This window comes from Miscanthus floridulus, chromosome 10 (assembly GCF_019320115.1).
Source record: "Miscanthus floridulus cultivar M001 chromosome 10, ASM1932011v1, whole genome shotgun sequence".
NCBI lineage: Eukaryota > Viridiplantae > Streptophyta > Magnoliopsida > Poales > Poaceae > Miscanthus > Miscanthus floridulus.
The window spans coordinates 31533804-31605323 of record NC_089589.1 but is presented as its reverse complement, the minus strand read 5'-3'; the positions used below and the strand labels follow the sequence as shown (position 1 = coordinate 31605323).

The 71520-nt window shown below is 49.0% G+C and overlaps 2 protein-coding genes and 1 long non-coding RNA gene across 3 annotated transcripts; 1 reads left to right on the top strand and 2 right to left on the bottom strand.

Moving 5' to 3' along the window:
* Nucleotides 1-28272: 28272 nt before the first annotated feature.
* Nucleotides 28273-33383, bottom strand: LOC136486457 (uncharacterized). Its single transcript, XM_066483347.1, has one exon. The coding sequence runs from the start codon at nt 31480-31482 to the stop codon at nt 28318-28320; it is 3165 nt and encodes a 1054-aa protein (XP_066339444.1). The 5' UTR covers nt 31483-33383; the 3' UTR covers nt 28273-28317.
* An 11709-nt stretch (nt 33384-45092) lies between these two features.
* Nucleotides 45093-48996, top strand: LOC136484978 (uncharacterized). Its single transcript, XR_010766285.1, has 3 exons — nt 45093-46335; nt 48139-48214; nt 48296-48996. It is a non-coding gene; the product is annotated as an uncharacterized lncRNA (long non-coding RNA).
* A 9477-nt stretch (nt 48997-58473) lies between these two features.
* LOC136486456 (aldehyde dehydrogenase family 3 member H1-like) lies at nt 58474-64985 on the bottom strand. Its single transcript, XM_066483346.1, has 10 exons — nt 64399-64985; nt 63428-63496; nt 63208-63304; nt 60615-60821; nt 60243-60358; nt 60053-60157; nt 59778-59950; nt 59596-59686; nt 59045-59194; nt 58474-58922 (listed from the first exon to the last, which is right to left on the bottom strand). The coding sequence occupies exons 1-10, from the start codon at nt 64579-64581 to the stop codon at nt 58677-58679; spliced, it is 1437 nt and encodes a 478-aa protein (XP_066339443.1). The 5' UTR covers nt 64582-64985; the 3' UTR covers nt 58474-58676.
* Nucleotides 64986-71520: the final 6535 nt, after the last annotated feature.

Here is a 71520-nt window from a genome sequence, read left to right as displayed (position 1 = left end):
TGCATGTATCTTCTCTATTTCTAGCCCCAAAGGACAGACAACTTGTTTTGCTTCGTAGGTAGTGGCGGGCAATTCATTGTACTTCGGAAGCATCTTCTTTTGGATTTTTAGTAACTCTCCAAATCCCTTGTCAGATACACCATTCTTTGCCTTCCATTCAGCAATTCTAGTGTGGTTCCCAACTTTTTCTGCCCTGCATCACAAGTTGGGTACAACAATTTCTTGTGATCTTCTAGCATCCGCTCGAACTTGATCTTCTCCTTTTCACTTTCACATTCTCTTTGTGCATCACGAATGACCTGACAAAGATCATCAACCGGCTCATCTTCTGCGGCTACCTCTTCTTCAGCTTCTCCCATTGCAGTATCATTGAAGCACGCACCATCAGGAATAATATCATTGTCGTCCCATTGTTCTTCTTCACCTTCTTCCATTACAACACCGGTTTCTCTGTGCTTTGTCCAACAAATATAGTTTGACATGAAACCCAACTTGAACAAGTGTGAATGAAGAGTCCTTGAGCAAGGATATTCCACCGTATTCTTACATATGGCACATGGGCAGCACATGAAACCGTCGCGTTTGTTTACCTCGGCCGCACGTAACAAAGAATGCACGCCGTTAATGAACTCTTGGGAACGGCGATCAGCATTATACATCCAATAACGGCTCATCTGCATTACATGACATAAATATCATATTAAAACCTAGATCATAATTAATTATTTATACAACATGCGTGCCACCACAAAAGATACAAATTTATGAAAGCATCGCTACAATGTAGACAATCCCAACTACCACTAAAAGAACTAAAGCTAAAATACATTTCAGGAGCACAAGGATTTCGCGACCAATCTCAACTAAAACAGACAGATCCCCCGATTGTGCAATATCTTTGGGCTTCTTCGGCTGGATCACTGCCTCATTAGCCGCCTTATCTGCCTGTTGTGCAAGATATTTTTGCACGAGTTCAACATACTCTTCCTCCCAGTAGAAGCCTGAACATCGTCCACTGCCATCCCACTGAAATTAAAACAAAAAATTAGAACTTTAATCACAACCATCATGAAAATAGGGATAAACTAACCATAATCATTAAATACGATAAAATAACTCACATTGCGATCCGGACACTTGTAGAAGATACGATCCTTGTTGGGACCCTCCTTCTTCACTCGGTACTTCATCACAATCTTCGTCTCATCACGGCACTTGCCGCATGGAATGAGAGGAAGGCCCGGCCTAAGTCGCTTTGGAAACCCATGAGAGGCCGAGGACCCAGAAGCAGTTGTCATCTACTCTCTATACTCATTTTTTAATACACTATAAATTTCTCCTTTTATAAACAAATAAAATTAACAAACTATAAAATTATCTAGATCTCTAAACAATGATATTTTTAATGGTCATTGTGTTCTCGTCTTTTACTGCGGCAGGTAAGTAATTCATATGATATTTCCGCAAATTAACAGAAGAATGGGAATGTACACACATAACAGACTACTACGTTTAGGTACGGTGATTGACAGACTACAGCGATGATATCGGGACATGTGAATAAATAACCATCCGTACTAGTTGACCTTGCTTACGTGATCAGCTCGGCGAGCATGTCTCCACCGGACGGCACCGTACTTGGTCAAGGAAGAGCTCCGATTCTACGAGGAAGGGAACACGGTCTTCCACGACCGTTGTCGCTCTCCCTCGTAGAATCAAAGCTCCTCCTTGACGTCCGTTACCGCTCGGCAGAGAACATCCTCGCCGACCTGAACACGGTCCGCAAGTTCAACTAGTAAGGATTTGCTATAATTTTCTAACTATTTTCTAACTTTATATTTATATATACTACGTTTAGGTACGGTGATTGACAGACTACTGCGACGATATCGGTACATGTGAATAAATAACCATCCGTACTAGTTGACCTTGCTTACGTGATCAGCTCGGCGAGCATTTCTCCACCGGACGGCACCGTACTTGGACAAGGAAGAGCTCCGATTCTACGAGGAAGGGAACACGGTCTTCCACGACCGTTGTCGCTCTCCCTCGTAGAATCAAAGCTCCTCCTTGACGTCCGTTACCGCTCGGCAGGGAACATCCTCGCCGACCTGAACACGGTCCGCAAGTTCAACTAGTAAGGATTTGCTATAATTTTCTAACTATTTTCTAACTTTATATTTATATATACTTTAACCTTCTTTCATGTAAATATGCAAGCTTGAAGTGATTTTGAGCTCAAATTGCTTACAAATGAAAAAAACCATAATAAAGAACCATAAATATATATAGTGAACAAAATGGCATAAGAAAATGGTAAAAAATGAGAGTATGAGATTGGTAACCTTTACAACTGAAGAATCGACGAAGGAATCGAAGAAATCGACGGAGGAATCGAAGAATGGATGGAGGAACAATGGAGGGAGGGAGGAAGCAAGAACACTACTGCAGTGAGCTTCAAAATGTGCTGAGCTCGGGCTCGGGGAGGAAGGAGGAGACGGCCGATTTATAAAGGGAGAACATTTAGTCCCGGTTGATGGATCCAACCGAGACTAAAGGTAACTTTCCAACCCCGGGCGCAGCCACGGCCCGGGAGTAGACCTTTACTCCCGGTTGGAGCCACCAACCGGGAGTAAAAGTATACCTTTAGTCCCGGTTGGTGGCTCCAACCGGGACTACAGGTCCCTGCCACCTCTGTCTGGCGCAGTAGCCATTGGGCAGGGACCTTTAGTCCCGGTTGGAGCCACCAACCGGGACTAAAGGTATCTCTAGTCCCGGGCGCAAAAAATTCCGGGACTAGAGTCCAGTTTTGTCGAGGATCAAAGGTCTGTTCTCTACTAGTGTATCTATATCTATACCTCTGTATCTATATCTATATCTATATCTATATCTAATACTAAAGAGGTAAAATTTCTGGTCTATATTTTTCGTCCAACCTTCCGCTCATGTTTTATTGCTCCCACGTTTTAATATCCGTTTCGTGCCGTCCACGTCCACGTCCACGTCCACGTCCACGTTTCTCTTTTGTTTAGCCCGGACTCCGCTCAGCTTTTGGTCTGCTCTCCGTACTGTCCTAGGACTCTACTCGACGCTGTTGTTCCTCCGTTCTGTGTTTGGACTGCACGCGGTGGTGTTGTTTTTCCTCTTTGCCTCCGCTTGTCAAAAATAGTAATAAAAACATAAATAGATATTTATTATATTCGTCGTCATTTATCGTGAACGTTTCACAGTCTCTCCTGTTGCCACGCACGAACATGTAAACTATCTCTGCCGCCTAAAACTAAAGAGGCAAATTTTCTTCCTCAAATTTCGTCTGGGCTAATTTTCGTCTGGACCATCCCAATCCGAAGTCAAATAGGTTTTCTCGGGTCTCCCAAATCTATACAAGGATTTTTCAAATCGGCAAGCCCAAATCGTGGCCAAGACCAAATCGAGTCTAAATCAAAATCCACACAGAGAAGCGATCCAAATCCAAACCTAAATCAGACTAACTTTAGAAAGACAACAACTTATAAAATCAAAACAATCTGCCTGCAAAATCCACCATTAGGGGGGAAAACGAGGGTAGTAAGGTGGACACTCTACCAGTGAAGCAGAGTTGTACCAAACGAGGGTTGAAAAACACAACAGGGTGGAACATCTGCCTGCAAAGAGCAGAACAGAATAGATGGGACGATGAGCTATTGAGTGAGACAAACGAGTGGATAAGGATGGCTAGAGAAAAATTGAGTTTATTTTTTCTGTAGCACTGGACATAATAATTTGATGTTTTGTATTATATTTTGATGATGTATTTTCTGATGTTAATTTTTTTAGTTTGGGATGATGAATACTATAATAATTTTTATAACACCTACCGTTGCAACGCACCCTAACTAATTATGTCAATGTCGAAAATTATCTTTGTTCATATATCTACAGCCCTACTATTTTATAAATGAAATGCAGGGCCTTTTGAGGTAACATGAAAAGTTAGGAATCCTATCCTAATCCTAATCCAAATAGAACTACTACTTAGCAACCGGACATCCGGGCAGAAGCGTGTGACAGGACGCTCGAACAGAAACATGCGTCCGGTCGCTCGCGCCTTCTCCATCACGCACGCCCGCGGAAAACACCGTCCCACCTCTCCGTCCCCTTGACCTCCTCCTCTCTCTCTCTGAGCCAAGCGCCCGCGTCTACCGTTCCTTCCCCTTGAACCCCATCCCCTCTCTCTATGCGAGCAGGACCTAGGAGCCGAGATGAGGATGAGCGCACCCTGTCCACATGACCCCAGGCATGCTGCGCACCTCGACCGTTGACCCCCAGCACGCCCCATCCGCTGGCCCCGGCTCACTTATTTTTCAAAGCTCAAAAAAAATCTATGATTTTTCTAATATCATATTTTAGTACTTTTAAATGCATATTTGTTGTAGAAAAATATTTGGGTATTTCCTTGCAAAATTATTCTACAATTTGTGTAAAGTCTAATTGGTCTTCCTGAACTATTATGAAAGTTTTACCTCAAAAAAACTATTATGAAAGTTCGATTACCTCTCTTGTTGACGTGGCAGCATGTCACCCGTCATTCCGTCAACGGAAACCACTTTTAAAACCACTCAGAGAGGTAATATGACAGATTGTGGTGCTGGTTATGATGATGATAGACTATGTAAGTAATATGATGCAGACGTCAATTGTGTGAAACAGAATAAGTGCTTGTTTAGTTCCCAAAAAGTGCTACAGTAGCTATCATATCGAATCTTGCGATACGTGCATGGAACATTAAATATAGACGAAAAAAAACTAATTGCACAGTTTAGTTGGAAATTGTGAGACGAACATTTTGAGCCTAATTAGTCCATGATTGAACAATAACTGCCAAATAAAAACGAAAGTGCTACAGCAGTCAAATTTCTAAAATTCGCGAACTAAACATAGGCTAACTAGGGCGTATATCAGGGGTGGATCCAGCATTAGGGGGCTCAAGTCGCAAACGCCACCCCCCCCCCCCCCCCCCCCCCCCCCATACTACTGGCATGCCCATCAAGCTCCCTAGCGTGGGTATTCTATTTTACGCCCTAGTTAGGAACACCGCCTCTGCTCCTAGAGGTACAGAATGATACAAGCAGCTTAACACCGCTTCTGCTCCTGAAGCTACAGAATGATACAAGCAGCTTATTAGATGGGTCACACAGTCATCTAAAGCCTCAAAGGATGCGCTTACCTGTCATTGCAAAGGCCATGGTTGCTCTTGTCAGGTCGGTTAAAAAGACCAATGTGACGTTCAACCGAGGGCGCCCCAATCATCATACAACATAATATACTAGCAGGATTATTACCTCCCCACTATAGATTTCTCCCAGGTGAAGAAGAAGCTCCAACATAGAACAGCACGGGAACGGATTGTCCAACCGTCCTGCAAGCTGCTAGAGCATAACAGCAGATTGATCAATACATGCTGTTACTAACACGGAATCATCACTATAGGAAGAGCAGCTACTTCCCTCCGTTTGTGTTTACTTGTCAGCAACTTTTTACTGTAGCAAATTTGACCATCTGTTTTTTCTTCTAAAAAAATCTTAGATACTTCAATGTATATAACACTAATGAAGTATGTTCAATAAAGAATCATATATATAAAAACTTGATGTATCTAAAAATCTTTTGCAGAAAAAACGTATAGTCAAAATTGCTACAGTAAAATTTCGGTAACAAGTAAACGAAAACGGAGGTAGTAATAACATGTGGTCTGTCTATCAAGGCGAGGGCCGACATCAGTGGCGGAACTAGGGGGCCAGCAGTGGCAGAACTAGGGGGGCAGCAGGGGCCATGGCCCCCCAATGCATCAGAAATTTTTTTAATACCCCTATAAACATTGCAATTTATAGCATATTAAGGTATTAATTCACCTATTTTGTATCATAATATTGTGAATATTAACTACATATATGAAAATGATAAACAAAAGTTGTTGAAACATACACTTACATATATATATTTATCACACTTAGAGGTATCATAATATATGTTCGACCCCCTTAATCAAAGTTGTTGGTTCCGCCACCGGCTGACATTGTGGTTACAGTTGAGGTACACAGGGCCACCTTTTGAAGAAGTTCTTCCTGGACTCAGTGTATCTTCTTAGTTGTTCCGTGCCGTGACAAACTGCAGCACGCTGTTCTTGTTCTGGCACTTGTTGACAAGCTTTCACCAAGACCCAGAGCAGGTGAAAGCTTTAGTTTGGTTTTGGTGAATTGATGAAACCCTAAGTGCTAATCTTTGCCTAGTGATTATGAGATAGACAGCACATTCTAAGAGATGGAGCAAATGAAGATCATGTTGATGGTGGTGATGGCCATGGTGATCAAGTGCTCGGCTTGGAAAAGAAGAAAGAGAAAAACAAAAAGCTCAAGGAAAAGGTGAAACTTGATAAGAGCATTTTGTTTTGGTGATCGAGACACTTAGTGAGTGTGATCATATTTAGGATCGATAGCCGTATTATTAAGAGGGGTGAAACTCATATCGAAATACGGTTATCAAAGTGCCACTAGATGCTCTAACTCATTGTATATGCATTTAGATCTAGTGGAGTGCTAACACCCTTGAAAAGGTTTGTGAAAATATGCTAACAGACGTACACAAGGTGATACACTTGGTGGTTAGCACATTTGAGCAAGGGTGGTGAAGTTTGGAGAAGAGAAGGAGGAGCTGCGCAGGGACCGAATGTTGGACCGGACCAGGACCGGACTCAGTCGTGAGTCCGGTCAATATTGCGCAGAGGAGGCACATTGTCGATCTTGTGACCGGACGTAGGCGCAAAAAGTGAACGAACGTGACATTTGTGCGCCCGGTCGTGTCTGACGTACGCTGACGCAAGCGCTGAGAAGTGGATGGAAGGAGCGGACGCTGGCGTGGGTCCGGTCATCGCTGACTGGATGCATCAGGTCGTGTAAAAGGCGCTCGAGGAGCTTATTGGAAGTGACCGGACGCCACGTTGGTGGCGCATCCGGTCAGGGCGTCAGTGCGTTAGGTCATTGGGTTGGCGCCTCAGGCGAAGGCGTGAACGGACGTTGGCTGACCGCGTCAGGTCTTGGCGTGGTGCGCCCGATAGTCACTTAAGCAAGCGCGTGAGCAAAGTGACCGTTTGTAACACCTCTGGTGTTACGAGCTCGTTTAGCACCGCGATTTAGGCCTAAGTAAAAATTTTCATAAATGAGTTCATCGAAGTTAAAATTAAAAAAAAGATTTTCGCGTCAACGGTAAAAATCGGAAATTATATTTTAAAGCGTTGTTTGTGGTGATTTGTTTTGTGCAAAGGAATTACATAACGCTTTAATATTTTTTCCATGGCTCGGTATGAGTATGAGCTATCACGTCTGATATTTTTTATGTGGGTGGCAGTCGCACCGAACATTCAAGCAGCAGCAGGTCCTTTTTCTTTTTCCTGTTCTGTCTCGCGCACCTGCTTTTTAATGCCTCTTGTCTTGTCTCTTTGCCTGCCTTGCGTAGTCTCATCCTTGCCTGCCTCCATTGTCCCGTCGAACTAGTGACTTTGGCGTGCCGCCCTCGCTGGCACTGCCCTGCACACGCCTTGGCCGGCTGCCCTCGTGCGCCTTAAGCTGAGGCCTGCCGCTGCTGTCTGCCTCTGCTTGTCCTTGCTGCATGCCGTTGTTGTCTGTCTCTGTGCCGAGGTCAAGCTGCTGCCGCTGTCCTGTACTCTTCCTTTCTTTTTCTATAGCCAAGGAGCCCAGCTCAGCTTGCCCTCCCCGCTCACTCCCTCAGTCTCTCTGCTTGTCTCTGCGCCGGGCCACTTCCGTCACCGCCCACTACCCGCGAAGGCGCGCCCGTGCCCACAGCGTGTCCTCCTTCCCCGCGCTGGAGTCACTAAGCCTCCCTCTCTGCTCCGCTGCCACCATGGCTGCCTCGCGTTCCTTCCCCGATCCCATTGCGCCCTGCAGCGCCACTGTGGCCACGCCGAAATCGCTCGTCGTCGTTGTCCCATCGCGTGTGCACGCCGAGCGCCCGGCTAGGCCGCGTCTGCCCGCGCCTATGGCCGAGAAGGCCGCAGCACCCCGCCACCTCCCCTGTTTCCTCGCTCCTCCATGTGAGACACCGGCGCCCCTCCTTTTATAGGGTTATGAGGATGCTACGCTAGCCGGAAAACAAAAATTTCAACCTCATAAACTAGGATCTACTGCTAGTTATAGATCACGAGATTACCACTAGACACGTAGGTGCAGCGGAAGCGACTCGATGTAGTCGAACGCGTCATAGTAGTGCCGTGCAGTTACAAGGTCATCCGTCTGTCCATCCCCTTCGTGCGGTTCGTCCTTGTGCTCTAGATGCAGCACCTCCAAGGTATCCACACGTACAGGGAGGAAGCGTCGCGCCTCCAGACTGCTAGGTCCGCGAGGAGTAGCAGGTGCGGGCGTAGGATGGGCGGCGGCGGCTGCCAAAAAGGCGTGGGATTACTTAGCCCCGTTGCACACCCCCCACATATTTATAGACGTCACTAATGAGCTCCCGAGTTGGAGGCCCATTAGTAACCCTAAGCCTTGTCTAACTCGGATCCAATCCAAATTAGGCTTCTAGCCCCTTAAGCGTTCGACCCTATGGGTTCACGCACATATAGACATGGCCCGAGTACTCCTACTCGGTCATTAGTTGATAGCGGCCTCTAGCAAGGCATGTCAACTCCTATGTGTACGCAAAGATCATATTAGACGAACCACCACAAAACCACATACTTGTTATTCCCTTGCCTCATGATATTTGGTCCAACTCATAGGTTAACACTTAACCCAAGCACGGCCATGCATTTCTTGATCTAATCATTAGAGTGATCCAGTGATATCTCTCTCATATATAGAGAGGGGCAAATTCCATCTTGATTGTCTATGTCTCATAGCATGTTTCCCGACAAACCCGAAAACCACCTTTATAACTACCCTGTTATGGAGTAGCGTTTGATAGTCCCTGAGTAGGTCATTTCACATCTTGAATACATACAACAATCTCAGGTCTAAGGACATAACGTACATGACGTGAATAGAGATAATAACAACATCTCACGTTGGGTCAGTCCAGCCCCATGTCATACATATGCCCACATTATTAGTTTGACATCTCCATGTCTATGACTTGTGAAACATAGTCATCAACTAATAATGTAATGATCCATTATTCATGTGTATCCTCACACGAACTCTGACCAGAGACAACATTAGAATAACCATACAAGTAAAAGAGTTTCACAAATAATTCACATAATTGCTAATCAATACAGGTTATCTTTAATGGAAATTTAATAAACTCATAATATATCATGGACACAAGGCAATATAATCATCTCTATGATTATCTCTAGGGCATACTCCCAACACCTTTTCCTTCCCTTGGCGCTGCTCCACCTTCGAGCACATGGCCCGCACTTCGGCAGTCGTCACCGGTGAGGCAACCTTGATGCCTCCCCGTGCACACTCGGCCACGTCAAGCCGTCTGGTCGCCTTCGTCTGTGCTGGCCCGCCCTTCTACTGATGTCACCGCAGGCTCTGTCTCCACAGCACCGACCCAACTAGGGGCGCGCCAGGTTCCCCTAGGGCCAAAGAGACTGCCCTCGCTAGCCGCCGTGCCGCCATCGCCCCGGTGCGTCGTGCCGCTCGTCCCGCCGTGGCCGCGCCATGCGTCGTTGTGCAGCCACCCACATGGGTGCATGGCCGTGGTGCCTCGGGCTGCTCATGGCCATGTCGCCAGCCGGTGATTTCCATCCGTGCGCTGCTTTGAGGATGACGAGAGGAACCCCGGGGTAAGGATTGAATAATTCTGGCCTGCTCGCACTGTTGGCCTACTAGGGCTGGACTGTGGTCCGCCTTCCATCTGGGCCGCACTCGCCGCGCCATGGGCCACGGCCTGTGGCCGCGTGTTTGCGTGGGCCACCGGCCTCCTGTGGACCGCACGTGCGCCCGTCCACCTGGGCCGCAAGCCTTTGCCACGCGCTGTGCTTCTACGGGCCGTGCCCACTATGGGCCGGTTTGGTGGCCGTTGCCCTTTTATTTTTCTAAAAGTATGTGTTAATTTAGTCTCAGAAATAAACTGGTAAAATTAGAAAAATCATAAAAATGCCAAACTAATTTTGTTAGTCTCTTAAAATCATGATCTACCTGTTAGTATATTTTGTTCACATAGTTTGATAATATTCTTAGAATCTATATAATTAATTTAAGGTACTTAATATTGTAAAAAGATAACTTGTAGGAATTATTGTGATAAATGGATAATAGTGTTGAATCTAAAATGTGTACAGTAGGCTCCTATCAATATTAGGTACTCACTATAATTTTTGTAACCCTAGAATAATTACTTTGCTAAATAGATAATGATGCCCTATTCCGAATAAAGATTAAATTAATAGAATGGGGTAAAGAAACAACTTGGGTTTGTATAATTAAAAAAATTGTTGGGAAGTAACGCCTTATTCGACAACATGGATACGTAGACTAGCGTTAGAGCTATCTCATTAGCTTGTGAGGCATGATCGGGTTTCTAAGCATTTTGGCTGTTGTTGATTATTTACATCTATGCATCTGCATCAATGCATATCATATAGGTACAATGATGAGTCAATGAATCGATTGAAGGCTGATTGGGAATCTGAAAATGGTGTAATGGTATTCTCTCTAGGAGATGATGCAATGGGCTTTCTATTCAGATGATGGTGGATGATCTGAAGATGTAGATACTAACTTTTTAATATATATCTTACCCAGGCAAGCCTCGGTGCATAACCCCTACTTTTCTGCAGTTTAAATTATATTTGTGCATTAAGTTTTAAGGAGTTAGATGAAACCCACTTGCATATATATCTTTATCCTATGAGTCTTACCAATATGACAGGATCGTGTAGAATGCTATGCTACAGGACTCCGGTAGAAGTCGAGTGATTGCATGTCACTCGCGAGAGATGGGAAATATATTATTGGATTATTATCACTGGGAAAACATAAATGGTGGAAAGAAAAATAGTGACCGGGCAGGGATATGGTATGAGTATTGGTGGGTGTAAAAGGTTGTGTTGCCGTGGACGCAGAGCATAGCTTAGTTACACTGTTTTCCCTATCTGTGTCAATTATGGACCGGCCGTTGCATAAGACGCTAGGCAAGTCACAAATTTATTATCCAGAGCACATACTTGTGTATGGGCGCTTGGAAAACTTGCTGCTCTCTTGTCGTGTATCCGGCTCTTTCCTGACCGGCTGTCTTGGTGGTTTTTGGGTTAGGATGTCCTTGCACCGCACTGAGTCCGGGACTCAGGAGCGAGGGCTTGGAGTCCCAGTTTGGACGGGGACCTGGACACCTAGGGCAGGAGGGTGATGGGTTGGTCCTGCTTGTGCCCGGGGTACAAGCAGGGCGTGTGTTTTTGGGGTACCCAGCTAGGGACATTGGTTCGCGAATCGCCACTGAGTCGGTACGACTTGTCTTAACTCTAGCACCGTAGTAAGAACTAGAAGATGAAAGATGGAAAAAAGGAAATATGATTGCTTACCACCTGCTTGAAAGTAGCACATGTGCTTACATAGAATGGTTAGTTATTGAACCAATGTGGCTATTAATAAAAATCGAACATAAGGATGCACGCTTAGTAATGCTTCCTGCAAATGCAAAACCCACAAGCCAGATAGCCTTGTATATCCTTGGAGTCTTTTCTTTCCTCCTGTCGGGTAAGTTTTGCTGAGTACAATTGAGCACTCATGGTTTTATTCCCCCTGTTGTAGGTGACAGGTGGATGCTAGAGCTGACCCTTGTGTGTGGATTCCTTCTGGTGGGCTCAGAGATGATTTCCTTTACGCTGTGATCGTAGTTTTTATTTATAACTCTCACCAAATATTTTATAAAGGAAAGTTTTATAATCTGTTGTCATAATTTACATATCAATGTTTCATCATGCCATGAATAGATAATTATTTCCTCTGTAATTCTGATCACATGTTTATATTCCGCTGTTACATTCAATTGTTCATAACTCTGATAATATGATTACATTCCGCTGTTATAATAATAAATGTTATACTCTGATGTTGTATTAAAAGTGATGTAAGAAATGGTTAAGAACGATGTAAGCTTTATTCTCTAATTTGTGATCCTGATGAAAAAAAAATGTGGATTTTTGGGTTCTTCCCTGGGGTGTGCCCGATGGAACCAAGCAATTTGGTGTTCTCCTTTGGGTGTTTAGTGTCTAATGGAAGGGGAGCACTCCTGGAAGGCATTAGATTAGGCGGTTCTATCACACCGTTGGGATCAGGCAATCGTCCTTAAACGCGGGGGACACGTGGACGGCTGGCGGCGATCGGACATTGGGGCTGGTGCGTTCGGTCAGCGTGACCAGCGCGTCCGGTCACCCCGAGTGACAGTGCAGTGAGAGCCCAATGGCTCTATTTCGTGGGGCTCCTATTTAAGCCCCATGGCCTGCTCAAGCGCTCTCTCCCTCTTGGCTATTTGCATTGACATAGCAACCTTGTGAGCTTAGCCAAAGCCCTCCCACTCATCTCCATCATTGATTCATCATCTTTGTGAGATTGGGAGTGAATCCAAGTGTATTGCTTGAGTGATTGCATCTAGAGGCACTTGGTGATTGTGTTTCGCTGCGGATTTCGTTTGTTACACTTGGTGGTTGCCGCCACCTAGACAGCTTGGTGCAACGAGGATCGTTGAGCGGAGGAAGGTGCTTGTCTCCGACTCCGATCGTGGTGATTGTGAGGGGTTCTTGACCTTTCCCCGATGGAGAGCCAAAAGGTACTCTAGTGGATTGCTCGTGTCTTGTATGATCCCCATCTTGTGTTGGTTGTGCGGCACCCAATTACGGGTTAAGCCTGTGATGCCTATTAGCACGTGATCCTCCAAGTGAGTGAATCGCCACAACGGGGACTAGCTTGCCGGCAAGCAAGTGAACCTCGGTGAAAAATCATGTGTCATCATTGTCCCGAGGATTTCTTGGTATTCATTGTGATTGGATTGATCATCTCTTGCCACAGCGGTATAACTACCGCATCCCCTCTCTTGTATTTACATTTCTAGTGTGGCTACGCTCTTTAGTGTAATTAATTTTGAGAGCTAGCTTGTGTCGGGTCTAGTGGTTAATGAGGCTCTTTAGTTAGCCTTTAAGAGCTCACTAACTTAGTGGTAGTGACATAGCATTGTGTGCTTAGAGACTATAGTGACTAGAATTGTGGTATGCGGCTTGCATTTTTAGTAGGCTAGCGTAAGAATTGCTTCGCCTCATATTTGTCTAACCACATTGCTTAGTGTTGTTGTAGAAATTTTTATAGGATACTCACCCCCTCTAGCCATTAGGACCTTTCAGTAGGGCGGCGACCCTGGCGCGCCGACAGTAGGTGCGGCAAGGGGAGCGGTGGCCCCTCCACCTCCACATCATCCCGGATTTTAGGTAATTTCGGAAAATAGAGATATTTAGAAAAAAAATAGATAGATAAATGTTTAGGAAAAATAGAGTCAAGATTTGTTAGGAAAGGTGAGAATTTGTTTTCGGAAAGGAGAATTCAAACCTATAAGGACTCCTTGCTAGATTGTTTGGTGTGCAAGTCCATTAGGGACTATAAATATAGGGGCATGTAACTATTCCAATTAAGAAGGAAATAGAGCCCTGCTTTTTAAACAAATATCCTCTGCCTCTCTTGTTCTCAGCGCCGCCGCCCCCTTCCCTCACACCCACACCACAGTCGCCCCCTTCCCTCACACCCACGCCGTCGTCGCCCCTTCCCTCACGCCCATGCCGTCGTCGCCCCTGCACCCTGCACCAGCGCCGCTGCCACCGCCCGCCGCCCTAGGTTGCCCCTAGCCGGCCAGCCCGAGCAGGACCATCACACCATGCTTAGGTCCACTATCTTCTTCACGTTGCCGATCAAATCAGCCATCTATCTAGATAGATAATTAGGTAATTAATTAGGTCCACTATCTTAAGGAGTAGATCAAGAGTTCAAAGTCCTATAATATTATTATATCTATCTCTTCTCTACACCTAAAAAAACTCTAAAGTAATCATATACCCGGTGACACAAAAAAATCGTATACTAATCGGTCACCGTTCCTCCGCACCAGAAGACTCCTACACAAGAGTTCATGCCTCTCCTAACTAAGTTTGTGAATGTGAAAACTATCTTTCTTTGTCTAGCTGCAGCCATCTTATTTTATATATGGCATATGCAGAATTTTTTTACGTAACCTAAACATATAAGAATTCTAATTCGAATAGATCTCCCCAATCCTGAAAAAAGCTATAAGAATTCTAATAACCATTACTAAAGAGGAAAGTCTTTCTTTCAACATGCTATTCCCAAAATACCCAATATTTGATCCATATTTCTGTCCGCAGCACGGGCAGTTTTTTGTTTTCCTATGTCCTCATCCAGTCTGTCTGCTCGCGGTCACTGTTTTACCCGAGTCCTAACCCACCCCGTGGACAATCATGGAGTCCAGAACCACCCCACTTACACCCTCTCACGTGATGTCCTAAATCAACGCATTTGTGTTCTTCCCTATTCTCCTTTCTCTGTTATATATATTATTTATTTATATCTCTCTTACAAATATACAAATATTTGCTAGTCAATATCTAAAATTTCATATATAGACACAAACCTTTTTAAAATATATATGTACTCTCACAATTATGAAACTTCCCGTTTATAATATATAATCATTATATTATATAATATAATATTATTATAACCGTCATCTGAATTTTGTTTGTATGAGTATTACTGTCCGCATCTACCACGCGGTGAGACATGGATGAAAGTAATAGTTTATGAGCCGGTCCGCTTTGAGTTTCATGGACAACGTGGTACTAAATACAAATTTCTCAAAAAAAAAAATTGGTGCTACTAAATAGAACTCTGCTTAATGCCAGCTGGGCGGGCATGGCCCAGCAGCTGTTTTTTTTTTTTTTTTGGGTCTGGGTCTGGCAGCCATCGGCGCCCTAGGCCCGTTAGCCAGGATAGCGGCTTGAGCACGCCATGACCAAGCCAACCAGCGCACAGTGGCATACTGGCCCACCGGCCAACTGCCATTGGCTGATTAACTATTCCATTTTACAGCTGCAAGAGCATTGGAAGTGCTGAACTTCATTCTTCTTAACAACAAGCCTATCAGGGTGAAGTATTCAAACCGTGACCCAAGCAGCCGTAGGAGTGGATCTGCTAACATTTTCATAAAGGTACTTGATCATCCGGCAGTTTCTGTAGTTAACATTGTCATCCAAGAATAATCAGCTTGGTTAACGACTTATTATTTTGTCTTTTCTCCATAATCTTGACAAAACAATAGACAATAAAACCCATCATGAGACCTTTTCTTCATTTGGTACCACTCTCTCATGTAAGGTAGCCATGGATGAAGCAGGCCAATCCAAATGCTTTGGTTTTGTTCAGTATGAAAAAGTGCTTGAATAATTCAATTTTCCTTTTTTTATTGAAAGGCCATTTTCCTTTTTCTAATGCAACGAAATGCTGCGACATAATATATTGAAAAATATTTACACTACCTACAATTTGCGGACTTGATGGTATTAAATAGAGCAAAGCAGTGCTTATAATTTGTTCACTTTCCTTTTGAGGGATAAGGGAACAACACTTACTGGCCGCCTTGCCGGAGTCGTGTATGCATGGAACTCTTGGGTCCAATCGTTAGGTGATGAGGCCTAATTCGTCCAAAAAAAAATCCACCTTAAATTTCAAAACCAGGCATATTATCCATGAATTCTCAAAACCATTCAAATTACCTCCCTAACCTATTTTGAAGTGGTTTTGAAGGTAGTTTTGTCTTTTTCCATTAAAAATATGGTAAATATTTGATAGGGTTATTAAACCGCAAAAATTCCCTCTAAGCTTTTGAAATTATGAAAAAAGAATTCTAGAAATAGATTGAGATACAATGAATCCAAATAAAATATTTAGAGCTTGTGAGAATATCTCTACAAGCTTCTAAAAATTATATTTAGCTCTAAAATGGAAATAATATTTAGAGTTGATGGCCCAAAATCAAACTTCAAAAATACTCCAATCCAATGGTCAATAATATACTTGTTCCAGGTGAACGACGTTCTCTCGTCCACGACGCCCTGGCCGGCGCACACGAGAAGCTGGAGACCATGGAGGAGCGCTCCGACTCCAACCGTGTCTGCTGCAGGACTCCCATCGAGAGCATCCGCGATCGGGGCCCAGATCACCGACGCACGGGATATCATGTGTGGTGCAGGGCCGAGGCGTTCAAGCGCAGCGCAGCACGGAGAGGCTGGTGAGCGACGATCTGTCGTCAACGATTTCAAGGTCAAGCTGACGACCATGGAGGACAGCGCTCCGACTCCATGGGATATCTCGGAGAAGTCGAGCGGGTGGAGGCGTGTCCTACCGCATGCCTCGGCGACGGGATGAACATGGCAACAGGCTCAGGTAAACTGGGCCAGAAGAATTGTTGCCAGACCAAAATCCAAGTCTGGCCCAAACAGCGCGGCGGCAGATTAATCCCTTGTATTTGTTTAGTGCCACATTGTCCGGCCAATCCTTATTGCACGTGCTAATAAACTGCGATTGTGACAGCCTGAGCACGCGCGGCAAGCGCGTAGTGCAATTACCAAACATGAGTAGACAACGCTCATCAAATTGCTGCCATCTGCCGGTGCTTTTGGCTACTGGAGCATTTTATTTGTATTTGGACTATTTAGGTTTAAAAGATTCGTCTCGCCAATTACAGATAAATTGTGCAATTAGTTATTTTTTTACCTACATTTAATGCTCCATGCATGTCGGTGTTTTGGAACCGGGGGTCCCTCTACCGACGAGTGAATTTGTGCTGCGTGCCCCTAATCCCGGATGGTATGCTGCGTGCCCCTAATCCCGGATGGTAATGCAAAGAGACACAAGGTTTATACTGGTTCAGGCAATCGAGGCCCTACGTCCAGTCTGAGAGATCGATCTTATGTTCTTTACATCGGAGTGCTCGTAGTAGGGGGTTACAAGCTAGGTGAGAGAGGGAGCTAGCCCCAGGTCTCGGCGAGGGTCGTGCGGACTGCTTGAGGCGTTGTTCTCAAGTAGCGTAGAAGTGTGTCGTTCTATCGGTTGTGTTCGTCCCCCCCTACGAGGCCCAAGTCATCTCCTTTTATAGTTGAAGGGAGAACGAAGGTAGTACATGTATCACTATGCGACGTAGTGTCAATAGAAGTGGCACGTCCGAACCCTGTGGCCCGTTCTGGTGGCGGCGTGGCCGTAGGAGCGATCCGTCCTGAGTACTGGAGTGGCGTGGTTGTCCCATCAGGTCCTGTGCGTCGTGGGAGCCCCGGGAATGTCTCGGAGCGGATGTGACGGCGAACGTGCATGCCCTGGTGGACAGATTGTGCGCGAGGCCGAGGCCTGGTTGGTGCCGAGGCTCGCGCTGCGGTGGGGTCTCGGTGGGCACAAACCCCGAGATTGCCGAGGCCCCGGTGCACAGTGCCGAGGCCTTGAGCGGGCGGCGAGTCGCGGGTGCAGCGTTAGGACTCAGTGGCTGGTAACCCTCGTCACGCTCTGTCCCAGGTGCTGATCGTGGACACAGTGCCGGGACACAGTCGTCGGTAACCCCCGCCGTGCCCTGTCCCAGCTGGTACGGCGTTGATGCGACTTTGGGTTGCATCGGCCATTCTGTGACGTTGAGCCGCTGTCCGGCGGAGATTGCGGGAGTGGTTGAAAGTATTAATGAGACGTGGCGTGCTGTCGAGGTGGGGACCGACGGACCACGGACAAGCCGGCCCCGAGCGACATAGAGAATGAGGCCTCGCGCGAGACGGAGATTAGGCCCCTTGCCGAGGCCTCCTCTGGGGTGCCTCGCACGAAGCGGAGTTGGCGTCGGGATGCCGAGACCTCCTGCTCTATAAAACGGGGGTGGCGTGTCCGAGCCCTGTAGCCGGCCACTGTTGTGGTATGGTTGATGGAGTGACCCCGTCCTTGTCGTGTAGAAGTGACGCGCCGGTCGTACTTGATCTTGTGCGTCGTGGGGCTCCAGTACAGCTTGATGCAGGGCATGGCGGGCGTCGTGCTTGGTCATCGTGTGATGACGTCGTAGGGAGCTGTGGCTCCGCAGACGGCGAGGCCGAGCCATCGTGGGGGGTTCGGCGGACATGGATCCTCAGGCTGCCGAGCCCCTGAAGCATACCGCCGAGGCCTTGGGGGGAATTATTGATCCTGGGTGCTGATTCCGAGGCCACTAGTATCTCCGACGTGGCTCCCCACGCTGCGTTGTTCTCGGAGCAGGAGTTGGTAGCACAGTGAGGCATGGGCGTCAACTATGTGCTTTAGTGGTTAGCACAGTGGCGGGTAACTTCTGCCCAGTCCTGCCTCCTGTCCCGTCGGCCATTCTGCTGTACTGTGCCGAGCATGCGGCCGATGTCAGGGGCAGCAGTTGGCTGAGTTAATGTGACACGACGTTTTGTCAGAGGGGCGGGTGAAGGAAGAGGCAGCGGAGTGCTGCCGAGCCTGCCTCGCGCGAGACGGAGAGTCGGTGGCCCGGCCGAGGCCCTTGGTGGGGGGTCGCTCGAGGCCAGCGGTGAGGGGGCCTCGGGCGAGTCGGAGAATCGGCCGAGGCCAGCGGTGTTTAGCTGGTTTCGACTTTTACGAAGTCTAAGCAGCCGTTTTTTGGTTCGTGCTTAGGGTACCCCTTCTCACTGTATCCGACAGTAGCCCCCGAGCCTTGGGGGGAGTGGAGGCACTCCCCCTGAGGTTCTGACGAGAATTGGCTCTTGATAGTTCCTGATTGGGATGGTGTTTTGTACTTGAGGTTTCGGTGGGTGCGCGCGAGCGCACCCGCCGGGTGTAGCCCCCGAGGCCCTGGAGGAGTGATTTCACTTCTTCAGGGGCTTTTTTCTCTTTCGAGTGAGGGGTTTTCATTGTGTTTGCCGGGCCCGTGGGCGCGAGTTCGGATCGCAGGGCTTCGACGATGCTGCGGAAAGAGCCCCTTAGCCTCCGCCTGGAGCGAGAGGGCCGTCAGGGGTTCCCCTGGCTTTTTGTACGACCCTCATGCTTCCTTTTCGCTCGGAAGGAGGGGTGGAAGATGCCATGCTACCCTCGGTGGGCGCGAGCGACGGCATTTCTGGTGAGCTGTTATCGGGTAAGTCCGAGTGGAGGCCCGTACCCCGTTCGCTGGGGGTCGGCTAGTGGTCCGGAGACGCGCTCCAAGAGTACCGGCGGGTTTCTCCAGTGGGTGCCGAGGCCGTTCGCTGGGCCTCGGTGGCTCGGTGCCTCCCTACGGTGGGATCCCATTCGGAGACCTCCCTGCCGGTCTCGGACACGACACAGGGCGCGCTCGTACAGGCTCGCCCGTAGTCGTCCCTGACTCTTTTGCCCTGGGGCGGCTGTCGAAACCCCTGGGGGCCCAGCCTTCGAACCCCTAGACCGTAACGGACTCGGGTCGCTTGTCTTTATCTTGGGTGCAGGAAGAGCCCCCGAGCCTCCGCACGGAGCGAGAGGGCGGTCGGGGGTCCTCCCGACTTTTTTGTCCGTCTCCCGCACGTCCTTTTCGCTCGGACGGGGGGCTGTTTGCCGAGCCCACTCGTGTGCGAGCCTGAGCCGCTGGGTCTCGGCAAAGTTGCAGGAGGAGCCCCCGAGTCTCTCGCACGGAGCGAGAGAGCGGTCAGAGGTCCTCCTGGCTTTTGGTTCGCCCCTCGCGCGTGAGGGTCTGTCCGCCGAGCCCCCCTCGGGTGCGAGCCTAGGTCGCGGGGTCTCGGCGTCTTTTGCAGAAGGAGCTCCCTAGCCTCTGCACGGAGCAAGAGGGCCGTCAGGAGATCTTCTGGCTTTTTGAACGACCCTCGCGCTTCCTTTTCGCTCGGAAGGAGGGTTTGTTTTGCCGAGCCCCCTCGTGTGCGAGCCCAAGTCGCTGGGCCTCGGCAATGGTTTGCAGGTAGAGTCCCTTAGCCTCTGCGTGGAGCAAGAGGGCCGTCGGGGATTCCCCTGACTTTTTATTCGACCCTCGCGCTTCCTTTTCGCTCGGAAGGAGGGGTGGAACATGCCGCGCTACCCTCGGTGGGCGCGAGCGATGGCATTTCCGGTGAGCTGTTATCGGGTAAGTCCGAGTGGAGGCCCGTACCCCGTTCGCTGGGGGTCGGCTAGCGGTCCGGAGACGCGCTCCAAGAGTACCGGAGGGTTTCTCTAGTGGGTGCCGAGGCCGTTCGCTGGGCCTCGGTGGCTCGGTGCCTCCCTACGGTGGGATCCCATTCGGAGACCCCCTACCGGTCCCGGACACGACACAGGGCGTCCCAAGCGTTTCGCTTGCTTGGGCCTCGGCCTCGCATAGGCTCGCCCGTAGTCGCCCCTGACTCTGTTGCCCTGGGGCGGCTGTCGAAACCCCTAAGGGCCCAGCCTTCGAACCCCTGGACCGTAGCGGGCTCGGTGCCCAGTTCCTTTGCCTGAAAGGAATCGGGGGGGTTATTTCTCTCCCTACGGCTAATAACGGCAGGCGCGTCTTTTGAGGCGGCTTTTCCGGGGAGGCGAAACGGCGCCTGCTGCTGCTGTGGTCGGACGCGACGTGGCGTCAGCCGACGGGACGTACCTGCACGCGCGATTAATGAGGAGGGAGTGGGCGCGTGGGCGATAAGACCGGATCTGGATAACCGCGCCGGACTTTTTGGGGAAACTTCCCCGATTTCGTCGCCCGGTGGTTTCGTCTCGTCCCTGCATAAATACGCAAAGAGCCTCGCCCTCCCCTTTCTTACCTTTTCCGCATTTGCTTTCGCTGCCCCTGTGCCGTTGCTGAGAGCATAGAGCGCCGGGGAGGAGAAGGGCGAGAGCGAGAAACTGAAAGAAAGAGAGAGAGATTACCACCGTAGCAGCGACCTCCACCGCGCAATGGCTGGTGGTCCCGTCATCCTCCCGGCGGATCCCTGGGAGCGGTCTGACGTCACCGAGGAGAAGCTGCAGTCGCTCGTGGAGGCCGGTCTTCTTCGCCCGATCACCGACCCTGACGAGCCAGAGTGGATTGCTCCGGGGGATGAGTCGGAGCCGAGGCCGCGCGACGGCTACGTGGTGAGCTTCGTCGTCTTCCACGAGCGAGGCCTCGGGTTGCCGGCGGATAAGTTCATGCGGGCGCTCCCGCACTACTACGGCGTGGAGCTTCACAATTTCAGCCCCAACTCCATCGCGCAGGCGGCCATCTTCGTCGCCGTCTGTGAGGGGTACTTGGGGATCGCTCCCCACTGGGAGTTGTGGCTCCACTTGTTCCGAGCGACGTTCACCACCAAGCCGGGGGGAACGAGGGGGGCTCGGAAGGTGCAGAGGGCCGGCGGCTGCACCCTTCACGTGCGCCAAGACCGGCAGTCCCTCTACATCCCGGCCCAGCTGTCATCGTCCAACCGTCGTTGGTACGACGGCTGGTTCTACCTCCGCAACGACGACGGAGGACTTCCTCCTTATACCGGGCGGGTTGTAGAGAGTCAACCAGAGAAGTGGGGATACGGCGTCATCAAGGTTGATCAGCCCAGGCTGGAGCCGCTATTGCGGGCCTTGGGGAAGCTACGTGACCGCGGCCTTTCGGCGGCCGTGGTTGTGGCGGCCTTTCACCGCCGGAGGGTGTTGCCGCTGATGGCCCGGCGGCGGCGGCTGTTCGAGATGACCCCGCGCGACCCGATTGCCGGTATCAAGATGTCCGCCTTCGCCCTTACCGACGACGAGACCCTGCGTCGGGTGAGAGAGGCGGTAGACGGGAAGCCGAAGATCGACGATTTGATGCCGTTCCCGATGCGCCCTTCGCGGGGGTACATCTCACTGGTGAGTTGGATGTTGCCGACGCTTTCGCGGCCTTCTTGTTTTCCGCCTTTTTTGTCTGCTGTCTTACTTCGTCGTTCCCGTAGGGGATAAGGGACGTGCGAGACTCCCCGCCGCCCGTTCCCGAGGACGCCCAGCTGCGAGCCGTGAACAGGGCGCGCGCCGAGGAGGAGAAGAAGAAGAAGGATGCCAAGGAGGCGAAACGCACGAAGAAGCTCCTCGCGCGCGAAAAGCTGGACGCCCGTCGCCGGCGTCAGAAGCTCGACGGCCTCCCGTTGGAGCCGTCTCCCTCGTCGTCGGTGTCGGATTCTTCGGGCGACGGCGACGGGCGCGACGTGGGGACGGCCTGCCTGGAACACCTCCCCGACATTAGGGAGATGGTGCCCGGGGCGCCGGCAAGGAGCCTGACGCCCCTAGGAGGAGGAGGTGTCCCGGGGCCGGTGGCGGCCCGTCCCGGGGCCGAGGCCGACATGCCCGAGGCGCGGGTGTCGGAGGAGCGTGCCGTCAGCCCGATGGGTCCGACGGTGGAGGTGGAGCGAGCGACGGTGGGGCCGACCCCATCGTCTCCGCGAAGGGTCGAGGAGGTGCCGGGGTCCGGCGGAGGCCAGCTGGCTCCGGTGGATACCGAGGCCGCGCCGCTGCCACCACCGGCGCCGTTGCAGAGGAGGCTGGCGGTGTCGAAGCGGCTGCATCCCCGTTCGCGGTAAGCGTCTTTTCTTGTGGAGTCCATAGTACTTCCTGTTTGTCCCTTGGTCGCATGCTGACCTTGGGAGTGTCTTTGCTTCCAGCCAGAAGCATCTGGTGGAGGATCCTGCCTTGGCGCCCCGTAAGGCGCTCAAGGTGAACGTTAGCTCCTCCGCCCATCAGGCAGCGGAGGCGCAGGCTGGCGTGCAGCGTGGCGCGGCGTCGGGCGGGGCCGTTTCGGAGGAGGCGGCTGCCCAGGAAAAGGGTGCCGAGGCGGCCGCGGAGCGAGTGGAGGAGGAGGAGCCCACGCCTCGCGATGTCGTGAGTCTTGGGGCGAAGGAGGCTGGGGCGTCCACCATTGCCGAGGCCATTGAGGGTGAGGTCGGAGCCCCCAAGGCCTCCGAAGTCGGGGCGGTGGATGCCGGGGCCACCGAGGTAGAGATGGCGGAGGCCGGAGCCCCTGGATCCGTCGAGGCCGAGGCGATGGAAGTGGAGACGGAGCAAGTTTTGGCGCCGCCCCTGGTTCAGACAATCTCGTCTGATGATTCCTCCCCCGGGAAGGAGGCGGCGGACGTCGAGGCGGCCAGTACCGCGGAGCAGCCAGTCCCAGATCCTGCCGAGGGGAGTTCGGCCCTTGCCCGGCTACGGCCCGAGCCCCGTGGGTGGAACTTCCCGCGTGTTTTCTGGCGGGACCGGGCTGATCCCGAGGGGGAGCCTGTGTTCGCCCTTGAAGATATCGCAGAGGGGGGGCGGTGGGATACCCTCGAGCAGTACCGCCAACTTGCAGTGCGGTCGCTGCAGACCGCGATGACTATTGTGGGACGGGACTTGCCCGGTGTCACCCAGGTAAGTACTTTTCCTCTCCCGTGCCGCGTTGTTTCCTCTCCGAGCCCCCTCGCAATGTTTGACGCGCGTTTTTTGTTTTGCCCCTTTAGGAGCTGGAGACCCGATCCCTTGGGAAATCGGTATTCCTACGAAGGGAGAGGGATATCTGGGACCAGCTCCGGCGGCAGACAGGCCTGCTCGCCGATGCTCAGGGGCTTTTGTCGGCGCGGAGTGCGGAAGTGGAGGACCTTCGCCTTCGTTGTGCTGACATTCAGGCCGAGTTGGCCACGGCTAAGGAGCAGTCTGCCCCTCTGGTAGCGAAGATCAAGGAACTGGAGGAGGAGCGAGACGCCTTCAGGTCTCGGGCCCAAGAAGCGACGGCCTCTGCCAAGGCCCTAGCCGGGCAGCTGGGTGCGGAGCAGAGCGAGCATCAGCTGACCAAAGTCGCCTTGGCCGAGGCTACCAAGGCGGCCGAGGCCTCTCGGGCCGAGGCCTTAGATTGGAAGAGCAAGGCCGAGGGTAAGTTCCGCCGAATCGTGCTCTTTGTTCTTTTTGTTCTGGTTTGCGTTTGACTTCTGACCCCTCGTTGCGACGTAGATCTGGAGAAAGAGGCCTCCCAGGCGGCTGAGGCCTCCATTGCAGCGCAAGCGGCGCTGGATGTTGAGGTCCGGGAGCACGAGGCGCTGCGCAGCGCAGTCCGTACCGCCTGCGAGGCCCTGGACGTCGAGGGGGTCCAATCGGCCAGCTCCCTTGGGAGCCGCCTGATTGCGTTGAGCGGCCGCGTCCACGAGAGGCTCCGGGGGGCGTTGCACACGGGCGTCAAGCGCGCCCTGGCCGTCGTCTCCTCGCACTACGCTATCAACCTCGAGGCTGTCAGCGACGGCTACGTGTTGCCAGAAGATGACGAAGAAGCTGACGTGGAGGTCGCGAAGCTGTTGGAGGCGGCCGAGGCACCTGGCGCAGCGCTGGCTGGTCTATTTGAAGAAGAGGTGGTCCCTCCCGCGCCGGCCGCCGATCCTTGAGCTTTGACCTGGGCCGAAAGGGGCCATGTAACCGAATTGAGTTAGTTGCCGTATCGTGACGTTTTTGTGGCCGTTGAGGCCTTTAAAGTATTTGCGTACGTGGGTCTTTTAACCGTTTTCTGTTCTACTTCCGAGCCTGTGCCCTCTGTCTCGATCTTGGGAACCCGCAAAGAAATCCCTCGGAACCTAAGCCGTCCTTTGGCGAAGGGTGGTGAGGGAGCTGCCGTAGCCCAGAGGCGTAGGCCGTTCTCACGACTCGACCGGCCCTTTGGCCTCGAGACAAGCTTTTGGTCTTTGGGTTTCTTGTGAAGGTCCCGTCGGAGCGCGAGAGAGTTTGGCGTAGAAATTTTTTGAAAGATCATTAACAAACGGTGTTCGGGACTTAGGGGGTTCCCCCTTTTTAGCCCCCGAGGGAGGCTCGGCTTTGCAGAGGCAGAGCCGAGTCTTCCTTATAGCGCTATTGAGACGTCGAGCCCCTATCGATAGACAAGCTCTCTGTACAGAACTTCCTCGGAGCCTACGTTGTCCTTTGGGTGAAAAGGTGGTGAGGGAGCTGCCGTAGCCCGGAGGCGTGGGCCGTTCTCACGGCTCGGCCGGCCTTTTCGCCTTTGAGACGATCGTACTGTCCTTAGGTTCTATACAGTCGACTTGTCTATAAGGGGGTAGGTTCCCCTTGATGGGGGTTTCTCAAAAAATTATAACAACTAAGAACGCTTCTTTATTGCATTTCGAGAAACAATGTAAACGACGTTTGGAAATTTAAGGGTAGAAACGACGTAGCTGTTCTATGTTCCAAGCGTTGGTGAAGATTTCGCCCTTCTCGTTGGCTAACTTGTAGGTCCCGGGCTTCAGCACTTGGGCGACGATGTACGGCCCTTCCCAGGGTGGGGTCAGTTTGTGGCGGCCCTTGTTGCTCTGCCTCAGTCTCAGCACCAGGTCGCCCACCTTCAGGTCTCGGCTTTGGATGCGCCGGGCTTGGTAGCGTCGTAGGGCTTGCTGGTACCTGGCTGAGTGTAGTAGCGCGACGTCTCGGGCTTCCTCCAGTTGGTCGAGGGCGTCTTCGCGGGCGGTGCGGTTGCTTTGCTCGTTGTACGCCTGTAGCCTCGGTGAACCGTACTCTAAGTCAGTGGGGAGGATGGCCTCGGCTCCATAGACCAGGAAGAACGGTGTGAATCCCGTGGCTCGGCTCGGGGTGTTTCGTAGGCTCCAGACGACTGACGGGAGTTCGTCAAGCCATTTCTTGCCAAACTTCTTCAACCGGTTGAATATTCTTGGCTTAAGGCCTTGTAGGATCATGCCGTTGGCACGTTCTACTTGGCCGTTCGTCCTTGGGTGTCCTACGGCCGACCAGGCCACCCGGATGTGGTGGTCGTCGCAGAACGTTAGGAACTTGCGACCGGTGAATTGCGTCCCATTGTCAGTGATGATGGTGTTAGGAACCCCGAACCTGTGGATGATGTCCGTAAAGAACAGCACCGCTTGCTCGGATTTGATCTGGGTGATCGGACGAGCCTCGATCCATTTGGAGAATTTGTCGATGGCTACCAGCAGATGGGTATAGCCCCCGGGTGCCTTCTGCAGAGGCCCAACCATGTCCAGCCCCCACACAGCGAATGGCCATGTGATGGGGATGGTTTGGAGGGCTTGGGCCGGGAGGTGCGTCTGTCGAGCGTAGTACTGGCATCCCTCGCAGGAGCGTACTATCTTCGTGGCGTCGGCCACCGCCGTTGGCCAATAGAAACCTTGTCGGAAGGCGTTACCCACGAGCGCCCGAGGCGCCGCGTGGTGCCCGCAGACTCCCGCGTGCAAGTCCCAAAGTAGGGAGTGCCCAGCTTTGGTGGTGATGCATCGTTGGAGAATACCCGATGGGCTACGCCTATACAACTCGCCGTTGCAGAGGACGTAAGTCTTGGCTCGTCGCGCAAGCCGCCGGGCCTCAGTTCTGTCCGCAGGAAGCTCTCCTCGAACGAGGCGATCAAGGAAAGGGACTCGCCAGTCCGTTCCTTGGTCGACCTTGGGAGGCTCTGCGTTAATCGCCATGGCCTCGGGCTCGGCTGGCGGGGTCTCGGTGGCCGAGGGGGCCTCGGGCCCTGCCTTGGGCTCGGCCGATGTGCCCTCTTCCGTCGCCGAGGCGTAGTCGACGGATGGCTTGTGGAGGTCTCTGGCGAAGACGTTCGGGGGGACCGGGGCTCGTGCCGACGCCATTTTTGCCAGTTCATCCGCGGCTTCGTTGAACTTTCGCGCAACGTGGTTGAGTTCGAGACCGTCGAACTTGTTTTCTAGGCGACGTACCATCGCGCAGTACGCCTTCATTTTGGGGTCATGGCAGCTTGACTCTTTCATCACCTGATCGACGACGAGCTGGGAATCACCCCGTACGTCGAGACGTCGCACTCCAAGCTCGATGGCAGTTTGCAGGCCGTTGACGAGGGCCTCGTATTCGGCGACATTGTTGGAGGCGGCGAAGTGAAGCCGGATCATGTAGCGCATGTGTATCCCGAGGGGCGAGACCAGGAGCAGGCCCGCGCCAGCCCCAGTCTTCATCAGAGACCCGTCGAAGTACATGGTCCAGCATTCTGATTGGATCTGAGCGGGTGGCAGCTGCGTGTCGGTCCACTCGGCTACAAAGTCGGACAGGACCTGCGATTTGATCGCTTTCCGAGGCGCGAAAGACAAGGTTTCTCCCATGAGTTCGACAGCCCACTTGGCTATCCTACCCGAGGCCTCCCGGTTTTGGATTATCTCTCCCAAAGGAAAAGACGACACCACAGTCACCGGGTGGGACTCGAAGTAGTGACGCAGCTTGCGTCGAGCCAAGACTACGGTGTAAACCAGCTTCTGGATGTGGGGGTAACGCGTCTTAGTCTCGGAGAGCACTTCGCTGATGAAGTAAACAGGTCGTTGGACGGGTAGAGCGTGTCCCTCTTCCTTCCTTTCGACTACTACTGGCTGCGCTGACCACTTGGGTCGTCGCGGAGGCGTAGAGTAAGAGGTGCTCGCCCTCGGTGGGCGGAACCAGGACGGGGGGGGTTGGTGAGCAGTGCCTTGAGCCTGGCGAGGGCTTCCTCGGCCTCGGTGGTCCAAGAAAAGCGCTCGGACTTTCTCAAGAGGCGGTACAAGGGCAGGCCTCTTTCGCCGAGGCGCGAGATGAAGCGGCTCAGGGCCGCAAGGCATCCCATGACCCTCTGCACCCCCTTGAGGTCTCGGATCGGGCCCATGTTGGTCACGGCCGAGACCTTCTCCGGGTTGGCCTCGATTCCCCGTTCCGAGACTATGAACCCCAAGAGCATGCCTCGGGGAACCCCGAAGACACACTTCTCGGGGTTGAGCTTGATGCCCTTCTCTCTGAGACATGTGAAGGCAACCTCCAAGTCGCCGACGAGATCGCCGGCCTTCCTGGACTTGACTACAATGTCATCCACGTAGGCCTCGACGGTTCGCCCGATGTGTTTGCCAAAGACTTGGATCATGCACCGTTGGTAAGTAGCCCCCGCGTTTCTGAGGCCGAACGGCATGGTTACGTAGCAGTACATGCCGAATGGAGTGATGAAAGAAGTCGCGAGCTGGTCGGACTCTTTCATCTTGATTTGGTGGTAACCGGAATATGCATCAAGGAAGGAAAGGGTTTCGCATCCCGCAGTGGAGTCGACGATTTGGTCGATTCGTGGTAGTGGGAATGGGACTTTCGGGCACGCTTTATTTAGACCGGTGTAGTCCACGCACATCCTCCACTTGCCATTTTTCTTTCTGACTAATACAGGGTTAGCCAACCACTCTGGATGGAATACTTCCTTGATGAACCCGGCTGCCATGAGATTCTTAACTTCTTCGCCGATGGCCCTGCGCTTCTCCTCGTCAAATCGGCGCAGGCGCTGCTTTACCGGCCTGGAGCCTGCCCGGATATCTAAGGCGTGCTCGGCGACCTCCCTTGGTATGCCCGGCATGTCCGAGGGACTCCACGCGAACATGTCGACGTTCGCACGGAGAAAGTCGACGAGCACGGCCTCCTATTTGCTGTCGAGGGTGGTGCTGATCTTCAGACCTCGGCCGTCGGGGTCGGCGGGATCGACGGGGACGAGCTTGACGGCCTCCGCGGGTTCGAAGGTCCCGGCGCGCCGCTTGGTGTCGGGAACCTCGCTATCAAGCTGGTCGAGATCGGCGATGAGGGTCTCGGCCTCCACGACGGCCTCGGCGTACTCGATGCACTCGACGTCGCAGTCGTATGCATGTTCGTACGTGGACTCGACGGTGATGATGCCGTTGGGGCCTGGCATCTTGAGCTTGAGGTAGGTGTAGTTGGGGACCGCCATGAACTTGGCGTAGCACGGGCGCCCCAAGATGGCGTGGTAAGCCCCCTTGAATCCAACCACCTCGAAGGTGAGGACCTCCTTGCGGTAGTTGGAGGGAGTGCCGAAGCAGACGGGTAAGTCGATGCGCCCGAGGGGTCGTGTGCGCTTTCCCGGTACGACGCCGTGGAAGGGTGCGGAACCGCCTCGGAGCCGTGAATGGTCGAGCTCCAGGAGCTCCAGAGTGTTGACGTAGAGGATGTTGAGGCCGCTGCCTCCGTCCATGAGAACTTTGGTGAGCCGGGTGTTGCCGACGATCGGGTCGACGACAAGCGGGTACTGCCCGGGGTTTGGAACATAATCGGGGTGGTCATCCCGATCAAAGGTGATTGCCTCCCGAGACCAATCGAGGTACCGGGGGGTGGCCACCTTGACCGAGAAGACCTCCCGGCGTTCCCTCTTTCGTTGGCGCGCCGTGAGGCATGCCGAGGGTCCGCCAAAGATCATGAAGGCGTTGTGTACCTCGGGGAACCCATCATCTTTATCGCCGTCCCTTTCGTCGGCCCCCCTTTTCCTGGCTTCGTCGTCGTTGGGGAGCCCAAGCCTGGCGTAGTAACGCCGGAGCATGGTGCACTCCTCGAGGGCATGCTTCACCGGACCTTGATGGTAAGGGCAGGGCTTTTTCAGCATGTCGTCAAATAGCCCGGGGCCCCGGGGGCCTCGGGGATTCCTGCGATCTGTCGCGGCGACATGGACGGCCTCGAAGACCTCCTGCTTCCCTGGGCGACCCTTCTTCTTTTTCTTGGGGACGCGGGCGGGCGAGGCCTCGGGGGCCTCGTCCTTCTGCTTCCCCTTGGCGTCGTTGTTGGGGAAGATGGCCCCAACCGCTTCTTCGCCCGAGGCGAAGTTGGTGGCGATGTCGAGGAGTGCGGCCGCTGTGGTTGGTACGTTCCGGCCCAATTCTCGGACCAGGTCCCGGCAGGAGGTGCCAGAGAGGAACGCTTGGACGATTTCCGAGTCACCGACGCGGGGCAACTCGGTGCATTTCTTGGAGAAGCGCCGGATGAAATCTCGAAGAGATTCGTCTGGCTTCTGGCGGCAACCTTTGAGGTCCCAGGAGTTCCCCGGGCGCACATAGGTGCCCTGGAAATTCCCGACGAAGACCCTCACCAAGTCGCGCCAGTCGTGGATCTGTGCGGGAGGAAGGTGTTCGAGCCAGGCTCGTGCCGAGTCTGATAAGAACAAAGGGAGGTTGCGGATGATGAGCAGGTCATCCTCCGCCCCGCCTAGCTGACAAGCCAGACGATAATCGGCCAGCCATAGCTCGGGGTTCGTCTCGCCGCTATACTTCGTGAGGTTGGCAGGTTGCCGGAACCGGGCTGGGAAGTGAGCGTTGCGAATGGCTCTGCTAAAGACCCGAGGGCCCGGCGGCTCGGGAGAAGGACTGCGGTCCTCTTCACTGTCGTAGCGACCGCCTCGATGTGGGTGGTAGCCCCGGGCGGCTCCGTCGCCGCGGCGCCGTCGTCTGCCAACTACTTCGTGGTCGCCTTGTGCCTCGTGCTGGTCTCCAGGTCGATCGCGCACCGAGGGGGCCTCGTTGGCCGCCGGCGCGCGAGCGGGCTCGGGACGGACCGAGGCATCTTGGCCCCGGCGAGGTCGCGCCGTGGGTTGCTCCGAAGTGCCTCCGCGCCGGCGGGAGGCGGAACTTTCGGCCTGCTGTACCGCAGCGGTCTCGAGGAGGTCACGGAGCTCTTCGCGGACCCGTCGCCCCTCGGTGGTGGAGGGCTCGGGCATTGCTCGGACCAGCATCGCGGCCGCTGCGACATTCTGGCTAGCCCGATTAAAGATTGGGGGCGGCTCTCCCCCCTCGTTGTCGTTGATGCGGTGATGGACGTCGCGGGCCCTCCCTCGGGCCCCTCCGCCCTCACCGCGCCCTTGCTGCTCCTGCTCGAGAGAGTCCCGAAGCTGCTGCAGGAGGAGTCGGTCTTGTTCGACCTTGGCTTGAAGCTCGTGGAGCTGCTCCAGGTCTGGGCGTCGATGCCCCCCGCGGACGGGGTTCTCGTTTCGCGCCGCCGGGGCTACGAGACGCGGAGGCGTGGCATCGCCCGCCCTTGCCTGGGGTGGGGGATGGTTGCCTGTCCCTTCGTCTTCTTCGCCCGCCCTTGGCATCCCGAGCCCGACGTGGAAGCACTCGCGAGATGGATCGTAAGTCCCTTCGTCGTCGGAGTCGGAATAGCCGAGGCAGTAGTCGCTTGCGGCCAAGAATTGGCGCAACGCCCCGGGGTTGTGGAGTTCGGAGAAATCCACCCCGGGCCATGCCTCGTCCTCGTCCGAGGAGTCGAAGTGGGTGCTCAGGTCGAGAGCGAAGCGCTGGCGGCGTTCCGAGGGGTGCTCGTGAGCGGCAGTGTAGGCGTAGGCATAAGAGGCGGCGGCATCCCGCAACCCAAAGGGGTATGAGGACGGTGCCGTCTCCATATTCTGCCCCGCCGGGGTCGACCCTTCAGGGAGTGGTGGAGTAGAACTAGACGACTGGGCGTCGCCGCGAGCCACCGGCGATTTTCCTTTGTCCAGGCTCAGGCCAGACAGGTCCCCAGCCAGGGACCCCGTACCAACAGCTGGTCGTAGGACGTCGGCGGGGAGTGGCGTGCCGCCCCGGGTTCGCGTAGCGTCGGGGTGGCATTCATTGCGTCGTGCCTGGCGAGCGCGGCGAGAGCGGCTGCCCGGGCGCCGCCTGCGCCTGGGCTGCCGGGGCGTGACCTCATCGTTGGATGGTGGGGCTCGAGGGGCGAGGAGCACCATGTCGTACTCATGCCCCAGAGACATGAACTCTAGGCTCCCGAACCAAACTATGGTGCCAAGACGCAATGGTCGTATGGGGTCTGCCATCCGGGTCCTGCTGGGACGATGAAGCTAACACGCAGCGTCCCCTACCTGGCGCGCCAACTGTCGGTGTTTTGGAACCGGGGGTCCCTCTACCGACGAGTGAATTTGTGCTGCGTGCCCCTAATCCCGGATGGTAATGCAAAGAGACACAAGGTTTATACTGGTTCAGGCAATCGAGGCCCTACGTCCAGTCTGAGAGATCGATCTTATGTTCTTTGCATCGGAGTGCTCGTAGTAGGGGGTTACAAGCTAGGTGAGAGAGGGAGCTAGCCCCAGGTCTCGGCGAGGGTCGTGCGGGCTGCTTGAGGCGTTGTTCTCAAGTAGCGTAGAAGTGTGTCGTTCTATCGGTGTGTTCGTCCCCCCCTACGAGGCCCAAGTCCTCTCCTTTTATAGTTGAAGGGAGAACGAAGGTAGTACATGTATCACTATGCGACGTAGTGTCAATAGAAGTGGCACGTCCGAACCCTGTGGCCCGTTCTGGTGGCGGCGTGGCCGTAGGAGCGATCCGTCCTTGGAGTACTGGAGCGGCGTGGTTGTCCCATCAGGTCCTGTGCGTCGTGGGAGCCCCGGGAATGTCTCGGAGCGGATGTGACGGCGAACGTGCAAGCCCTGGTGGACAGATTGTGCGCGAGGCCGAGGCCTGGTTGGTGCCGAGGCTCGCGCTGCGGTGGGGGTCTCGGCTGGGCACGAACCCCGAGATTGCCGAGGCCCCGGTGCACAGTGCCGAGGCCTTGAGCGGGCGGCGAGTCGCGGGTGCAGCGTTAGGACACAGTGGCTGGTAACCCCCGTCACGCTCTGTCCCAGGTGCTGATCGTGGACACAGTGCCGGGACACAGTTGTCGGTAACCCCCGCCGTGCCCTGTCCCAGCTGGTACGGCGTTGATGCGACTTTGGGTTGCATCGGCCATTCTGTGACGTTGAGCCGCTGTCCGGCGGAGATTGCGGGAGTGGTTGAAAGTATTAATGAGACGTGACGTGCTGTCGAGGTGGGGGACCGACGGACCACGGACAAGCCGGCCCCGAGCGACACAGAGAATGAGGCCTCGCGCGAGACGGAGATTAGGCCCCTTGCCGAGGCCTCCTCTGGGGTGCCTCGCACGAAGCGGAGTTGGCGTCGGGATGCCGAGACCTCCTGCTCTATAAACGGGGGCGGCGTGTCCGAGCCCTGTAGCCGGCCACTGTTGTGGTATGGTTGATGGAGTGACCCCGTCCTTGTCGTGTAGAAGTGACGCGCCGGTCGTACTTGATCTTGTGCGTCGTGGGGCTCCAGTACAGCTTGATGCAGGGCATGGCGGGCGTCGTGCTGGTCATCGTGTGATGACGTCGTAGGGAGCTGTGGCTCCGCAGACGGCGAGGCCGAGCCATCGTGGGGGGTTCGGCGGACATGGATCCTCAGGCTGCCGAGCCCCTGAAGCATACCGCCGAGGCCTTGGGGGGAATTATTGATCCTGGGTGCTGATTCCGAGGCCATAGTATCTCCGACGTGGCTCCCCACGCTGCGTTGTTCTCGGAGCAGGAGTTGGTAGCACAGTGAGGCATGGGCGTCAACTATGTGCTTTAGTGGTTAGCACAGTGGCGGGTAACTTCTGCCCAGTCCTGCCTCCTGTCCCGTCGGCCATTCTGCTGTACTGTGCCGAGCATGCGGCCGATGTCAGGGGCAGCAGTTGGCTGAGTTAATGTGACACGACGTTTTGTCAGAGGGGCGGGTGAAGGAAGAGGCAGCGGAGTGCTGCCGAGCCTGCCTCGCGCGAGACGGAGAGTCGGCGGCCCGGCCGAGGCCCTTGGTGGGGGGTCGCTCGAGGCCAGCGGTGAGGGGGCCTCGGGCGAGTCGGAGAATCGGCCGAGGCCAGCGGTGTTTAGCTGGTTTCGACTTTTACGAAGTCTAAGCAGCCGTTTTTTGGTTCGTGCTTAGGGTATCCCCTTCTCACTGTATCCGACAATGCATGTGCCGCAAGATTTGATGTGACGGGGAGCAAAAAATTATTTAATTATGGACTATTTAGGTTTAAAAGATTCGTCTCGCCAATTACAGGCAAACTGTGCAATTAATTATTCTTTTTACCTACATTTAATGCTCCATGCATGTGCCGCAAGATTTGATGTGACGGGGAATCTTAAAAATTTTTGGTTTTTGGGTGGGATCTAAACAGGGCCTAAGGTGTCCCACTGGGTCGGCTTGGCCCCACAGGCGCACGACATCTGCGTCTTGCTTTTTAAAATTTTTTTATTATTATTTATTATTATTGTTAGTCACAAAATGAGAGAATATTTTATTATCTTATATAAACTTATATACACTGTAGTGTCAATTTATCTCAAAATATTGTGATATTTTTATTCTTCTCTTTTTTTGAAAGCTTTTTATTCTACTCTTAGTTCAGGAGATTTTTGCTACGACACAAACCTACTATAATAATTTGCAAAGTCAGGTAGACCGACCAGGGCTTGTTTGGATGCATCTATATTTACCTTAATCTATGTGTATTCAAGTGGATTGAGATCAAAATTCATTAATTTTCCACCCCAATCTAATATCAATACATATGGTTTCGTGTGGACACGAGCACATCTAAATAAAGCTGTAATGGTGCTGGTCATTGATTAGTAGAAATGAACACCTTAAGTTGTCTGTCTTTATTAACAGTATTAGAGGCGTGGGCACCTCTATACTACACATTAAATTTAAATATTGTTTATTTTAAAATTTTGTAATCATGTATTGAATATTTTGACTTCTAAATAATCTCAAATGGAAAAGTTTCAACTACAAAATTTTAGATCTTGTCCAGCAGTACAACTTTGGTATAAAGGGTGTTTGTACACGATACTTTAGTTCGCGAAATTTGGGAATTTGGCTCCTGTAGCACTTTCATTTTTATTTGGCAATTAGTGTTCAATCATGGACTAATTAGGTTCAAAATGTTCGTCTCGCGATTTCCAACCAAACTGTGCAATTAGTTTTTTTTTCATCTACATTTAATGCTCCATGCACGTATCGCAAGATTCGATGTAATGGCTACTGTAGTACTTTTTAGAAAACTTTTTAAGAACTAAACACAGCCTCACATGATGTCCCAAAATATTTGACATTATAGCTCTACACATAGATCCCACCCTACTCCATCCGTTCATCCATCAAATCGTTGTCCTCTGCTGATAGAGTGAAAATGTGACATCTGCTTGGGAGGTGCATCTAGAAATGTGAAAAGCTGGTCCAATGGATGGTAAGCACTGCATTAATGAGCATATCAACTCAAATGCACAGCAGTGTCATCATAAGTTTATAAGGGTACACTACCGGACTCCTTGAGTTTGCCGAGTACCCGAAACACTCGGCAAAAGATATAAAACACTCGGCAAATGGTTCGCCGAGTGTAACACTCGGCGAACAGCACTCGCCAAAAAAAGTGACGGCAAAGCCAACTTTGCCGAGTGTTTTTTATCGGGCACTCGACAAAGCCTCTGCCGAGTGCCCGACACTCGGCAAAGTTGAAACCGAAAAAAAACCCGAAAAAAATAGGAATTTTTACCCTAAAAAAATGGAATTTTTTTTTATCCATGGAGGCCCCCACCGGCCAGCGCCCACCCATCTACGACATTTTTCGCGTGAATTTCATGGCTATGCGGCCGACGCGATTTGAACCCGAGACGCGATTCGAACCCGAGACCTCCCGCTGTGCATATACCTCCTCTACCACTACACCACACTCTCACTTGGGTCTAGATTCCGTTTTAGTTCCCAATATATTATATTAAACCGAGTGAAAATTGCATGTTTGAGGCCCTAAACGAATTCAAATAAAAAAGTTGTAAACTACAAAGTTTCATAACTTTTCGAGATCTACACTTTAAGTTTAGAAAGTTTTTCCATCCGAGGTCGTTTACAAAATTTGAATTTTAAAATTTTGAAATTCAAACACAGTTTTGCATGACAAGATGTTTTCAAATAAAAAAGTTGTAAACTACAAAGTTTCATAACTTTTCGAGATCTACACTTTTAGTTTAGGAAGTTTTTCCATCCGAGGTCGTTTATAAAATTTGAATTTTAAAATTTTGAAATTCAAACACAGTTTTGCATGACAAGATGTTTTCAAATCAAAAAGTTGTAAACTACAAAGTTTCATAACTTTTCGAGATCTACGCATTTAGTTTAGGAAGTTTTTCCATCCGAGGTCGTTTATAAAATTTGAATTTTAAAATTTTGAAATTCAAACACAGTTTTGCATGACAAGATGTTTTCAAATCAAAAAGTTGTCAACTACAATGTTTCATAACTTTTCGAGATCTACAAAGTTTTTTTTTTGTTGTTTGGTCATCTGTTCATCCGACATGGTCGTTCTAACATTGTTCACAAATCTTATATATCTCTCTTGTAGTTTCATAAACTACAAGAGAGATATGTTAGATTTGTGAACAAATTTATTTTCACTTTGTCGTATGCAGAAAAGACCAAAACAAACATTGTACATCTTGATGAGTTATACAACTTTGTAGTTGAAAACTTTTTCATTTGAATTAATTTACTGCTTCAAAATGTGCTTTGAAATTTTTTTTGCCGAGTGTAAAAAAAATAACACTCGGCAAAGAAGCTCTTTGCCGAGTGTTAAAAAAACACTCGGCAAATAAGCTCTTTGCCGAGTGTCAAAAAAAAACACTCGGCAAAGGCGTTTTTGCCGAGTGCCCGAAAAAGAACACTCGGCAAAGCACCTAACACTCGGCAACTTAGGCGTTTCCGGTAGTGTAGTCAGGTCTTTTATCTTAAACCTTCGTGGATGCTATATTTGCTTCAGCGTCTTTTATTGCGAGACAGAGAGAGTAGAAAGTAGCTCATGACATAAGAATTCAAAGAGGGTCAACAAAACTACAAGAGCAATAAAAGCTAACTGCACGTCGCGCGTCCGTATAAAGACACGCCCATGTGCCCGTATGGGTCATCCATGGAACGGACGCCCGTGCCTGAGCATTTCACAATTGAACAAGGGTAGAAGTACATTATGGGAAGCTAGAATGGAAAGAAATGAATTTGGATTATATTTTAATTGGAATATGGAAGGAAGGATGGAAATTGATGACTGAAACATGGAAACTTATTAAACAAAGAGACTACATGACTATTCCTAAGAACTTCAGGAGATGTTTTGTAAAACATCCTTCCTCCTCCTTGGGAGGGCCAGCTATGGCCATCAGAGAAGAAGTCTGGCCGAGGGGGGGAAGAAATGGGCATGTGGCCTGGGCTTGGCTCGTCTTGGGCTCTTGGCCGGCATCCAACCAGCGCGGGCAGCGCGAGGGGGAGGGGAAGTGGAGCCTAGGCAACTTTCAATCAAAAACGTGTCAACTAAAAAGTTGTAAATCGTACTAACCTCTTTTTAGATATAAATCTTGATACCATTTTCTATGTTGATGAAACTTTAAAAAGTCTAACTTATCTAAAACCTAAAATTGTATTCTTTTCGCAACAAGGACTCATAACTGAAAGATTTTTTTTGGCAGGAGACAGCAACACCAGCAATATAAGGGCCTGTGTAGATGAGCCAGTACTAATTACTAGTTGGGCTAAAATTAGCACAAATTAGTTAAAATTGGATGGCTAGTTTGCTAACAACTAGTTGAAGATTTGGCTAAAAAATTATTGTAATGCTTCCTGTAGGGCGGCGTCCAGACGGCCAGACGCTATCTTCCAGGGCCTGCGCAGCAGACCGGCCCAACAGGCAACCGGCCTGCTCCGCTACTCCCCCATATGTGTAACCGATAACTTTCTCACTCCGCCCGTCACGGTGTTCACCATGCTATCTGCCCCTCCACCTCACCGTAACGGCATCCACTCATGACAGTGCTGGGCGTCGTGAAGTTTAGGCCGCCATAGATCCCCTCCCATCCAAGCTTCCTGCTCTAGCACCCACCCGCCCTCAGCGCCATTGTCGCTGCCGCGCCCTACCTCATCCACCAAAGCGACCTACCACGGCCAGCTCCTCTCGCAGCTCTGCGCGTCGCACTGCTACTCTTGTCGTTGCTCCTGCTCCACTACCTGCCCCGTCGCACAACGCCGTCAAGTGCCGCCCGCGCAAGGAGAAGCGTTGAGCCCTGGTGCGAAAGCCTATCCAGCGTCGCCTCCTGCTACAGCTACGGCGCCCCGATGCAGACAACGGAGGAGGCCGCTCTGGGATATGATGCATGTTGCAAATGTAAATTTTAAATGTTTCATTTGTTTTAGAGGTAAGTTTCAACTATTTCATATGCAAATTGTAAAAGTAAATTGGGATGTTGCATATGTTGCAATGGTTGTACACGTATGTTGCAAGCGTCTGTCCCAAATGTTTCATCTGTTTTTTCAGATGTATGTTGCAAGCGTGTGTTATCTGGATGTTGCATATGTTTCACACATATATTGCAAGTGTTTTAGCTAGATGTTGCGTATATTTGCAATGGTTTTCAGCTGTTTTTGTAAGTGTTTCATCTGTCTTTTGTGTATGTTGCAAGCATTGCATCTGAATATTTTGAAAGTAGATCGGGTGTTGCATATGGGATGTGTGTGGGAAGAGGGAGGGGTGCAAGCGGTCCCTACGCGGGCAACGTATGGGTGGCATGGGCCCTACGTGGGAGCGGGTGACGCAGGTGCGGTTGAACGATGTCCGGGCATCGTGGGGCCACACGTGGATGCACGAAACGGAGGGGGAACCGACTGCAGCCGCAGGCGTCCGGGCTCTAGCAGTGCCAAAAAATTAACCCACCTATGTGGCCCCTGTTCGGATGCACTATGGCCAAGTCCACTTAGGTTGGGTTTTATAGACAAACTAGATATATGCCCGTGCGTTGCACAGGGCAATGAATTTGTATCCATTTATATGATGATGCACGTGTCTTATGGTTTAGACAAACATATTAACAATTTTTTGTCCATGTTTAGGATGATGCACATGGCTTGTAGTTTAGATGAACATATTAAGAAATATACAAATTTGATTACATAAAGCATATTTCATGATCTTTATGGCATATATCGTGTAGATCTCGTTTATAGAATCCTAATAAAATTGGTTTTATTTTTAAATTATCTTTTGTGTGTTTTATTATTATATATTTTCAAAAATTAATAAAAATCTAATGAACACTTTTGTATTGAAATCCTAAATTATTTCTAAATTCATCCTAGTTTTTTTCTTCTTCTACGTGGATATGGTAGATTAATGAGCCACGTTATTATGTATGGGCATTATGTTTTTTTATGGGCGTGCGGGCATCAGGTGAATCACCATGCAATGGAGTCGTATGTTACGTGCTGGCAGGAGGTATGTTCGTTCGGCCCACGGGCCATGGCATGTCGTTCCTTCGTTCCTGCTCTCACACGAGGGTGAGCGGGTGCCGACACGTGGCCACACGCGCATGATGCGAGCAGGGCGCAGAGCCATAGAGATGTGCGAGCACACGCTCACGGTCAGGCGAGCGTTGGCAGGTGTCCACCACCGGTGGCACTGGCTGGAGCTAGGGCGTGCACGGGTGAAGCGGAGCACACGGCGAGCACGTCGCATAGTGCGGCGAGCGCAGCGGTCGTCACCAGCATGTACTGCAGCATCGCGTCGCCCGCGTCCATGGCGAGACATGCGCTCCCGCGTACGCCGGGACTACGCACGGCAGCAGGTCACACGTGTCCACTGTCACCAACGCAGGCTGTAGCTAGGGCACACGCGCAGGCGTTTTTTTGCGGGGAGCACGAGGGCTAGCTGGTTGCTGACGCGCGGCTGCACGCGCACGAGGCGAGCAGGGCACAGAACCATAGACACGTGGGCACACATGCATGGGCGGGTGAGCGGGGCGAGCGTTGGCAGGTACCCACCGCCGGCGGCACAGGCGGGAGCTAGGGCGCGCGCGGGCAAAGCGGAGCACACGGCGAGCGCAGCAGTCGCCACCAGCACGTACTGCAGCATAGCGTAGCCCGCGTCCATAGTGACAGGGGCGGAGGTACGTATACATTAGTGGGTGCAAATGCACCCACAACAAAAACAAAATTTAGTATTAACTTTCTCACATTCACCACTTGTGCAGCCCCCTCAATCAATGACCATGCACCCCCACGAGCCAACATGGAAGCGTGAAAGCTCAGACCAATGGCAAGCAAGTAATTATTGCTTGTTTGCAGATTATCTCTATCATAGGGATAGATATAAATTGATATCCAGATTTGTATTGTTTCAGGGTACAGCTAGGCTCGATATCAAGTACACATAAGAATAGTATGGTTTATTTAGATAGGCTGAGACTAATTATTAGCCAAGCTAAAAAGCTAGCTAAAAAATTGGCCATCTAGTTACTAGTTAGTGTATGTTTGTACCCTTCCCTAATGGGCTAACAACTAATCAAGGCTTGTTAAAAATTAGACCTCCTATTTGGGTGAGCTGAGCAAAATTTTAGCTACAAGTTTTTAGCCACTTAGCCTATATGATCCAAATAGACCCTAAGTAGAGACTCATTTTTTATTATTTCATAATTATTAGGAGCTCTCGAGTTCAATAAAAGTTTAGGATTTAAATGGTTTGACCACGGTAATATGCCATTTGAATTACTAATGTCATCTGATTATGCGGCAAATAATCGACAACATCTAATTTTGTATACACAAACTCTACACACATTTCAAGGGATGTCACGTAGGTCGAACTTTGAAAAAGTGTTAAATGCTTGAACCCCTCTGAACTTGTTAAGGGATGTCACTTAGGTCCACAAACTTTAAAAACATATTTCTGGATCCCTAAATTTGTTAAGTGATACACCACAATGGTCGGTATAGTCCAAAAATAGCCCTGCAGTGCATCATTTTACAAGTTTAGAGTGTGCAGTGCACCATTTTAATCTATAGCTTACAAGTTCAGAGATTGCTGATATATTTGACTCTTAAAAAACGAATTCCATGTAAATATTTGCATATGGTTATGTACTGCTGAAGTGATGCACCCCTCTTGTTTTAGCTCTAGCTTCGCCACTGCATAGTGAGATGTGCGCTCCCGCGTACGCTGGGACTACGCATTGGCAGCAGGTGTCCGCCACCACCGACGTAGGTGGTAGCTAGGGCACACGCGCGGGCGTGTTTTTTTTACGGGGAGGTGGGGTTCGACGGGCGGGGCGACGCAGGAGCGTGCGGGGTTCACGTTCTGGACTCGCCATTATAAGCTGGGACGGAGCAAATTAACTTGCATTCAGGCGACGCAGACTCTCGGGAGCGTGCAGATTAAGCTGGGCGAAGCGAAATAACTTGACAGCCCTGTTCGCTTGGCTGATAAGTCATGGTTGAAAATATTGTTAGCTAATTTGTTGTGAGAAAAAATATTGTTCGTTGACTGAAAAAAGTACAGTTTATAAGCCAAACGAACATGACGGTAAACTGGTGAGCTCATACGTTCTTTTTCCTTGAGCTTGACGGCGAGGTGGCACCTGAGCATGGCCTACGTTTATAGAGCTCGGGCATGTTTTTTCTTTGAGCTTGTACGTGTTTGTTTTATTATTAAATTAAATAAACGGCAAGGTGGCAGCCGAGCCTGGTACGCTTCCGCTTATAGGTGCATCCGACGTGGACTCGATTATGGCAGGTGAGGCGATTGATTATTTGATCCGACGATGACGTTGTGAAACGTGTCCGTGCATTGCAATGCGGTGTACATATTATTACACAGTCATTTGGACGACTTCAGTTCAGAGATTTATTAATAATCGCATTATGGGTTATGATTCATCTTGGAACTGGATTCACTAGTGTTCCTCGACGTATGATAGCCACTCTAACTTACATGAGCAAGAGAGATTTAAAGGTTTATTATCTACCGATCACATTATATGTTCACATTCATTTTAGGATTGTGCACCCCATCATGGCAAGTGTTTGGTTTGGGGACCAAGTGGGTTGGGTTGGGTCCAACCCAGTTCAGGGATGGGACACATCTATCTCGTGTTTGGTTAGAGGGTTGGGTTGAACCCGGTTCTCTGTTTGATTGCGAGGATCAAGAGGGATGAAATAGATGCCATTTTGACACCGTTAATAGTACCATTAGTGGGGCCCACCTGTCATCATCTCTCTATTCCTTTTTCCCCATATCTTCTTCCTCTGCTCGTCCGTACGCCCGAGCTCATGCACATCGCCCATGACCGCCACCTCCCCGCCCCACCTCGACGGCCACCGCCTTCCCTTCCCGGCCAGCCCCGCCCAGCGCTGGCCCCCGCCTCCCCGCCCTGCCCCACCCCGCGCAAGCATCGGCGGCCATGGCGGCCACCACCTCCCTGACCTACTTCGGCCCGGCCCGCCTCGACAGCCACGGCGCCTCACCCCGGTAGCCAGCGTTGCCCCGCGCAGGCCCTGTCGTGCCGCCCCGCGCTGGCCACGGCGGCCACCGCCTCCCAGCCCTGCTTCGGCGGCCATGGCGCCTCCCCCTGGCAGCCAACTTCGCCCGCGTAAGCACCTGTACCGCGCCAGCGACCCGCAGCAGCCCCACCGCGTTGTCCTGTGAGGCTGCGCCGCCCATGGCTGCAAGACGGAGAGCGACGACATCCAACTGGGTGGGCACGGTCCCCTCTATTCGGAGAGATGAGGCCAACCCGCATCTAGCAGCATATTCCTTATTGGGTTGGACCCAGTTTCACCCAACCCACAAACCAAACAGCATGCCATCTGGGTCTAATCCAGGTTATCCCAATCCGACCCCCAATCCAAACACTCGGTACGTGTGCTGCTATAACTTATACAGACATGTTAGAGAGTGACGTACCAATATATATTTAGATAATATAAATATATAAATATTGATTAATTTATTTTCGGATAGATGGAAACATGGCCGCGTGTTCTAAATGGATTGTAGTAAGATGGACATGCCATTAATTTAATTTAACCCATATATAATATATAATTAACTTTGACGTTGAGTTTGTTTGGATCACGATGGTGCATGTGGATGTACACCAGTCCACTTGAACCTGTTCTCTAGGACAACTGTATGACGACCATATGAACTCGCGTTAGTTGTAGATTAGAATGAAACCCAGTCGTTTTCATGTGCACGTTTTTTTGGAAAGCAAATAAATTGATTGAAATGGACGTAAAACGGGCCGCAAATAAAACTGAGAAGACAAAAGCGGGATGGACGGACAATGACCAAGATCACTCATGTCTCATGGTGGAGATATAATAAAAAAAATAGCTTCGCTTAATTTATATTTATATTTGCCTAATTTCTATTTTTATCCTTTTCTATTTAGATTTGGATTTAGATTCCTGTTCAAGCTACTCAGGACTATTTGTCCAATTTCTATTTTTATCCTTTTCTATTTAGATTTGGATTCCTATTGGAGCTACTCAGGACAAAAAGACATGCATGTTTGATAATATCAAACAGAAGTCTATTTGTATTAGAATTCTTATTCAGATCATTTAGAATTAGTTAGGGAAGGACCGAACCATTTGTATTAGAATTCTTATTCAGATCATTTAGAATTAGTTAGGGAAGGACCGAACCAAATAATGGGTGGAGAAAAATTTTGCCTCTTTAGTAATATATATATATATATATATATATATATTGATATATTGGTGCATTTTATATACTTTCAGTAGAAGCTACTCCCGTAGTCAATAAATTAGTATTACCATATACTCTAAATAGGAAAAATTTTGCCTCTTTAGCAATATATATATATATATTGGTGCATTTTATATACTTTCAGTAGAACCTACTCCCGTAATCAATGTAATCAATAAATCAATATTACCAGGCCATACACACCATGTAGTGTGTTAATCATCATCTGAATATTGTTTGTACGAGTGTTGCTGCCCGCATTTACCACGCGTTGAAACGGATGAAGGTAATAGTTTATCAGCCGGTCCACTTTGAGTTTCACGGACAATGTGGTACTAAATACAGATTCCTCGAAAAAAATTGGTACTACTAAATAACTTGTATAATTCGTTGCCTACCCCGGCGTGCACGCTTGGTCCACTTGGGCCTAACTGTCAGATGCCAGCTGGGCTGGCATAGCCCAGCATCAGCTGCGCCAGTTAGTTGGTCTGGGTCTGGCGGCCATTGGCAGCCCAGGCCTGTTAGCCAGGATAGCGGCTTGAGCACGCCGCGACCAAGCCAACCATTGCACAGTGGCACACTGGCCCACGAGCCAACTGGCCTGCCATTGGTTGGCTAAGTTTAGAAACTAATTCTATTTTCCTTTTCATTGTGAGGCCATTTTCCTTTTCTAATGCAACGAAATGCTGCTACTAATAATATATTGAAAGTATTTTTACTAAGATCTATGGTGCCGAGCTCGGCGTCATAGATCGTGGCGCCAAACCCTGCCATGCCAACAGCCACGCAATCCCATACCACGCCGCTCGGTGCCATGATCTAGGGTGCCGACTCTAGAGTCTAAAGTTAGGATTTTGACGCCAAAGGGGTGTAAACGTGAATTTTTTATAGTGTTTGTTGTAATTTTTATAGGCATAATCTGTAATTTTTTGGATCCAAGAAAAACAAACTCCATAAACAACCTTAAACCTGACAAAATCTAATATGGTGGCATAAAAACAATCAAAAAGTTATAATTTTTTTCTATAGTCAAACAAAGACCAAAAAATTATTATATTATAACACAAAGACAATTAACAAATTATAAACAAATCACAAGAGGACAAATACAATGTGACTGTGGCACATGGCCAGCTTGTCGTCTGACTCAAATTTTCAGACATCTGACCTTTAGAAAAGGTGCAAAAACAATCTAACTTAAGCCTAAAATTTCCGCAGCAAAGCGACACACAGGTATTCACCATTTGTCAAAAAAAAACACAAGTATTCACCAGACAAATTTAGGCGCCTATGATTGGTTACAAAGGTAGCTTTGCCCGCCACAGTGCCACGTACTGCCATGAAGTATCATCGATGATCTAATCATGTGTGGTGCAGGGCCGAGGCGTTCAAGCGCAGCGCAGCACGGAGAGGCTGGTGAACGACGATCTGTCGTCAACGATTTCAAGGTCGGCGCACGAGAAGCTGGCGACCATGGAGGAGAGCGCTCCGACTCCATGGGATATCTCGGAGAAGTCGAGCGGGTGGAGGCGTGTCCTACCGCAGCCTCGGCGACGGGATGAACATGGCAACAGGCTCAGGTAAACTGGGCCAGAAGAATTGTTGCCAGACCAAAATCCAAGTCTGGCCCAAACAGCGCGGCGGCAGATTAATCCCTTGTATTTGTTTAGTGCCACATTGTCCGGCCAATCCTTATTGCACGTGCTAATAAACTGCGATTGTGACAGCTAGAGCTCCCGCGGCAACCGTGTAGAGCAATTATCAACATGAATAGACAATTCTGATCCGGCCTGGCCCCATAAGCGCACGACATGCGCGTCTTGCTTTTTTTAAAAAAAAATTATTAATTATTTATTATTATTGTTAGTCACAAAATAAGAGAATATTTTATTGTCTTATATCATTATCACACCGTAAAAGAGCGAATAATTTGTGGAGATTATCCCTCTTTCATAACTGTTTAATATGAGCCTTCCGTCATTTGAAATCTTACTCCCCCTCGTTCGTTCGTAACCGTTCGATATCCGAGATAGTCTCGGTCACCTACGCCTGCTCAATGCAATCCCATGGCTCGACTCCCTCACCAAGGTCGGCACGGACGAGCCGTCTCTTCCTCCATGCCAGCGGCACGCGCACGCGGCCCTCACTATCTACGGGCAGCCCACCTCGACATCCATGGCAATGAACCAATGGATCAGGAGCCCTCCAGGCCTCGACCTGGTGGTGCCTCCTATGCCGTGTTCCCGTCTTCTGCCATGCCCGCCTCCTTTTCCCTCTCTATCCGATCTAATCCACCAAAATAGGAGCAGAGCATGTGGAGGGTAGAAGAGGGAGCGGCGGGCAGTAACCTGTCAACAAGATCGTCGCTGCCATCCCATCGCCCCCCACCGTGCAGTTGCCCCAAGTTATGCACTTGCTTCCTCCGAGTAAGCCCTGAAGATTGTTTCAGAGAAGCCGCATTGGCCTGCTTGATCTGAGATTTTTTCGACCCTACATAAATTGGTAGACATGATTGCATATGGTTTATTAGTATGTATATGTTCATTGATCTTAAACAATTGTTTTCTCTAAAAGAGACATCAGAATTTTGTGTTTCATCTGGGACGATAGATTCGGAACATTAGTGTTCTGATTGTTTTGCTTGTCCCATAACCTCTTTTTTCCTGCATTCTGCCATTCTTCCTTCTTTATTTACTTTCCTAAATCTGAGCACAAAAATGTAAAAGAATACACAATGAATACTTTCAGGTCAAGACTTGTGGCGAGCTTTCTGTCATCGGCCTGTTCGCTGGTTGGTTTCTGGACTGGTTTAGACTGGCTGGTGCTGGTTTGCTGTGAGAGAAAAACACCGTTGGCTGGTTGGTTTGGGTTGGCTGAAACTAACCAGCGAACAGGCTACATGACGAGAAAAGACAGCCAGTAGCCATACCGGAATCATGTTTCCTGTGATTACAGCAGTATGTCACACGGTCCACTAGGCATGATGACATCATTTTAGCAATTGGCTTTCACATATTAGAGGTCAAGAAAACTTGTAAGCATGCAATGCTGCAGAGGGGTGGGGGCCTTTCTGCCAGGATGCATGTGCCGGTGGATTCTGAAGCTATAGCAATCTTGATTTTGATATGATTGTACTCATGTATGCCTGTGCTTTTTGGTAGCCCGTGCTGGGAAAAAAAAACACATGTTCTTAATCCACTATTTGTGTTGCACATGATAATCGACTTGGCATTTTGGTGCCGGCCATGCCGCTTCATCAAGCTGACCTTCAAGGAGGTGGACTCTTGACCATCAATAGGTACACATCCTCTGACTGATGAACAAAAAGCTATTGGAGATACAACCTGCAACCTTTTTGTTCATTGGATAGTATGCAATGAGAAGTACTAATTTATGGATTGGATTTTCTTGGTACTGGATCTCTAAATTTACATGTTTGTTCAACTTATTGTCATATTTTGAAGAAGCTCGATCTTTGCTAGCAGCACAAAGGGATAGGTGGAGGTGACAAGAATTTAAAATTTAGTGATCTAAATAATATAGAATTCTTTTACCGTATCAAAGACAATTCATGAGATTTTCTTAACATGTGCGACACACATGCACCCCTCTACTATTTCTCAAAAAACCATTGTTAATAAGGAAATTTGTTTGTAATAGACACGTGTTCACTAGTTATATAAACTTATATACATTGTAGTGCCTATTGATCTCAAAATATTATCATATTTATTATTATTGTTACTCATAAAATGGGAGAATATTTTATTATCTTATATAAATTTATATAGACTGTAGTGTCTATTGATCTCAAAATTTTTATTATTAGTATTTATTATTATTGTTATTCGTTCTTCACAATTAGCATAACATTCTAGTACAGAGATCACCACTTTTTGAGGAATCCTTCATCGGTGGTTGTGAATGACTAACTTTTTTTCAATCCTTTCGACCTTGGTTCTGTAGGAGCAAGTCAGAAAGGTTGAGAAATAGAACCATCTTATTTGATTCGTTCCCAATAGCCATAAGATGATCATCTTAGGATCTTATATAAACTTATATAGTCACAAAATGAGAGAATATTTTATTATCTTACATAAACTTATATACACTGTAGTGCCTATTGATCCCAAAATATTATCATATTTATTATTATTGTTAGTCACAAAATGAGAGAATATTTTATCATCTTATATAATATATACACTGTAGTGCCTATTGATCTCAAAATACTATCATATTTATTATTACTGTTAGTCACAAAATGAGAGAATATTTTATTATCTTATATAAACTTATATACATTGTAGTGTCTATTGATCTCAAAATATTATGATATTTTATTCTTCTCTTAGTTCAGAAGATTTTTCCTACGACACAAACCTACTAGTAACTACCGTGGTTACAACCACTGAATTTACTACCATGAAAAAAAAACATTTGCAGATGCAGGTATTTTTTTTTATTTGCAAAGGCATGTAGACTGACCACCTTAGGGCTTATTTGGATGCATCTATATTCATCTTAATCTAAGTGTGTTCAAGTGGATTGAGGTGGAAGTTCATTAATTTTCCACCCCAATGTATATCAATACATATGGTTTCAAGTGGATACGGGCGCATCTAAATAAAAGCTTTAATGGTATTAGCCATTGATTAATAGAAATGGAAATGTTAAGTTGTCTGTCATTGTTAATAGTATTCAAAGACGTGGGCAGGTATACTATCCATTAAATTATAATATAGGATTTTGTTGTTTATATTAACATTTAATAATCATGTATTGGATATTTTGGTCTCTAAATGATCTTAAATGGAAAAGTTTCAACTACAATTTTTAGATCTCTTCAAGCAATACAACTTCAGTATAGGAGTGTCTCTGTCCGAGATTGTTTGAAGTTTCAGAATATGACAACTAAAAACAAACATTTGAGACTAAAAGATTTCAGATAAAAAAAACTTGTCGACTACAAAGTTGAATATCATGTCGATCACTACAAATATGGTGTGACGGAGGACCACAGTGATGGTTTGATCATATTAGTCTGTTTGCCTTCCCATATATATGCTGCCGCTTATCTGGAAATTATTTTATATTGTAGCCTGCGCGCGGTCACTTCCAGTTTCTTTGTCATTCGTGAACCTGGCCGGAATCCTGCATCGGATCGGATCATAGTAGTATGTGTAAAGTCTTAGTTGAGATCAGTTTTTTGGTCACTTCTTCGTCATGATGAGCATTGTGTACATGAACGATTTCAGTTGATGCGCATTGAGGACGGAGGATCCGGTTGATGCTTCAAAACGCCCGCCTCGCCGGGCGTCGATGCCGTCGACGACGCTGACCCACGACAGCCACGGGATACAATCGCTGATGCAGAAGCGGAAGGAGCCCAGCATGAGCACGCTCTCCTCTACCGGCGTGTCCAGTCCAGCCCGCATCCCGATCATGATCCACCCAACGACTTCATTGTGAAGTCGCCGAGGAGCTTGCTGACGTGCACAATGCATGCTAGCGCCAGCAATGTCGTGGCGGTGCGGCTCCACTCTTCGGAGGAGCCACTCCACCTCCTGCTCCCGATCCTCTTCGGCCGGCGGCCACACGCACGAACGGTGACGAAGCCATCTGGTCGCTGGATGTGACAATAAATAGTCTTGATGCATGTCATGACTGCCCAGTTGAAACGACAGAGGAACTGATGGTGGCATGGAGAAACAAAGAGACACGGCGCAATACTTGATGTCGGCGGCGGAATACATGATGATGGGAGGGAGAAGCCAAGAGACAGGTCACGTGAAATCTGCTAATGGAGATTTTAGTGGGCCAGTGCGATGACGTGGCTTCACGAAATCGCAGGAAAATCCTGTAGTACGGTCTCTCCCATTTAGGTATATTTAGGTCATAGTAGATTACAAAGTTCCAGCCTCCGGCTCATGAAGAGAAGCTTTCATAAATCCCAAAAGTGGAGAGATCGAATAAACTAATGGCAAACTAAACACAAAACCATCTACGAGAAATGCACCCATGTTCAGTAAAAATCTACATTGTCATAATCTCCATTACTTGACATGTGTTTTTCAAATTGGGTTGAATGGCCTCCTTCTAGAGTAAGTACTTGAACCGTGTCTAGAAGTCACCATGAAAATAACTTATAAATAAGAGCGTAACACTTTTTGTGAAAGCCAACATCATTTCTTGTCTACCACATAGACTAAAAGATTCTACCTGCTCCCACTCGAATTTATGATTTCAACTTTGGGTCCACTTGTTGTAACCATGTTGAAAAAAATCAATCATTTGTTGGTGGTTGCAAGCCAAAAGCTACGTGAACAATCCTCAAAACAAATCATGCTACATCACACCCAAAAAAACAAATGTTGGATGGCTTCTTTGTTGGCACAAAAACAACGCTTTTCATCTCCCCTCCAATTTTGTTTTAGGAGATTGAATTTTGTTAAATCACCCCCTTTTAATAATAACGGAACAAAGATTTAGACTTTTAGAGGTACATTTCCATGTTTTCACAAACTAATTTTTCCTATGTGCAAAAATATGATGTGAAGTTTGGTATCATTTAAAATTTACACATGTGATACTCCGAAATGTTACATAGAAATTTATTGTATGATTTTTTTGAACAAGTTTTCTCTAAAAAACAATCTAACTCAATCCTCAAATTTCTGCAGCAGGCAACACACAGGTATTCACCTAGCATATATTGTAGATACTATCAACCCGTTACACATGCTTTACACCGGAAGAAGTATATTTGTCGATGTTTCACCACCGATAGCCTGCCACGGGGGTACCCGGGACAGTTTGTTCGGACTTCAGCGTATGCAGAACTCGACGGTAAACGTAAGAGACAGTCGATTTATCCTGGTTCAGGCCCTCGACCGTGATCGAGTAATAGCCCTACGTCCAGTCGGCGTTAGCCTTTGCGTTGGATTGATTGTAAAGTGTTCTCTCTCTAGGAACCCCGCCCTCCTTTATATAGTCAGGAGGTCAGAGTCCTAGTCGGTTTACAATGAGAGTTCCTAGTAGGATTATAGAATAATACTACTACTAAGATTACATAGAAAGAATCCTAGTTAGACTAGATCTTCTCCCTTCCTTGAGGGGTATCCCGTGGGTCCCGCATCGACAAGCCCCCGAGCACTTCATGGTTGAGCTCTAGAAGCCTCGTCTTGTTCCTTCAGGTCTTGCCGAGTAGGAACAAGCGTCGTCCGAGTGCTTTCTTGAGTAAAACCATGTAGCGCTTCTTGGGATCTTCGAGTGGTGTGTGCTTTTTTGAAGAAAAAAGTACTCCCATCTTGGTGTAGCCCCCGAGCCTCTTGCTATTTGGAACAAGGAGCTGGAGGGACTTGTCTTGAAATTGCTCTGATTCTTCGTCGAAGGGCTCCTGAGCATATACCCGGGTTCTTTATCAAAAAGAACTCGGATATAGCTCGGTCCGGGTTCTTTTTGTCTTGAGGCCTTGAAGTGGTCTGTCTTGAAGAAGTCTTCTTGGTGATGTGCGCTTTTTCGAAGAAAAAAGTACACTCACTAAGTGTAGCCCCCGAGCCTCTTGCTATTTGGAATAAAAAGTTGGAGGGTCTTGAATCTTATGTTTTTTAAAACTCCTGTCTTGAAGAATTCTTCTGAGTGATGTGCGCTTTTTTGAAGAAAAAAGTGCACTCACTGAATGTAGCCCCCGAGCCTCTTGCTATTTGGAACAAAGAGTTGGAGGGTCTTGAATCTGAGTTGTTCAAAGAACTGAAAAAACCTCTCCTGTTGCAGCCCCCGAGCATATATCTAGGTTCTTTTATTAAAAAGAACTGGATCTTGACATATTCTCTGGTAGTCTGCTATTGTCAGATATAGTTGTATGGTGGTGGTTGAGTGTAAATATTGTTTGTTCATGAGTTGTACAGTATTGGTATATTCTTCCGAACATGTTTGTTCTTGAGTATTGTTCCTTCACGCGTGAGTCCTCTTTCATTGAATTCTGTCTTTTCACTGTGTCCTTTATTAGGTTTGTTCCGTTGGTGCTCCCGGTCCATGTGCACCGCTTCTTTGGTCTATAAATACCCTCCTGGTATGATGTTTTGATTCATCGAGCATTTTATTGCGTGGTCTGAAATCTCTGTAGTCATGAATATGATAGTTTCTGAAGTAGAGCAGCCCCCGGGCGTATTCTGTAGTTCTTGTATATCTTGTCGTAGCTGGAGGGAGTCTTGTAATGTGGGATACGTTCCTTCATCCAGCAGTTCTGGGTAGATCCCCCTTGCCTGCCCTACGAATGTCCGGTGCAGACCAACGCCTGATCCGGCGTCACATCGGACTTGGGTAAACAGATGCCTGCAGGCCTTCCTTGGTCTATGTTGTCCTGCCGTGCTGCTGATTTCCGCCTTGGATGTATTGCGTTCGTCCTTTGAAGAAAACAGTGTAGCCGAGTGCAATTTGTTCTACCGAGTAGCAATTTAGAACACGTAGTCGTTCTAGAGCCTAGTTGTGTCCGGGTTCCTTTTTGCTACCTTGCTCGTCGTAGTACCGAGTTCGTTGGGTCTTGTAAGATGTGTAATCTTATAATTTTTGAAGCCATTTATAATGGAAAGAATATTATCTTCTGAGTTGTCATTCTTTTTTCTACTGATGTCCTGGTTGTTTATGAGATTCCCGAGTTCTTTCTATAAGAACCGAGTTCTTGTGTTCCTTGTGAGGTGACCCTTCGTTGCTTCATGGTTGATGAGTTCTTTTTGTATCAATATGATAACTCTGTCGTGGTGCTGGATGGATAAGTCTGAAATCTGCCCGTTGAACCGTACCTTTGTGTAGAAGTGTGCCGTCTGTCATTTTAGCTGTGTCAATTGTGTTGGGAAATGGATCGTTGTGTTCTCATGCCGTGTTTAAACGGGCCTGGTGGGCCGCGTTTTTATTGCTGTAAAGATCTATTTAAAGGCCTTTCTTCTTCTTTTTCTTTGCTGCCCTGCATTTGTCTTGAAACCCTAGTCTTCAAAACTCCGCCGTCGCCATTGTCGCCGTCATCTGAGCGCCGCTGTCTGAGCATCATCGTTTCTTAGTGCTTTATTGCTTTCGCTAGTATATGGGTAGGAAGAAATCAACGAGCAAGTCCCAGGCAACCTTTGTAGACGAGGAGGCATCGCTTTCTGTGATTGAAAATCAAGAATTCATGGCCATGAGGGCTGCTCAGAAGATCTGGCCGGCTCCGACTACGACTGAGGATCAGTTGCGCGAGCTTGTTAGTGATGGTCTCACCATCGATAGCCTGCCACGGGGGTACCCGGGGCAGTTTGTTCGGACTACAGCGTATGCAGAACTCGACGGTAAACGCAAGAGACAGTCGATTTATCCTGGTTCGAGCCCTCGACCGTGATCGAGTAATAGCCCTACGTCCAGTCGGCGTTAGCCTTTGCGTTGGATTGATTGTAAAGTGTTCTCTCTCTAGGAACCCCACCCTCCTTTATATAGTCAGGAGGCCAGAGTCCTAGTCGGTTTACAATGAGAGTTTCTAGTAGGGTTACAGAATAATAATACTACTAAGATTACATGGAAAAAATCCTAGTTAAACTAGATCTTCTCCCTTCCTTGAGGGGTATCCCGTGGGCCCGCATCGACAATATTATTGACCATTTAAGTATTTTCCAAGTTTGATTTTGTCCATCAACTCAAAAACTAGATATGTTTGGCCACCAAACTATAGAAAACCAGACAGGTTTGTTTTTCCTTCATTGGTTCCAATGTGGTTTTGTCTCTATATGTATTTTCTAAATTAATAAAAATCTGGTTTAATATCTAAAAAATATTACTAATCCCTTTTAAAACAGAAAAAACAATGCCTAAATTTGTTTAAAAATGTATTGGTGCTCAATTTTAGTTATTTTTTCTTATTTTTTCCCTTTTCCTAGTGTTTTGTTTTTCATTGTCATCCATATTTAATTAACCTACCATTTTGTTGCTTGTTTTGTATTTTTCTAATCTATAATGAATTATCTATGAACTTTTAGAGATCAAACAAAATTTATTACTTCTACATATGAGGTGAACCCACCTTTGAAACTAGCTAAAGGAAAAAAAATTGAAATACAATAAATAGAATGATTTTGAAATTTTCCTATTTTTCTAGAGCTAAGTCGAATTTCTGGAAGCTTATATAGAGATATTTTCATGAGCTCTAAAATTTTATTGGAATTCATTGTATCTCAATCTATCTGACTCTTTTTTAGAATTTTAGAAGCTTAGAGGCAATCTTTGTGGTTTAATAACCCTATCAAATATTTACTAGATTTTTTAATAGAGAAGGACAAAACGGCCATCAAAACCACTTCGAAACAGGTTAGTGAGGTACTTTGAATGGTTTTGAGGGTTTAAGGGGTAATGTCTCTGATTTTAAAATTCAAGGATTCAAATCAGATTACCCCAATAGAAAGTAAAATGGGCTTTTTTTCAATGCACCATGCCCCTAAAGTTTTGGCCCAAGAGAAGTTGTTGTAGCAGCTCATGGGTTCGAAACCAATAAGCTTTGATCTGGTGCAACATCCAGGCCTCATTACGTAACGATTGGTTCCAAGTGGACCATTCGTACATGGCTCACAAAAGGAAATATAAGAGCTGCTTTGCTCTGATTAATACCATCAAGGCCGCAAATTGTAGAAAGTGGAAATATTTTGAATATATTAGTAGCAGCATTTCGTTGCATTAGAAAAGGAAAAATGGAATTTCAATAAAAAAGGAAATAGAATTATTCAAGCCAAGTTGGGCTTTGTTCCGTTTTTCTCTACAGCATGTTAGGCTGTCCACAGTGTGATAGTGGTGTCCGGGGGAAAAAAAGGTCCTATATCGAGTTAACTGGCATCGAATCCAGAAGTGCTGCAGTGTCCAAAAGACAGGCACCGGAGCCAACTTTACTTGACGTGGGACCCGTGTGAAATAAAGTAGAAAAAAGTCCGTTTTTTCCCTCAAACTATGGCAGCAGTTTGGTTTTAGCCCTCCAACTCGAAAACCAGACACCCGTAGTCTATCAACTTTGTAAACCAGATAGAAATGGCCCTCGCGCCGGCGTGACGGCGGTTTTCGCCCGGTCAACCCGCGACGACCGCGTTATTGGGTTTTTTTTTCATTTTCTCGCGGCCCACTTACTCCCGCACTCTCCTCTCACTCTCTTCCGTTCGTTCCCCAACCCCGAACCCTAACTCCTGACGGCAGCGACGGAGACGGCGACGGCAGAGGGTGCTGGTGCGGGTGCGGATCGACAGCTCCTAACATTTGAATCATCGGTTCGCATCATCATCAAGCTCAAACGTGGTTGGCCCAGAAATTGGCCTATCCAAGATGACATCATCCCGATTTGCCACTTGTCCACTATTCATGCTCTTCTTGAATTCCTTGAACTTCTTTTGAATCTGTACAACTTCTTCATCTTCCTCAGATGAATTGTCATCTCCAAGCAAAAACTCACTATCACTGCTGTCCTCTAAATTTTCTTTGTCATTCAAAACACTTGAAATATTTTGTTGACTAGCAACTGGCTGACTCCCTTGGTCATCAACCACCTGCTTCCCCTTGTCCATCTTGCTAGGGATGTACCACGCCCTTACAAATTTGATTTGTTTCTCTACATCTTCCCTACTTTCACGCTTATTATGAGCAACTAAGACATCTTCACCTGGATCTGTCAGTTCCTCGTATCCACCTTCAAACTCACTGTCATCATGTTCTTCTTGCCCACCTTCAATCTCATCTTCAAAGTTGTTGTCCTCATCATCCTCTTCCTCTTCATCATCAACTGCATGTCCTTCAACATATATCTCTTCTACATCTCCTTCCTCAGTGTTGTTTGCCATTTCAATGCAAGTCTGATCATCCATCAAAACACGTAGGCCATTAGAAAGCTGCCTTCCAGGAATAAGCCAGTGCAACAATGCTCCTTCTTTAACAGTGCAATGATCCTTAAGGTGCCCCATAACCTCAGGGAGAGAGGCTTTATCACGGTCAATGTATGACACCTCTACTTCTTCTCCCAAGTAATACACATTATTTCCTCTTCTCAAGAATTCTCCTCCATAATGAAACCAAATAGGAAGAGTATCCAGAGGGTCCATGGCGCATAAAATGTCCTACACTATATGCAACAGGAACCAAAAAACTCTTTCGGACTACCACTCTGAATGGACAACATGTAGCCTAGTTACAATGGAAGTACACTGTACATTGCTGATCACAAAATATCACGCAAAATCACAAAAATCTAAATATCAATTAGAGGCATTGTAAAATGAAGACCAAACCAATTCCGGGGAATGAGGAAACCTAATTACACTGCTTAAAATTCAAATGCAATTAACTTCTTTCAAGTTAACATATCATACACAATGACTTAGTGCTACAAGTTGCCAAAGCAGAATATGAACGAGGAATTCCTATGAACGATGACCATACACTATTTTGGTAGTGAGGTACTCCAAGAAACAAATAAGCTACATCCAAACTGATAGGGAATTATCCAATTTTGTACAATCCATCACAAACTATTCCCAATTTAGAGGCCAAGCACCACGCCAACAAAACACCACAAAGCAAATGAGCGAACCGCACCTGTTGAGCAGCGACGCGGACTTGGCCCAGAAGAAGAGGATGGAGACGAGGAGGAGCAAGGCGTTGGACAGGAGGGGAAATTGTAGCCCACGCGCTCGAAGACGAACCAGACCACGGTGGCGCCCACAACTCCCGCCGCTGAGGCGTTCCTCCGCCGCCACAGCAGCAAGTCGGTGACTAGAACGGGTCCCCGCACGAGGAATGTTAGGAGCTATCCACACCCGCACCAGCACCCTCCGCCGTCGCCGTCGCCGCCGTCGGGAGTTAGGGTTCGGGGTTGGGGAACGAACGGAAGAGAGTGAGAGGAGAGTGCGGGAGTAAGTGGGCCGCGAGAAAATGAAAAAGGCCCAATAACGCAGTCGTCGCGGGTTGATCGGGCAGAAACCGCCGTCGCGTCGGCGCGAGGGCCATTTCTATCTGGTTTTCAGAGTTGATAGACTGTTGGTGTCTGGGTTTCGAGTTGGAGGGCTAAAACCAAACTGCCGCCATAGTTGGAGGGCCAAAAACGGGCTTTTTCCAATAAAGTACTGGTGCCCAGAATGTTAGTCTCCTTGCTTCACTAGGCTGCGTCCAATCGCGCACTACCGAGCCTGCTGTCACCTATTTTTCTATTGAGTTAGCACCGGCGCATCTACTTACTTCGCTCCCAGATTTCTTGGCATCGGTAGAAGTTAGCATCATCTCTTGCAGTGTGACGAGCGATGCCTCAATCCTCTCTTTCCTCTATAGGCATCACTCAAGCAACACACTACAAAAGGCCTTAGTTTCTTTTCTCTCTCCAGTAGTGCACTGTGCGGTGTTTTTTTAGTGTCTTGGTTGTGGCCAGTGGCCGATGCAGAACATAATTGAAGGGGGTTGATCTCTTCTTCTTCCTCTCTCTTTTCGTTTTTCTTCTTTTCTCCACCTTTTCTTCTCCTTCACTCTCCATATTTCTATTGATGCGCCAGCTGTAGGGGGGCTAGAGCCCCCTAGCCCCCTTTAGATCCACCCCTGGTCGCGGCATGATCCCGCTAGCCTGGCTAACGGGCTTGGGCCGCCGATGGCCCCCAGACCTAGACCAACAAGCTGGCGCAGCTGCTGCTGGGCCCAGCTGGGATCTAACAGTTACGCCCAAGTAGACCAAGGTGCACGCCGGGTTGCCACATTGTCCGTGAAACTCAAATCGAACCGTCTGATAAACTATTACCATCATCCATGTCTCACCGCATGGTAGATGCGGAGAGCAACACCGATACAAACAATATTTGGATGATGGTTGACACACCACATCGTGTGTATGTCTTTTTTTGTTTTGCTATATGTAAATACATAATATAATAATTATATATTAAATGGGAAGTTTCATAATTGCGAAAGTACACATATATTTAAAAAGATTTGTGTCATTGGTCTATATGAAATGAAATTTTAGGTATTGATAGCAAAGTTCAAAAGAAATTTTTCTATAAAAATCAACCTAGGTGAACTTGGGGGCCGTTACGATACAAGGGCTAATTGTTAGCTAGCTAAAAGTTGGCTTAAACTAGTCCTAGTGTAACTAAACATGAGGGCTAATAGATGAGTTAAATTTTTAGCTAAACCTTAACTAATACGGCGTCATTTACAAATTAGACCTAGTGCAGCCAAACAGAAGGACTGAATAGGTGGGTTAAGTTTTTAGGCCAATCTTTACCTAGTTGTTAGCCAACTAGCTAGCCAATCTTGACTAATACGGCGTGGCTAGTGTCTGGATGTCCGGTCGCTAGCCCCCATCCCGACGCCCATGCCTGTCCCACTTGCTACGCACGATGCTACGCTTGATGTGCTTCCCGCCCGCCCCGCGCATGTTAGTGTGCCTACCCGACGTTCGTGCGCTTGTCAGGTAGGGTTTCCCCGACGAGCTCGAATTGCCACGGCGAGATGGAGGGAAGGGAAGGGAGGGGAGGTAGAGGAAAGGAAAGGCCGAGGCGCGTCGCGTGAGGAAAGCGTGAGGTAGGAGCCAAAGCCCCGCAGCAAGCCACTGTCCGTCAGCCACTGGCGCCATTGCACCATGTGCAACATCAGTGTACTTTTGAAACATCCAGATGGACATTTGCATCATAAGTCTGAAACAGATAAAACACTTGAAATATGCTCTTGCAACCCAAGTATAGCCATTGCAACATGTGCAACATTAAGAAATACTTTTGAAACATCCAGATGAAACATTTGCAACATACGTCAGAAACACCTGTGTTTCAATTGTTTCAGTCGTTTCAGATTTTTGTTTCAGTCGTTTCAGATTTTTGTTTCAGTGTTGGGGCGCGCGACTCGGCGCAGGGGAATGGGCAGCCGTGGGTCGCCGGCGGGCACGCGTCTCGGGCAAGTGCGATCCGCGGGGAAACACAGCCGTGAGGTGGGTGCATGGGCGTGCGACATCCAGATAAGGACTGCTGGCAGGAGCGAGCCATAGAGAAGCGAGGCAGGTGTGTGGGCGCACGGCGTGCGGATAAGTACGGACGCCCATGTCAGAGTATTATCGTGTTCAGCTCAACCAGTAATTAGTTCTAGCTCAGGCCCTTATATTGCTGCTGCTGCCTCCTGCCAAGAAAAATAATGTTTCAGATATGAACCTACAGCCTAGTCATCGGGTATGGTACACGGGTTATCTTTACTCTTTCGATCCACCAAGAAACCTGACCGCCTGATCACCATGTGCTCTTGCATTTGGTTTTGTGCTCTCCACTCCATTGATTCCTATCACATCGGTTTCATCGACCAGTTAACAGCAGTACATACACGTACGATGCGCCACCGCCATCAGAGGACAGAGATTCAGACCACAGCCACGCATCCTATGCAAGTATCCATTCTGCACACTGAATAATTGACAGACACATCACACTTATTTATACAACTCCCTGACGTACATGTCAATGTGACAATATATATGCATTATACAACCGTGCACAAGCACGGCGCGCAGTTGTTGCCTCTAGGAGTATTTGGCAGCATATGATGGTGTATAATGTGCACCTGACGAACACGAACAAAAGGCTGTACTGAACCGACAAGAGGATCATCATGCATCTAATGCTTCTCCCTCGGGAAGCCCAGGAGGGCAAGGATGAGGGCGATGAAGCTGCCGTTGATGAGCCCTCTCAGGATCTTCTGCTTCTCCGTCGTGTAGGGAGGGTACCTTGCATTCGCCTCGCCGCCAAAGCCACGGATCAGGACCCCCTTCTTGTGGCTGAAGCAGTCGAAGCCGAACTTGCCGTGGTAGCACCCCATCCCGCTGTCGCCCACGCCGCCGAAGGGCATGTACGGGTTGGTGAGCTGGGTTGCATTGCAGGACCGGACGGGAGCAAAGTTAGATCATCACTGCAAATAATATGTTTTGCTTTCCCAGCTAGGTGTTCATTTTCATTTGGGAGAGTTTACGGGGAGGCAGAACTTACATGTAGTACGGTGTCGTTTACAAGCATCCCTCCTGCAGGGACGTTCGCCACAAACTTTTCTTGCAGCTTCTTGTTCTTGGTGAAAAGGTAGGCGGCGAGTGGCTTAGGCTTGGCGTTGATCAAGTCGAAGCTCTCCTCAATCTTTTCGACCTGAAAACACAGTTCAGATACAGGGTCAGGTAACAAAGTTTTACGAGTTTTTTCGACTGCAACATGAAAACATCACAGAAATTTTTTATGTATCATGAATTTTTTTTGCCCCTCAAGCTAACATTTTGAAACCAAAACTTTTAAATTAAGACTATGCTTAATCGCAACTTTCAAATACTATCAAAGAGACACTGTTGTACTCCCATACAATTAAGTGCTTAACTTCAACTGCATTCCTATTATGTTTATGTACACGTGGTTTTTAGTTCTAAGTCCTTCAGAAGCCGGTTTTTGAGTCCTAGTGGTGATATCAACATTATCAGTCAGAGCAACACCGGTGCCCAAGCAGAGACTACTGCAGATTTACAGTTGTTCTATGAAGGCAGAGAAATATTACTGACCGTCACAATAGGAAGCAAGGGCCCAAATATCTCCCCCGTCATAATTGCTGAATCTTGTGGAACATCTAACAATAGTGTAGGAGCAATTTTTCTGTGACCCAACAAAAAAAATGTTAACATAAATCAAAGAACTTTCACTACTGTATATCTGTACCTGCAAAAGTGTGATTAACAAGCCTTACAATTGCTCCTCATCAGCCTCGCCGCCGTACACAATCTTGTCAGCAACTCTTTTTTCTTCTATCAAATCTTGCAATCTCGTGAATTGCTTCGAATTAACAATACGAGACAAGTCTGCTGATTGCAGAGGATCCTCCCCATAGAACCTTACCAAAACTCTTTTCAAAGAGGCCACCTGCCAACGATTCACATTTACTTCATGGATCAGAAATTGGAAGTTTAGTTTCTCGCTTTGTGCAAGAGATTCTTTGTCTATAATGCTCATGGTTATCTATACCAGCTCTGGTGCAAATGATTTTGTCGTTATGATGTAATCTGGAGCAATGCATGCTTGGCCATTGTTGCATCCCCATTTGCCAACAACAATCCTCTTAACAGCAACCTACAATGAAAATATAAGTTCTGTAACAACTAAAAAATGATAATTTTATTTAAGAACATGATTGTTTACACAAAGTTGCATTTACATGAAGATCAACATTCGAATCCACAACAACAGGGGATTTCCCACCAAGCTCCAGAGCCACCGGGGTTAGATGCTTTGCGGCTGCTGCCATAACTATGCGTGCTACAGTTCCATTACCTGGAAAAGTTCATCAAAACATATACATGTCAGAGTCTCAAGAACAACGTACAGTTCAATATCAAGAACTTTTGGATTATATTAAAAGAATTTCTATTTGCGTAACTGTGTGATGGCTAATGCATGTACTATTTGTAAAAATGGCAGTGTTTGTATCATAGCCTTCAGAGTCCGTGATGATTTTTATTCTTTCGTCTAATCTAAGAAATTAAAAGAACCACTGAGCCATGAAATTCATAGGTATTAAGAACTTGACCTGTGTAGAAGATCTTATCCCATCTCTGTTCCAAGAGTGCGGTTGTTTCTGGAACGCCTCCCTCCACAACTTTAATACAGGAGTTATCAACATACTCGGGTAGCAGGTTTGCTAACAAAGACGAGGTAGCTGGTGCTATTTCTGATGGCTTCAGAACAACAGCATTTCCAGCGGCGATTGCTCCAATGACTGGGTCGATAGAGAGTACTACAATGGAGAAGTACAAGTAATGAGTACTATTTTTTTTCCTTCCATCTTTTAATTATCAAGGAAAAGGCTATCAGGCCAAAGATATTTTCTTCACAACATGCATATATGAATTATAAAAGGTCAAAGCATCGCTTCTTCTAGTGGAATTTGTGCTGAAAACGAGCTCTGAATGAAGAGAGAATTCCTTATTTGACACCAGACAAATGACCCGTTCCTTTCTTGGCCCTCAAAAAATTTTCGTTCCCTATTTGACACCGAGTTCAACTTTTGTTCCTTATACGACACTCCGTCGGGTTTACCATCCGTGAACCGTTAACTGACATGTGGGCCCCACCACCTTTCTCCCCTTAACTGACATGTGGACACCAGACAAAACGACGGCGGCGCTTGGACGGGGTGCATCCGCGTGTGGAGGTGGCGGCGCAGGCGCGCTCGCGCGGCCAGGGGCGCGTCCCATCCCCGCGGCGAGGAGCTATCGTGGCAGCAAGGCTGCGGCGGCGGCTCCAGGGCCGCACGGTGCCACCACGTCGAGCTTCTCCGACTCTCCGAGTGCTCCAGCTATGACGGGCTCTCGTCTCGAGCGTCGCCGCCGCCGCGAAGTCCGAGCCCGTGCCGGAGAAGAAGGCTGCCAAGGAGGCCGGCGTCCCTTGGTGCGCGGCTCGCGGGTTCCTCAACGCCATCTTCAACGGCAGGCCTGAGCCGCCAACGCCGCCGCCGTCGTCACGGGGGGCGGAGTCCGCGCGCTCCACGGCGTCCTCCTACTCGCGCTCAGGTCGTCCAGGAACTGGAGCAGCAGGAGGCGGTGGCGGAGGGCCTGAGCTCGCAGCCGTTGGAGATGTCGCGCGCGGCGTAGGCGACGCGGAGCGGCACCCGGCGCACGAAGGGGTCCACCACGTCGCCGATGATGCGCCCCACCACCAGCGGGTCCCCGCGCTGCATGGCCGCCGCCGCCGCTGCGTGCCGGTCGATCGAGCCCTCCCTGCCGCTAGCTCTTCCTCCTCCTCCTCCAGACCACACCACAGCAGGCCGGCCACGGCCAGCCCAGCAATAATGGGTCACCAACGAGGCGACGACCGCAGCTCCTCACCCCACCAGCTCGGGGCGCGCGCACGTCGTTGCACCACGCACCACACGATCCAGGGGAGGGGAGGGGAGCTCTCTTGCCGCTGTGGCTAGTTCTTTCTACTTATAGAGTGTTTGGGGAACCCGGAAGAAGCTAGGCGACCTCGCTAGCTCTCGCAGCAGCAAGCTATTTCCTCACGCGACTGATGAGCGAGCTAGCAGTCCTGGTAGCAGGCAGAGCGGGCGCGGGCAGATGGGGGTCCGGCTCCGGCCGGCGGGGCTGTGGTCCCGCGGATTGGACAGTGGGTGATCGAGGTGTCGTCGTCCGTCGTCGATGATATGCGCAGCCGCGGCGAGTGGATCGAGTGGGGAATCGGCCGGCCGGTGTCCATCCGGGTGGGGTGGGCATGGGCTCTGCGGGGTGCTGGCTCTGCGGGGATGGGACGCGCCCCTGGCCGTGCGAGCGCGCCTGCGCCGCCACCTCCACGCGCGGATGCGCCCCGTCCAAGCGCCGCCGTTGTTTTGTCTGGTGTCCACATGTCAGTTAAGGGGAGAAGGGTGGTGGGGCCCACATGTCAGTTAACGGTTCACGGATGGCAAACCCGACGGAGTGTCGTATAAGGAACGAAAGTTGAACTTGGTGTCAAATAGGGAACGAAAATTTTTTAAGGGCCAAAAAAGGAACGGGTCATTTGTCTGGTGTCAAATAAGGAATTCTCTCCTGAATGAATGTTCAGATGTTGACTAGAGGCCAATTATGACTAGTGACGTGCCTGAAAGAAACTAGTGCGTTTGCGTACAGCTTGCTTTGTGGAAAAGGAAAGATACGAAATATAAAAAAAAAACTCGAATGACGGCCCCGGGTTTTTCCCTTAAGAAAAAGATCTTCTCACACAGATCGAGAAAACCTCCGAACCCCCGCCCCCATCCCGACGCAGTACCGTAACCCTGTGAGAACCGGGCCGGGGCCTAACTGCGCTTTGGCACCTGAGGATGGACGAGGGGATTTTTTTTAACCTCAGCCTGAAATTCGCTCCCACGGGAAATCGAAGTCAGGACCTGAGGAGTACCGCCGGACCACCTAACCGCTTGGACTAGGCACCCTTTGGCAAGATACGAAATATCAATACTGCACGCCCTCAAGCATGGGGCACGCAAGCATAAGAAATTCATGGAACGAACTGTTTAATAACTACCTTATCACAAAACCTTTTGCAATTGGTTTTTTTAACGAACTAGCAGGAAAAGAAATCAGAGATGACTCGGACGGGCAATTTTTTTAGAAAAAAAAATCTTTTGCAGCTTAGAATCATCAACTTACTGAAGGGGTAGTTCCAGGCTGAGATGATGAGCACGACACCGAGGGGCTCCGGCACGATTTTAGCGGAGGACGGGAATGTAGTTATGGACGCAGGTATCTGAGCACGAATGAATTCTAAAAGCTTAGCACCAGACCAGCAGCGAAACAGTGACAGCAGCTGGAGAAATAAACATAGTCTGCTGCAAGCTGGAGTTGCAGAGGTAGATACACAAATAAATACCTTCTCGGGCTTCATCCAGTTCTTGAGCCCATTGAGCGCAAACTTGCACGACGACTTTGTCAGTGATATCTGAGGAGGCACAAACACAAACACAGGTGAGGCAACATGCCGTTCTCAGTTAGTACAGTACTACTAGGTTATTAGGATGAAATTAATCTTGATGTGACTACTGAGAAGTAAACAATCTCTCAGGTTTAACTTTTTTTTCGCTGCTACCGTATGGTGCATGATTTGCTAAGTGCTGCTACATTCGGAGACGATTTCAGCGTGAAATCGTTGTCAGAAACGACTGTTGACAAGCACGTCTCGGCTCCACCGTTTTTTTTTACTACCACTACTACTACTAACTACTAGAGCACAGTACATGATTAGCAAAGTACAGCAAGTATAGCAGGCAAGGTATGGTAAATTTTGCGGAACCGGAAGACCAGGCTGGGAGGCTGAGTGAGACGCGGGTGACCGTGGAAGCAACGCCACCAAGAACCAATTTACACGCAACGCAAAAGCCTTTGCAGAGTCAGTCCCCACAGCAGTTGTGGGCATGCTTATAACAAATTGGACTGAAAAGCACCCAGCTTTCCCAAAACACGGCGACAAGGAAGAGAGTCCGCCGAAAACAGGGAGTGGGATCATCACGAATTCGCGATTTAGAACACTAGCCTGCCGCCCCCTGTCAGAAGAATCAAGGCCAGGGCGGGGATCACATCGGAATCCAAGGCCTCGTCACTCGAACGAACATGAGCATCAGCGGTTTGGATTGGATTACGAATTGGAATGAATGCCCGAGAGAAAGAGAGCGCGTGCAAGCCCAACAACGAACACTAAACCCAGAGGAATCGGAGAGTAGGAAGCAGAGTACCCCCTAATCCTGTCCCCACGACGAACAAGAACAATCGATAAGCAGCACCCGGGGGAAGAGGAGGAATCATGGCATGGGGGAGCGATGTGAGGCAGTATAGTAATAATTTTACCTCGTGGAGGTAGGACTCCATGTGCGGCTTGGCGAGGTCCTCGTGGAGCGCGGCGCTGATCTCGGCCTCCTTCTCGTCGATCATCCGGATGAGCCCCTTGAGCTGCTCCGCCCGCCACTCGGCCGAGCGCGTCCGCCCCGCCGCGAAGCTCGCGCGCAGCTCCCGCACCGTCTCCTCCGCCATCCTCGCCTCTGCTTCCTTCCTTCCTCCGGGTCACGGCAACAGCGGAGCAGAGCGACAAGGCGAAGGGAAGGGGAGACCGGTGGCGGTAGGAGCGACGCCTGCGACGGCGGCGGCCGTGTGTATATATACACGCACACGGCCACACATTCAGGACCGGATTGCCCGAGGGATTGGATTGGACTGTTGGTTTGGTTTGAAAGTTTTCTCTCGCTTGCGGGGACGCCAGCAATCCCTTGTTGAAGTTGGACTATGCAGGGGAAGAAGATAATTGTAATTGTCAAGAGGGAGAAGACGGAAGAAGAGACGAGATGAGAAGAGGTTAAATAATAAATTAAGAAAAATCTAATCTTTTTCGGTCTCCTCCACTAGAGGTGGCTGGGAGGGGGCACGTCGTGATGTGCGGTGGTGGGCGATGGGATCTGTTTGGACTCTTGGAGATTGCGGTTGATATTCTCGTCCCCCTCACCCTTTCCATCTCCATGGCTCTGTCGGAGTTGGATTCGGCGACTACTAGGAGGTATGTCAGAAGGACGTTACATACAAAAACAAATTATATAATTGGTCAGTACTCCACAAGACAAATTTTGTAAGCGTAATTAATCTGTTATTAGCACATGTTTACTGTAGCACCACATTATCACAACATGGATTAATTAGGCTTAAAAGATTCGTCTCGCAAATTAGTCGTAAACTATGTAATTAGTTTCGTAATTAGTCTATTTTTAATATTCCATACATGTGTCAAACATTCGATGGGACAGCGATTAAAATTTAGGAGGGGCAACCAAACACCACCCTACTCTTGTACTCCCACTCCTAGGATCCAGAAAAGGACGTAATTATCGAATTAGTTCAAGTTTAACCAAATTTATAGAAAATAATATTAGTATTTATATTTCTAAATAAATTTATTATGAAAATATATTCTATAACTAATTTAATGATATTCATTTTGTTTAATGAGTGTTAGTACTTTTTTTTATAATTATAGTCAAAGTTTGAATTATTTGACTTATCGGGATGTGAGAATTGCATTCTTGTGTGAACGGTGTCTCGTATCGTTTCAGGTTACTAGTTTACATCTTGTCTGTAATGCTCGGTAGTATAGGAGTAATAATAATTAGTAGTACTAATAAACAAAATAGGTTTGAAGAGGGAGTGTGAGTGGATGTGGGCAGCTGGGGGGGGGCTCAAGCCCCCCTAATTTCTTGATTTCAAGCATAATCACTGTAGCAAAAGCTTAATTTCACCATTAAATCTTTATATAAATCAACATCTCCATTGTTTTAGTCCCTTATTTCGCATCGTGCATCCGTCACTGGATGTGGGTTAAACAAGTCAGTTATGGGGCCGGCGTAATCGCGACAGGCTCTTCCTGATTGGGCGGAGGCGGCCCCATCCAATCCAATCCAACGGTCCGCCAGCGACAGGACGGGTTTCGTGTGGGTGTGCGTGCCGCTCATCAGCACCATGCATGTGGCCCGGAGAAAACAACACGCGATGTACAGTGGTAATACACGAGTAGCATCTGATTGATACACGAGTACTCCTGTATTGTACGTACGCTTGCTTCAAATGGGCGACAACAACTCGTGGAGGCGGCCAGGCAGGCGGTCAGTACTGAGATCGACCAAATCTTCTCCGTGTCCGATGCGATCCGACGTGGCACTAGAACTAGCAGCGCTGGCTGACTATGGCCTGGCTTGTCTGCCACTAATGCATGCCGCAACGCGAGATTACGTCCATGGCTCAGCTCTAAATCTCTAATTGGTGGCGCAGCACGAGCAGGACTGTTTTGCGTTTGGGCGTACGCGGACGATCAATTATTAGAAAGGCCAGACTGTTTGCGTTTCTTCTAGCTAGTTTTGGCTGCGGATGCATCGCTTGTATAGGAGCACAGAGTATATAACCGGCCCGTTCCCAGGTTAATTTTTAGGCTGATAAGTTTAGTTGGTGCTGATTTGTTGTGAGAGAAAAATACTATTAACTGACTGATAAGCACTGAGTGAGTAAACAGGCCGAACTGCTTGCAACGGTCGCAGCATGCATCTCAGCATGTCACGTAGCGATCGAAACGCAGCTAGTTGCCAACACCGGCCCGGGCGGACTCTGCGTCGTTGCGTCGTGTGTCCCGTCCCGTCGCGCGTGGCGTGGCGAACTGAACGCCATTCTCCTGTCCACACAATATTCCGGACGTTTCTGTACGTATTTTACTGCCACGATGCTCTTAGGGCGATTCCAAAAAATTTTGCGCAGTACCATCACATCAAATCTTGCGGCACATACATGGAGTACTAAATATAGACGAAAAAAAAACTAATTGCACAGTTGGGTGAGAAATCGCGAGACGAAACTTTTGAACCTAATTAGTCTATAATTAGACACTAATTGCTAAATATAAATGAAAGTGCTACCGTAGCCAAAATCCAAAAAATTTTGGAACTAAACGGGGCCTTAGAATTCCCCACGTACTAACCGATGGATGGTTTCGCGTACTCCTAGGCTGGAATTCAATGCGCTTCTAGAAGGACGAAGCATGTGTAGAGTAATGTGCTGGAACGGCCGTTTTGTCTGGACCGCGCGCGCGGCGGCCGGCAGCGCAGCCAGCAGCCTAGCCTGTCCTCGAAAAATGAAATGTGACTCGCGACCGAGGGGAGATCGCCGGCCCGTCCGCCGTCGCCACGTGGTCTTGCTTCGCCACGCCAGGCTTCGTCCCGTACGGGTACGGAGTTACTGAACTCCCGCTTCCCCGTCCCCGTCCCCGTCCGGCCGTCTGCGGTTCGTGTTCCTCCGGCTCCATGGAGCTCCACGGCGGCGGCGCACGGCACAGGCACCCCAGCAGCTGGACTGGTCGCATGCACCTGCACTGCAGCCAACCAGGTTCGTTCACGGGCGCAGAGAAAAGGCAGGCAGGCAGACCCACCCACCCCGTGACCGGTGACGGACCCACCGCTCCCGCGAGGGACGCACACGGCACACCGTACTGTACCTTCCAGCTAGTGACGCCTAAGCCTGGGCAAAATACCCGATACCCATTACCCGTACCCGAATTACCCGAACCTGGACCCGAATTACCCGAACCTGAGGTACCCGATCCCAAATTCGGATAGCGATTTTGATTACCCGAAATTAGTTTGGGTAATTCGGGTAATATCCCCCGGTACCCAAACTACCCGAACTACCCAAATATTTGTTTTGTCTTTGTATTCATCATGTGTTGTTAGCTGAACCATTTAACTTATCACTTTATTAGAATATAATTCTCTCTATTTGAATGAGTGACTGTAATATATTATTCTCTACAAATTGCTATTGAAATTCTATACAAATTGCTGCTGAAATTATGTATAGATCGCTACTGAAATTTAGTGTAGTTTGTTGTTTTCTGTAAATTTGGATATATCGGGTAATACCCGAACCCGAATTATTGGGTACCCGAATTTGCGGGTAGTGTTTTTTCAAGGATAATATCGGGTAGCAATTTTTATTACCTGAATTTTGAATTACTCGAATTACCCGACCCGAAAAAATCGGGTAACCCGAACGCCCAGGCTTAGTGACGCCCCACCCGTGTGGCGTGTGGCGTGTGGCGTGCGTGACCTGAGTGGCCTGGCCCCCACCACTCTCCCGCAACGGCCGGCCGGATAGCCCCACCCACCCGCCCACGTGATCCCGGCCCGGTGTGGTGTGTGTGGACGGAATCTCGCGTCCGCTTTCCCGAAGGGAACCTCTGGCGCATGGGGACAGTTCGTTAACAGTGGGCCCGGCGTGCCCTGGACGGCCACGGAATCGCGGTCACGGATGGGGTGCTGGGAGCCTGGGACTGGCAGAGTCAACGGCGACGGCTTCGCGCGAGGCGACCCGGGCACAGAGGGGCTGCGCCTCAGGAGTGAGGACGGAGCCCAGCGCGACCCGATCACACCACACGTCACGTGGCGCCGGCCTAAACAGTCTCCTCATTCACCGGACTACCCGAGTAGGACCAAACAGACCCGCGTCTGTTACGTTCGCCTCCATCAGCTAGCTGCTCGGGATAGAGTAATTAAGCGGACCGAGCCTAGCTCGAGTGGCAAGTGCCTGAAGCCTCGTGGGCGGATGCGATATCTCTCAGCCACGTATAATCTCTTCGTGTAGGCGTAGATCTAACGTGCACACTAGTTTATGTACGTGTGGTGATGTGAATTGATGTATATGTTCAGATACTATCACTTATACTTGAAGAGTTGAGACATACAAAAAAAATATAGAGTAATTAATTCAGCCTGCTCGCTGAGTACTGTGTATCTGAAGCCTTATGGGCGGATGCGATATCTCTCAGCCCAGCGGCGGATCCAAAGGGGGGGCTGGGGGGCTCCAGCCCCCCCCCCTAATGGCTTGATTTCACCACTAATCACTGTAGCAAAAGCTTGATTTCACCATTAAATCTTCATGCAATTCAACATCTCCATTATTTTAGCCCCCCCTTATCCCGCATCGTGCATCCGCCACTGTCTCAGCCTCGTATAATCTCTTCGTGTAGGTGTAGATCTAGCGTGCAGACTAGTTTGTGTACGTGTGGTGATGTGAATTGATATGTATGTTCAGATACTATCACCGGTACTCGAAGAGTTGAGGCATAAAAAAAAAATATAGAGTAATTAATTCAGCTTGCTCGCTGTAGCTGTTTGACTGTTTCTAGTATTCGCTACAGCGAGCCGTAGCTCTTCTCCAACAATTGCTGCTGAAAGAGCAAGTCGATCGCTAAATAAAACGGATCTTCTAGAAATAAAAAAGGGTAGTAACAGACTGAAGTACTGAAGCTGTAAAGGGAGTACTAAGCCCTGCACGTATATAGATGCATATTGGCATCGGACCCATACAGATGCGCAAATACGATGGGCCTGTTGGGTACCTGTAAAGCCAGCAGGTGTTTCTACATTAGTGGTTTTGTGAGAGATATCCAAAGCTGAAAATATCGAACAGGCTCTAAATCTTTTAAAAACACACATAACTATAAAAATAATAACAACCTGCATGGGTGGACCCAAGACTACCCCAAAGGAGGGCCGGAAAGGCTAAAACCATTAAATTTGGCTTCCCAAATGATTTTTTTTTTGAGGGGGAATTTAAATTCCATTACTCGAGACGATACAGGGAATTCTCCCCGACAATCAAGAAATTGCAGCAAAGAGATTGTCGTTGACTTCTCGGCAGGGAGTTCAAGAGCTGAGGAACAAAATAATTTTTGTTGCTAAACTGCGGCACAGGAATATAGTGAGCAGGGGCGGAGCTTAAGTTAGGCCAAAGGGGCCATAGGCCCCTCCTCAACCTGTGTACTTTCTATAGAATCACCTGAGTTTAGGGAGCAAATTTGTTAAACAAGGAAAGATTTACATAGCTTGGCCCCTCCTGTATTTTTCAACAAACTCAGCCATAGATAGCAGCATGTTCGTTTGTTGATTTTAGCCAGGATTTATCAGCTATGATACAGAGTTTTTCTTTCACAATAAACTAGCATTAGCCGAGCTTATCAACTCAGAAACCAATCAGCGAACAGACTGAATGAGGATGGTAGGTGTGTGTCTAGACGGCCTGGAAAGGCTAATCCTTTACGAGTACCTACCCAACAGCAGCCTCGGCAAACTGATTTTTGCTATACTAGTTTGCCACTCTTCAATTTATCAACTAATTAACTATTCATGATCCAGTAGCTTTGTATTTTTAGATTGACCCGGTATGTAAGTACTATATGTTTGTACCGATGACAGATCCACAGAAGCACGGTCAGCAGCTTGGTCTCGAAAAAGTGTCAGTAGGTGTTGGGTTTCAATGGACTAAAGCATTTTAGACTAAAATCTACATTTTAGTTGGACTAAACAGCCAAACACTTGACTAAAAGTGGACTAAAATCCTTTAGTCCTTTAGTCCACAAAACCGGACTAAAATGGACTAAAAGGTGTTGGGGACACCCATGCCTCTCATTTATTGCCCTCTTTCTCCACTTTAGTCCATTTTAGTTTAAGGAACCAAACACCACTTTAGTCTACTTTTAGTTTATGTACTAAAGTGGACTAAAACTTTTAGTCCATGGACTAGAAAACTAAACATGGCCTTAACCATAATAGTTGGTGTTGCAACAAATACATCCACGAAGATGTCGACAAAATAGCGTCGGCAGTCCACCGAGGGGCATCCTGCCATGGTAGATTTATCGGTGGGGTGCGCGTAATCAGGAATCAGATGGTAACATAAGGCGCAGAGACAGCGATTTAGACAGGTTCGGGCTGTCTGATCAACGTAATACCATACGTCCTGTGTCTTTGGTGTATTGTATTGAATACATGATGTATGAATCTAGATGGATCGTGTCCACTAGGGGACCCCTACCTCTCCTTATATAGTCTGAAGGGCAGGGTTACAAGGAAAGTGTCCTATTTGGTAGTATACAATAGCTTGTGGTGCACGTTGAGCAGCGCCGTGCACGCCTTGATCTTATGGGCTTGGCCACCTCTGATGGTGCGGCACATGTCTTGTCTTGTGGATACCGGGGGTCATACCCCCACAGCTAGTCCCCGAGCCTGACAGTAGGTGACGTAGTCACGTGGTGCCAGGGTCAGAAAGTAGAAGACCAGCCGAGCAGGCAGCCAGTTCCCGAGCATAGCCTCGAGATGAGAACAAGCACATCCACCGCAAGGTGAAGTGTGCCTACTTAGTCCCCGAGCCTGCTGGAAGATGAAGAATGAATCTTGTAGCAGGGTCGAAGAAGTCTGAAAGCTTGCCGACGTCGTCTGACATGCACGTATCAAGACCCCAGACGTGCTGCCCAAGATCAGCACCCTGATCTGAATAGCATGGAGCAGCTTGATAGCACACCGACGAGACGTAGCAAGATCCGAGCACCGAGGAGCGAGGAGTCCCCGGCGTCGCTGGCGATGACCGAGCACCGAGGAGCGAGGAGTC

Bases quoted from the DNA above. Each gene is read 5' to 3' on its own strand.
- LOC136486457 (XM_066483347.1), bottom strand. From the start codon at position 31,482: ATGGCAGACCCCATACGACCATTGCGTCTTGGCACCATAGTTTGGTTC.
- LOC136486456 (XM_066483346.1), bottom strand. From the start codon at position 64,581: ATGGCGGAGGAGACGGTGCGGGAGCTGCGCGCGAGCTTCGCGGCGGGG. The intron at 60,359-60,614 runs GTCAAGTTCTTA...GAACTTTTCCAG, and splicing joins GGATAAGATCTTCTACACAG to GTAATGGAACTGTAGCACGC. The intron at 59,195-59,595 runs GTCAGTAATATT...CTGTGTTTTCAG, and splicing joins CCTTGCTTCCTATTGTGACG to GTCGAAAAGATTGAGGAGAG.